The 72,089-nt window shown below is 39.1% G+C and overlaps 2 protein-coding genes, 1 non-coding gene and 1 pseudogene across 13 annotated transcripts; 2 read left to right on the top strand and 2 right to left on the bottom strand.

The window, feature by feature from the left end:
* Nucleotides 1-9,000: 9,000 nt before the first annotated feature.
* Nucleotides 9,001-9,082, bottom strand: TRNAS-AGA (transfer RNA serine (anticodon AGA)). The gene has a single exon. It is a non-coding gene; the product is annotated as a tRNA-Ser (tRNA).
* Nucleotides 9,083-14,179: 5,097 nt separating this feature from the next.
* ZNF184 (zinc finger protein 184) lies at nt 14,180-32,761 on the top strand. Of its 6 annotated transcripts, none has more exons than XM_067752252.1 (7): nt 14,180-14,356; nt 14,540-14,604; nt 14,900-15,043; nt 22,045-22,112; nt 25,533-25,659; nt 26,018-26,113; nt 29,798-32,761. In XM_067752252.1, exons 3-7 carry the CDS (start codon nt 15,037-15,039, stop codon nt 31,756-31,758), a joined length of 2,259 nt encoding a protein of 752 aa, XP_067608353.1. In that variant the 5' UTR covers nt 14,180-14,356; nt 14,540-14,604; nt 14,900-15,036; the 3' UTR covers nt 31,759-32,761. The 6 variants fall into 6 exon arrangements, with proteins under 6 accessions (XP_067608353.1, XP_067608356.1, XP_067608354.1 ...); XM_067752255.1 differs by having other exon boundaries at nt 14,540-14,654; XM_067752256.1 differs by having other exon boundaries at nt 14,187-14,282.
* Nucleotides 32,762-38,476: 5,715 nt separating this feature from the next.
* ZNF391 (zinc finger protein 391) lies at nt 38,477-49,071 on the bottom strand. Of its 6 annotated transcripts, none has more exons than XM_067752288.1 (4): nt 48,768-48,818; nt 46,328-46,671; nt 42,467-42,578; nt 38,477-41,686 (listed from the first exon to the last, which is right to left on the bottom strand). In XM_067752288.1, exon 4 carries the CDS (start codon nt 41,606-41,608, stop codon nt 40,532-40,534), a length of 1,077 nt encoding a protein of 358 aa, XP_067608389.1. In that variant the 5' UTR covers nt 41,609-41,686; nt 42,467-42,578; nt 46,328-46,671; nt 48,768-48,818; the 3' UTR covers nt 38,477-40,531. The 6 variants fall into 6 exon arrangements, with proteins under 6 accessions (XP_067608389.1, XP_067608390.1, XP_067608391.1 ...); XM_067752289.1 differs by having other exon boundaries at nt 42,467-42,575; XM_067752290.1 differs by lacking the exons at nt 46,328-46,671; nt 48,768-48,818 and adding an exon at nt 48,904-49,071.
* A 16,901-nt stretch (nt 49,072-65,972) lies between these two features.
* On the top strand, nt 65,973-69,640 carry LOC137232869 (zinc finger protein ZFP2-like; annotated as a pseudogene).
* Nucleotides 69,641-72,089: the final 2,449 nt, after the last annotated feature.

The following is a 72,089-nucleotide window of genomic DNA, read 5'->3' as shown; positions in this document are numbered from 1 at the left end:
GGACTCTAGTTTGAAGGGAGTTAAACACTGAAGAAATGACAGAACGTTTCATGCTTTAAAAAAAATCTGATCCTCCCCCCTCAAAAAAATTGACTGCAATCAAGATGAACTGAATTTAATCATTTTTTCACTTACAATAAAATAAACAGAGATCCTTGTAAGTTTCAACCTTGTTTATTTTTCTCTCCATTAACATGTATGGACTGAAAAAAAAAAAAAAGATAGCCTGGCAGAATCGATTCAGATAAAAGAAGTGAATCTGAGTTCAGCTTCATGAAACAAAATCGTTCTACCCATTTTAGTCCCAAACTGGAAACAATCCAAAGTCCATCAGCAACAGAAAAGATAAATAATTGCTTTTTATACAAAGGAATAGTAAAGCAATGAGAATAAATGATTTCAACTGCACACAAATTGGGAGAATCTCACAACATATTATTGGAGTGATGCCAGACATAAAGGCATACATAGCTCATGATTTTATTTATATATAGTTCAAACCAGGCAAAACAAATCTTTGGTGTTAGAAATCAGAAAGGTGATTGTTGAAAGTAGAGAAAGGCCATGAGGGGGGCTGTTGGAGATGCTGGGAATGGTTCTGTTTCTCATTCTGGGTGCTGTCTACATAGGTGTGTTTACTTTGTGGAAATTTCTTGAGCCGTAAATTATGGTTTATGTACTTTTCCACATTAATATTGTGTTATATGTCAAAAAATTACTTAAGAAACAAAGACTCTCAAGCTATTTTAAGCAAAAGGGGGATTAATAAGAACACAGAAGCTTACAAACTTTTTGGCACAGAGGGATGAAGGGAGGTGCCAGCTCTAATTCACCTCTAATTCACCATCATTTCTAATGCAGAAATTCCCAAAACAACCCTGAAGTAATAGTCTCCCAGAGAGGTTGCCATTGTCTACAATGAAGAAAATAGGAAATCAAAATGCTGCTGCTGAAATCGTTGATTTCAGGGGTCTATTGCCTGAACTGTAGTGCAGATATCTGTAGGCTTCTGCAACAGCAGTGTTCTCTCTAGGAAAGTTGCTCTCAAAATTTAGTATGAAAGCTATCTATCATGACAGAAAGCAAGTCAGCCAGGTCTTAATTTACAAAGGTGAGTGAGAGAAGACAGGGAGAGGCCAATGCCACCAAAGAGAGGTTTGATGTTACTCACAGTTTCCCTAGAAACAGTTCCTCTAGAAACTACTCAGGGCCCCAGGGGGAAGTACCTGGTGTTGGTCAGGAGGCAGAAAAGAGCAAGAGGAAGGCACAAGTTACAGACTTTATTGGGATTTCCATAGGAAAGGCAAGGCAAGTCAGAGTAAACAGTTTAGGATTAGATCATTTTAATAATCCGGGGAGTTTGGGGGCATAGGGCCTGTCCCTAGTTATCTGGTACCTGGCCCTGGGCTTATTTAGGGCAGGAGAAATATTGGCTTGATGTGTGAGAGCTAGATAAATGAGGTGGTAGCAGGAAATGTAAACAACTCTGGTGGTTAATTTGGACCTGTGGTTAATGGGTGACAAATAGACAAATAAACACAGAACAGTCAGAAAGCAACTTACATTTCTAGGCAAGGTGCCAAATGTTGCTGCTGGTGTTGGTGTGGGGACCACACTTTGAGAATTCCATGTTCTGGAGTGTGCCATGCTCCTAGATGTGAATTAGCAAAACAACTGACACCCCTCACCTGTGTTCCTCTGCAGGAAATCCCAATTTTTCCATAACAATGCTTGTTAGCACAAAACAACTGAATTAGAAGGTGCCTTATTTCCACCTTAGAAAACTCCCAGAAAAAGCTTAAATCACACCTAGCTGCAAGGGAGCTAGGAAAATGTAGTGTTAACCTTCTAGCCTCTGTAGTACAGGAAGGTTCTCTTGGGAGAGATGGAAATAGATGATTACGGGCCATCTACTATACCCTGTACAGACACTGAAGCGGAAATGTTCTGTCAAAAATGGAGGTTCTTCCCAGAGAATTAAAAATAATGTGTCAGTATTGTGCTGAGAGGGAGCTGATTGACACTGTCCTTGAAAGAGGACCCCTACAGTGACCAGCTTATCAGCCATCATTAGAAGAGATACTACCCAGATTCCCACCATCTGATTTATTACCTATTGTCTTTTTTCTTACTGATTTTAAGGAGTTCTGTATACAGTCTAGACATAAATCTTTTGTCAGATGTACTTATTAAAAACATCTCCCACTCTGTGCCTTTTCACATTGTTAATGGTGTCTTTGGATGTACTGAAATTCTTAAGTTTAAAAAAGTATAATTTACCTATCTTTTATGGTTATTGCTTTTTGTGCTTATTATACAGGGAATCCTTGGCAACCCAAAGTTCATGAAGATAGTCTCCTGTTTTCCTCTGTAAATTTTATTACTTTACCTTGCACATTTAGGGTTTTAATTCATCTTGAATTAATTTAGGGAATAGTTTACAGAAGAGGCCAATGTCCACATTGTTTTCCTTTGTATATCCAGTTGACCCAGCACCATCTTTTGAAAAATCTATCATTTTCCCCTTTGAGTTTCAGTGACACTTTGTTATATGTATGTGGTTTTGTATCAGCATATCTATTTTGTTCCAATGATCTCTTTCCTTATCTTTACATCAATAGTATATTTTATTAATCACCATAGCTTTAGAATAAGTCTTGTTATGTGGTGGTAAAATTCCTCCGGATTTGTTCTTCCTTTGCAAGTTTTCCTTTACTATTCTAGGTCCTTTCCACCTGCACATATATTTTAGAGAGAGTTTGTCAATTCTATCAGAAGTACTCTTTGAGCATTTTATTTCAAATACATTGAATCTGAGCCTTTCAATCAATGAATATGATGTATCTTTTCATTTATTTAGATATTACTAAAAATTCTCTGCACAGTGATTTGGAGTTTTTAATATAGCACTCTTGCACATTTTTATTACATTTATTATTGTATTTATTATTAGGATATTGGTAGTTTTCTTGCTATTGTAAATGACAAAACAGTTGTCTATTTTTGCCAGTATATATGAATACAATATATATTTGAATATGGGGTTTTGTATCTAGCAAATTTGCTATTTTTACTTATTAATTCTAATAGTTTGTATATCTGGGGGGATTTTCCAAGCACTTAATGATATCATCTGCAAATGATGACAGTCCTATTTCTTCATTTCCAATCTTAATATCTTTTAATTCTTTGTCTTATTTTATTTCATGGCCTAAGACCCCCAATACAATGTTGAATAGCAGTGGCGATAGTGGTCCTGATTGTCGTGGTCCCAGTAACTGGGAGAAAGTGTCAAATATTTACCATAATTAGGATGATAGATGTAGGATTTTGTATATATGCATCACGGGATTAAGAAATCTCCTTTCTATTCGTAGACTGCTGGAAATTTTTAATGATTGGCATTGAATTTTTTCAAATGTTTTTCCTGTATCTACTAATATGATCTTTTGTTTCTTCTCTTACATTTTGTAATAAATTTAAAGTGATTGATTTTTATATACAAAACAAATTTCATATTACTAAAACGAGCATTACCTTTTCACTTTGACTCTTCTCTCTCTATATTACTGGATCTGATGGCTATTATTTTGTTTAATGGTTTTGCATCTAGAATGCTTAACACAAAGTTTGACCTGCACTTTCCTCTCTAGTAACATCCTTGTCAGATTTTAGTATGAAGATTTTGCCGGCCTCATAAAAAGAGTTGGGAATTAAGTTAATTTAAGTTAAAATGAGGCTGTTAAAATGGGCACTAATTTAACCTGGCTAGTATCATTATAAGAAGAGGAAATTTGGGCACACAAAGAGATGCCAGGGATAAGCAAGCACAGAGGAAAGACCAGGTGAGGATACAGAGAGAAGGTCACTATCTGCAAGCCAAGGGAAGAGGCCTCAGGAGAAACCAAACCTGTGGACACCTTGATCTTGGACTTCCAGCCTCCAGAACTGTGAGAAAATTAATTTCTGTTGCTTAAGCCACTTGATCTGTGGTATTCTGTCATGGCAACCATAGTAAACTAATATAGAAGGTAATTATGATTTTTAAGTTATTTAATGAACTTCAGACTATTTAAACTTTTCATTTCTTCTTGTGTCTGCTTTGGTAAGTTGTGTTTATATAGAAACCTGTAATTTATCTTCTATTGTCAAAGTTATTCCCCAAAACTATTCATTTTATCCTCTGACTCTAATTTGATATCAGTAAGATCTTTAATGTTGCCCTCTTTTTATCCTTGTTATTTTTTCTTTGTTTCTTTAAAAAAAATCAATTTGGGGTAGCAATTTTACTAACAAGCAAATTTTTGCTTTGTTGATTTTGTCTATTTTTCCTTTCTTTTTCAGTGATTACAGCTCTTATTATTTCTTTCCTTCTAACTTTTAGAGTTTAATTTTTTTAAACTCTAAAACCTAGCTATATATTTGAGCTAGGTTCTTGAGATGAAAGCTTAGATCATTAAATTTCAATTTTCCCTCTTTTTAATATATGAATCTGGAGCTAAAAATTCGACTTTAAGCACTGTTTTGGCTTCATGTCACAAGTTGTGATATGTCTTATTTTCATTATCATTCAGTTAAAAATATTTTATAGTTTTAAAAAACTTATTTGACCCATGGGTTTATTTAGCACTGTATTACTTAATATTGCAACATTTAGGAATTTTCTATTTATCTATGCTATTGATATTGATTTTTATTTAGTTGTACTGTGCTGAGAGAACATATTCTGTGTGATCTCAATCTTCTGAAATTTGTTGACACCTGCATTATGCTTACCATTTGGTGATTTTGTTAAATGTTTCATGTATACCTCAAAAACAGAGATATTCTTCAGTTGGGTATAGTATTAATCCTATTGCTTAACATTTTCTGACTAAACTTTTGTCTGTTTGTTGCAGTAGTTATTTCTATAGAAGTGTTAAAATATTCAACTATGATTATGGATTTTTGTATTTCTCCATTTAGCTCTGCCAATCCTTTGTTTTCTATACTTTGAAGCAGTTATTATGTGCATTAAAATTGTTATATCCTTTTACTAAATTGACCCTGGAGGTTGTGAAATAGCCTCATTATTTCTAGTAATGGTACTTTCTCGAGAGTCTACAAATACCACATTATTATCACTAAAATGGTTCTGGTCTGCCTTTTTTGGTTACTTGTTCTGATATGTCTTGTACATTCTTTTACTTTAATCCTTTTTTCAAAAAAACAAATATATTAAACTGTATGCCATATAAAGAACATGTAGTTCGGGGTAAATTTTTTCCAGTATGACAATCTTTGTTTTTTAATTGAAATAGTTAGTCTACTTACATTCAAGATAATATTTATTTAGTTAAATTTAAGTCTACCATCTTGCTCTTCTTTTAATTTTGCCAGTATGTTCTTGTTCTCTAATTTCTGCTTTCTTAACCCTTTTTAGATTGAAAGTATTTATATTATTTTACTTCTTCTCTTTGGATTGATTTTTACTTATATTTTTATTTTATTAAATTTACTTTTATTAGATTTACTCTTAAACAGTTGTTTTTGATGCTATTGAAATGGAAACTTTAAATTTCCAATTGTTTGTTGTTGGTACGTATTAACACACTTGATATGTCGTATACTGACCATGAAACCAGCTACTATGTTAATTCACCTATTAATTCCAATTTTCAAATCTTTTATTTTTCTTTAACCCAAGAATACCTTTTATTATGTCTTGTAATGCACAGCTGCAAGTGAGGAATTCTCCTTACTTTTGTTTGAGTTAAACCATCTTTACTTTGCTTTAATTTTTCTCATTTTCTAAATTTAGGTGTAATTTGCATACTGAAGAGACCATAAATCTTAATTATACAGTTTGATGAATTTTTACTTATGCATATACTTGTGTAATAATCACCATGATCAAGATATAGAATATTTTCTATTCTCTGAAAGCGTTTCTGTAAGATTGATATTATTTATCTCTTATTTGTATAGAAGAATTCACAAGAGATTCTACCTAGGCCTGGAGGTTTATAGGAGTGACTTTTTAAATTATGGATTTAATTTTTTAATAGGCGTAAGACAATTCAGATTTCCTATTGCTTTCTGTGCCCCTTGTGATATACTGTATTTTTCAAAGAATGCATCCATTTTATTAACTGCTTCATGTATATTGACATAAAGATGTTTATGATACCATTCTTGTTTTAAAAATATATCTAAAAAAGTAAACAAATAAAATATATCTAGGATATATATGAATATCAGCTATTTCCTTCCTGTTGTGGTATTTTGTGTTTTAACTTACTCTTTTTTTTATTAGTTATTCTTGTTTGGGATTTATCTATTTCATCAATTTTTTCAAAGAACCAACCTTTTACTTTGTTGATTTTCTCTGATGTATGTCTGCTTTCCATTTACTGATTTCTGCACTTATTTTAATAGTTCCTTCTACTTTCTGCATTTAAGTTCCCAGTTTTTTATAGCTTCTTGAGTTAGATCACTGATTCCCAACCTTTTCCTTGTTCTAATACTTGCAACTAAAGACAAAAATTTCCTTCTAAAAATAGCTTTAGCTACATTAGACAAATTATGATGTGTCATATTTTCATTATCATTCAGCTCAAAGTATTTTAAAACTTCTATTGTGTTTTCTTCATTGATCCACGGATTATATAGACATGTATTGCTTTCTTTCCAAACATTCAGAGTTTTCTGGTAGTCTTTCTGCAATATACAAAGATTGAGCCTTTGTTATGGTCGGTCTATTTAGTTTTTCTTTACTCTGAAGACATAGCCCTTGTTCTTCTTGTTTGGTCCTTACAGCTGGGTTTGTCACTTACTACTTAAGAGGTATGCTTCTGAAGTCTCAAATGACAGCTGATAGTGTTTATCGGGTTCCCTCCAACTGGGAGAGGTATGAACTTAGTTCTCCAGAACTAAGCAGCTGCTGAATCTCTACAGATCATTAGCCTTCCAGCTGCTCTTTCCTACAGAGTTTTGGAACATCTTCCTGTGTGTGTGCAATTTAGGAATTAGCCGATGCTGTAAGGAGAATTTATACATGGAAATTTGAGCTCCTTCTCTGTGGTTCCCTCATCATCTGAATTTTGACCCTAAGGTCCTATGGATTTTGGTAGCCAAACACTGACGAGTGTCTCCTCAGTCCAGGGCAACTGCTTCTTTCCACTTGGAGTCTATTCTAAAATGCTGCAAAATAGAACATGTCCCTCGAGGGCAAGCTTTTGTGCAACTCATATCATGTGTTTCCCTTCTCTCAAGGATGTGGCCCTTCAAGCACTGCCTGTGTTGATTGCTCATCCATGCCCTTATAGTTCTTATCTATGATCAATCATTTTTTCCTCTGTAAAAAATAAAAAAGAATATTTTGTCTATGATGAAAAGAATTAATAGTTAGAGACAAATGAGATTCAATGTTAGTTGAAAAGGAATGGACTTTGATCACTCAACTGTGCAATAGAATTACTGAAGAAATAATCTAGTGTCTGGCAGTGCTGCATAAAAATATTAACTTTTAAATTCGACTAAATTTGATAAAATGTTAAAAATTAATTCTAAATTAAAATTTCAAATTTATTCTTATATTTTGGAAGGATGTTCCTTCATTAAAAAGAAAAGCTGTTTGGCTTTGAACATGGCCCACAAAAATACTGATTTTAAGACTCATCCATTCAGCAATTGGTCCAAAGTATGTATCATGTTTTGCATGAACATCTAATTCTGAACTTATTCATTATTATAAAGGAGCATAGAATAATTTGGATTATGGCCACACCTTCCCATCATACATGTTACTGCTGTTTTGAATTACAGTACCATCTTATTTTCATATCCCCAAATATAGTCATTATTGAACAATACTGTTTTAGGCACGCACTCTCTATTTAGCTCTTCTCATGGTTATGAATTTTCTTGCTCACTGTAGCAGTTTGCATCCCATTCCTTCATCAATTCTAAACTCTTATTCATTAATTTACTTCTTATCTCTTTTATATCTACGGTTCAAATTGCATATCTGTGCTTTTAAATGTCAATGAATATATTTTTCATTTATAGTTTTATTAGTCTTTTTTTCTTTTAACTTTTTATTTTAAAATAATTTAATTTTGAAATAATTTCAGAGTGACAGAAAAGTTACAAGAATACAGAGAATTCCTGGCTATCCCAGTCCCCAAATGTTAGCATATTTAGCATATTACTGCATTTTCTTTTCCTTTTCTCTCTGTCATATACATGAGAGAAAAGTACACACACACATATATATGCTTTTAAAATATATACTTTTAAATGTGTATATATGCATGTATTTTAAAGTACATATGTACACATAATAGTATATATTTACATCACATCAAGATGTAATCTTTACTTGTCACCAAACCGGCTGTATCACTTGGTATTTGTGGAGAGGCCATCCTCTCTTCACGTTACTTCCTGAACCCCAGTCCTTGGTGGTTAACTAGAAGAGAGACAATGGCCAACGTGTAGCGTAATTGAACTATGGTCTCCAGCATGACAGGTAGAGATATACACTACTGCACGAATGTGGAAAACACAGCATGCTACTCTGGAGGAATCTCCATACAGTTGCTCACTGTTGTCTTTATTACGTCACTGTACAGGCTACGCTTCCTGCTATCAAGCATACATTATGCGATTCAGCGTCCGAGCCGAATCTGTCCAAGTCTAGCCTTGAGTCCACTCCAGTCCGTCCCTCACTTCCCAGAACAGGCAGCACAGAGGGGCGGCCGGCGATGGCGCTATGTGACAACCTTACGGTAAAAGACAAAAAGGAACCAGTGCACCGGTTCCTATCTATACTCACAGCCATGATCTGAATCTACTGAACACGGAGGTAGTTGCTAAACCCTACCAGGGGCATCCGTTGACTCCAGAAATACTTTCAAGTTTCCAAGGAAGGAAGTGCACAGAGGCAAAGGAAAAAGAGGTTGCTTGTAAACCTATATAGTCAGGTAGTAAGCTTCATATTTTGCTCGCTAAAGCTAACGTAGTCGGCAGGATTCGAACCTGCGCGGGGAAACCCCAATGGATTTCTAGTCCATCGCCTTAACCACTCGGCCACGACTACACGAGTAATAACGCGTGCTGTTAAATACTTAAATAGAAATTTCACTGGCTGATGTAAGGTAAGGGCAAAAAGGGAAGAAAGGATAAAAATGAGCTGGAGTGCAAGAAAACGCACTCTGCAAATTGGATAGAAACCCTCAGGTGAAGTGCAAGTTTGGCGTGGAGGTCAACCTCGCTGGGCAACTGCGGGAGTCGAGAGCCTTAAAACGGGGTGTCCTCACCGCATCAGCAATAGGTTTTCCAGACAACTTGAGGCCTCTGTAATGTCCTCACCTGGAACCAAACTAACCTCCCAACGAAGTGGAATCAGACTGTCATCCTAGTTTTAGGCCTGATACGTGTAGCTTTTGTTTGAAACTTTCAGGCACTGAAGCTCCTTGAACAGCTAGTGGCTAGTGGCTTTCAGAGAGGAACTTAGTTCGATGACTTGCGTCCTGAGTAAAGGGCGAGGGAAATGATGCAGAAAAGCCTCCTTGCATCCCCTTGCTCTGGTGTCCCCAAGTGCCGAGCCCACATCAATCCTAAGGGAACATCAATCCCATTGTGTTTGCACCGTGCTTTGCATTTCACAGTGTGTTTCCACGCTCTCGTCACGTTAAGAACAAAATTTATAGATGGTTCGTGAGTTCCTGTCGCCCCTGGAACCTGGCTACCTTCTAAAAGGAAGATCCTAGTTTGATTTTTGGCCAAGACAGGAGTTCATGTTCTCGAAATCTAACCAACGCAAATATGTTTCCTTTCCCCCTTCTTACTTTTCCATCTGAGTCAAAACTGCGGGTCACGTGTTTTCCTGAGCCTGTCCAGTGCAAACATTACTGTAATTGGCTTTTGTCTACTTCTTGGTATTATTTACTAATGATTTAAGAAAAGAGGAAGACGATCACAAACAGAGAAACCACGTTGCCTAAACAGAGAAGTGAGGAAGAGGGACGAGAGGGAGAGGGAGAAGGAGAGGTAGAGAAGAGAGTGAGACAAAAACAGAGAGACGTACGATGTCCAGTGGTTTTATGGCAGACGACCTGCTCTGACAGGAGAGGCATGAAGCAGTTTTGATAGAAATTATGCTATAAAAGATTGCTGTCCATAATTTATACATATCACTTTATTCGATGTATAGATTTTTATCAAGCATATATATATTTTTTTTTTTCCTGAAGTCATTTGGAACGCTAGTTTTGCCTGAAGTTACATACCAGAGAAAACCTTGTGCTTAAAAAAAAAATATATATGCAGGGGGCTTCCCTGGTGGTGCAGTGGTTGGGAATCTGCCTGCTAGTGCAGGGGACACGGGTTCGAGCCCTGTTCCGGGCAGATCCCACATGCCGCGGAGGAACTGGGACCATGCGCCACAACTACTGGGCCTGCGCTCTGGAGCCTGTGAGCCACAACTACTGAGCCTGAGTGCCACAACCATTGAAGCCCACGCAGCCTGGAGCCCATGCTCTTCTGCAGCAAGAGAGGCCACCCAATGAGAAGCCCGAGAACCGCAACGAAGAGTGGCCCCTGCTCACCGCAACTAGAGAAAAGCCCGCGCACAGAAACAAAGACTCAAGGCAGCCAAAAATAAAAATAAATAAATAAAATTAAATATATATATATATGCAAAACAGAAAGCAATTAGTGATGCATTTGAACCAAAATTATTTATCAACAGGAGTTTGTTTTAGGGTAACAGGGAACAAGGACTGGACACAGCTGCAACTTTTACTGCACTGAAAAAAAATTTAAACATATCAGAATAGATCTCAGTAAAGGAAGAGCCAGGGTTGAGTTGTAAGAAACACAAAGTAGTCTAGTTATTATTTTAGGCCGAAACTCGAAACAACACAAATGTCCACCTACAGTAGAAAAGACATATTGAGAGGTTTTCCCAATGTAATACCACACCACGAGAGTGAATGAATTACAAGTACACACAACCACATGGATTAAATCTCACTAACTAATATTGAGTGGAAAAAGCCAGACAAAAAACACATATTATAGTGCATTCCAACTTTTGAAAGTTCAAAAACAGGTGAAATTAATGTTCCTTGTACAGTAGAAATCAGGGTAATGATTACCCTTGGTAGGTAGTGACTGGGAGGTCCCACTACCCTTGGAAGGAGTTTCTGGGATTCTGATAATGATTTTGATTCTCAGATTGGGTGCTGGGTACATGGGTGTGTTTGCTTTGTGTAAGTGCATTGAGTGGTTCGCTTTCATATGTTTTTTGTGTGTATCTGTTAAGCTATGGTAAATATTTTTCTTTTAAAAAATTATTCAATATGATGCAATACTTTTGCTGCCATTAAAAGGCATTCAATGCATGAATATTTATTGATGACATACTAAGATATTCATTAGGTATTTTTTGAGTAAAAAAATCTGGTTATTACCAAAATTATGGCCATTGTGCAAAAAGATACATTATTAAGGTAGGGTTGTATCTTAAATTATTAACCTATGCGTTTTCTGTGAATTTCCATCCTTTTCTGTTCTCTATTTGGTAACCGGAGTTAATTAAATGAGTTGGTTCAAGTAAAGTACCTAGAGCTAGGAGCCAAGTAAAAACTCAAGAAACTTTGACTTTTATTCACTAGATCATACCTTATATGCAGAGAGTGTTTCTTATTAGTGTTCAGCACATAGTAGGTACTCAATATTTTGCATATACACTCAGGGAGTATCTATATGCTGCTTGCTATGGTTGCTTACTTTTTTTATGTGTACATCCAGTTGCTAAAACTACAAAGAGAAGTCACTGAGGACAGAAAATTTACATATATATATGTTTTTTCAATACATATGTATTTCAATTTGTATCGAAAGCCTCGTTTGTATAAGGTGTAGCTGAAAATTTTCCAAACGATAAAAAAATGGCTCCTTTTGCCTAACAGTTCCTTTCTCAATTTGTCTCTCTCCTCACATATTTTGCTATAAATAGCACACAGAAACCAGGATGCACTTTCCACTCTTTGCTTGGAAATCTCCTCAGCTAAATATTCAAGTTCATTGCTTACCAGTTGTTTTTCACCCAACTGTAGAACACAATTCAGCCAAGTTCTGCCACTTTACAACAAGAATCAGTTTTCTTCCAGTTTCTAACTACACATCCCTCATTTCCTGCTGAGACCTTAAGAGAAGCACCTTTAACATTTACATATTTTTAAAATTAATAGACTTTTTAAAAAGTTTTAGGTTTACAGAAAAACTCCATATGCTCTCACCACTGCCCCTCCCCCTAGTTTTCCCTATTAACATTCTTGCATTAGTACGGTGCATTTGTTACAACTGATGAGCAAATATTGATAAATTATTATTGACTAAAGACCATAGTTTATATTAAGGGTTCACTCTGTGTGTCTGACATTCTATGGGGTTTGACAAATGTATAATGACATACAGCCACCATTACAATATCATACAAAATAATTTCACTGCCCTAAAAATCCCCTGTGCTACAACCATTCATCCCTCCTTCCCTTCCCCAAACCCCTAGCAACCACTGATCTTTGCTGTCTCCATAGTTTTGACTTTTCCAGAATGTTATATCGTTCGAATTGTACAGTATGTAGCCTTTTCACATTAGCTTCTTTCACTCAGCAATTTGCATTTAATGTTCCTTTGTGGAGTTTTTTGGTAGCTTGATTGTTCATTTCTTTTCATTGCTGAATAATATTACATTGTATGGATGTACCGCAGTTTAGCCATTCGCCTATTGAAGAACATCTTGGTTGCTTCCAAGTTTCGGCAATTAGGTTTTCATGTGCGCATAAGTTTTCAACTCATTTAGGTAAATACCAAGGAGTACAATTGCTGGACCATATTGTAGGAGTGTGCTTAGTTTCGAAACTAAGGACTGTCCTGCCAAACTGTCCTCTAAACTAGGACATCTTGCACTCCCACTAGCAGTGAATGAGAGATGCATTCTTTCTTAAACTTAGGAAATTGTTCATCTCTTTACTAGGGATTCTAGTGTTAAAGATTAAAAGTGGGAGCTTGGGACCAAAGTACTACATTCAAGTCTTAGCTTCCCCATTTATTGGTTATGTCACCTTGGGCAGGTTACTCAACTCATCTGTGCCTTAGTTTCCTTTGTAGTAAAGAAAGAATAATAATGAACAACTTCATTAGATTGTTTTAAGAATTAAATAAGTCAGGTGTAAAGCACTTAGAACACTGTCTGGCACATAGAAAGTGTTAAATGATAGCTGATGTCATGTGGTCTCTCCTTCCTGATGGGCAATCATCCACATGTTGGCTTTCCATCCTCTGTCCTTTATATCTATCACTTTCTTCTATTTCATTCACCTTTTTCTTTTGAACCATGCAGCTTTAAAAGAATATCCTATACATAACTGATTCACTTTTCCATAGCATCAATTCAGTTCTTCTCCAGTACGATTCTAGTTATGTTCCTGCATTTTAAATATGCTTGCACGTGTTTTAATCCCTTTTCATATAGTGTTTTTATTTCAGACTGTTCTCTCACAGCTTTCATTCCTGTTTCACTTAGGCCATGTCTTCCTGATTTCCAAGTTTAGTGTTTTGTCAGTCAACAGGCTGAGTGACTTGACCTTAGCCCCACTATACAAATATGGAGATGCACTGAAGCACAGTAAAGTGCTTGGGCCACACATTTAAAAATACAGAAACCTACCTACTTCTGTTGGATTCTTTTCTCCCAAGAACACACCGACAGACTGGCGTTGGGCTCCATTTGAGAGTCGTGGTTGAGCGTCAATATAATGGGTCACGGCTAGAATTTTTTAAACAAAGGGATAGAACACTAAATACAATGCAGGACAGGTAATAAAGGCAAGTTATGCATTGTGAAATGTTTGTTTGCGTTTTAAATTATATATGTGTGTAAATGTGTATTCTTAAAATCAGTCCGGTGACACACGCTTGAGAGTCACTGCTCTAACGCATACTTTTACCTGAGACGTGTACGAACAAACGACTAGTGGGTACAACACTCGTCCCCGCTCCACTGGATTTCATACGTTGGCTTTCTTCTGGGAAATGGAGTTTAGCGTCGTGGAGCACTCTGGGAATCGTAGTCCTATGTGTCCGCGGGGCGCGGTTTAACGCTAGCGAGCGGGTGGGGGGTGGGTGTTCTCTTCTCCCACCAGCGGAAGTGGCCGTTGAAGCCGGCTGTAGGCGTGAAAAGAGCTTGGCGAGGGGGAAAGTCCAGCTGCTTCGGCTCACTTCACTAGGTTTGGTGATTGTCCCAGAGCTTCTGGACCCGGGATCAGAGTGCGAAAATCGCTCTAGCGGGAGGGAAGCCCAGGTATCACTATGGCAACCGCCAGCCCCTCTGGCCGCGTGACGTCACCCCTCTCTCTCTCCGCTTGAAGCGGCCTCTGCGAGAGGGAGCTGGGGAGTCCTCGAAGGGGGCTCCCCTCTCCTCCTTTAGTGTGGAACTATTCCGCCCCGATCCCTGGGAGGGCTTTGTTCTTTTGTTCCGGCCTAGGAGGAAGGACGCGAGCCGAGCCCCGCCCTGTTTGTCCACCTTCCAGCTTTTCCGCTCCGCAACAGGTGTGTCTTCTTGAGCCCGCGGGGGTGTGAACCCACAAGTGTGCACCGAGGTAACCGTCCGAGTAGGTGGGCGCCTCTGCCCAGATTCTAGGGTAGGCGCCAGGGGTCTTTTGGAATCTGGGGCCGAACCTGCGTACTCGATCTCCATTCTGTTTTTGTTCAGCGGGAGTGCCACATGCCTCTTTACTGTTCTCTCCGGGCACTTCTCTTTTCCAAGGACCTCTTGGCCACTGTGCAAAACTCTTGAGGTGTGATTTTGTGACGGTTGCCGCTGACCCCATCTTGTGTCTTTTAGGGCAGCCAGCTTCACTGTGTGTAAGGGCACAGACTCGTGCCGGACATCTGGGCTCCAGAGAGAGGACCCCACTGGAGGGACGCTGCTTGGGAAACCCTGGTGTCCAGATTTCAAGAGGAACGGGATGAGCACCTGAGATGGAAGGTAGTGGGGACGACTTGGGAGAGAGTGGGATAAAGGGGGCAAAAGAACAGCCATGACATGAAGATTGAATACTTGACAGAGCTGGAAGAAGTGGAAGGAGGGAACCTTATATGACGATCGAGAAAAGAAACAATTACATCATAGGGAGAGATTCTTATTTACATTATAGGGAGAGACTTGGAGGAAGAGTTAATTCTGCTTGGCTTTGGGATTGGGGAATGAAAAGGAGTAATGATTCAGAATGTCTGTGACCCTCACATGATTTCTATTTATTAAAAATTAGAATGATAATCTTACAGTCAGAAAAAATCTTGGTAATCATCTCTTCAATGTAAGAATCAGTTCTGAAATATCCTTGGCGGATGACCATCTGTTAAGCCTATGCCTGAACAATTGTGGCATTAAGCTCCATTTTGGGTGCAGACTATTCCCTTGTTGGTGTTTTTTTTTTTTAGTTCCTTATATGAGGCAGAAGTGCCTTTCCCTGTAACTTCTGTGTTGATCTTAGTTCTTAGTCCCCAAAAGCAAGAGACTGCTCTCTCTTTAACATTGCTGCCCTTCAGATATGTGAATTCAGCTGTTACAACTCCTACTCACAGATTCTTTTTCTCAAAGCAAAATAGCCTCAGTTCCTTTGATGGGTCTCCATGCGATATATCTAGACCTCTTCTCTAAAAACTCTACTGCATGATAGCATGCTTCTTAAAATGCATTGCCTAAAACTAAACAGTCATTTAGATGTACTTTGAAAAATACCTTAAAGTGTGACATACTATTTCTTTTGATTTGGATATTTCTGCTGTTTAGTATCAGATTGTATTTGCTTTTTAAAAAATCAGCGATATTATGCTGTTAGTCCTAGATCTTTTTTACATAAACTGCTGTGAACTAGATTTATGTCATCCTTGTATAATAGACTTGTTTTTTATCCTTAATGTCAGGACTTCACATTTATTATGATTGTTCACATTTTTTGGCCAAGTGTTCCAGCTTGTCAGAATAATTAATAATTAATATTAACTTGGTTATTCAGTGTTTTAACTGTTCTTTCCAATTTTATGTCACTAGCATATTTAATGAATATTCCTTCTCTTTCTTCCTATATGTCATTCAACAGGTCAGGGTAAGGACAGAGACCTGTGATATGTCACTGTAGACTTCTTTCTGCATTGTCATTGTCTTTACATTCTGTAGGTATGGCTATGCAGTCAGGTTTGGTTTAACCTAGCTGCTATCATACAGTCCTTTTTCTCGGATTTGTTTAATATCATTAGAAATCTTAACATTATTTAGGTTTGAGCTATACCTTATATTTGTTCTCAGCTCTTTTTTTCTAAAGATACAAAGAATCTCTGTTTTATTTCTCACAACTGCATGTGTATCTACAATTATCTCAAAACAAAAAGTTTGATGAAAAAATCAACTGTTTCATTCTATCACCAATGAGCAATTGGAAATTGTAATAAAAATAATAATTCCATTTATAATAGCATCCAAAATATGAAACAAGAATATAAACCAACAAAAATATGCAAGATCTCTACACTGAAAGCTACAAAATTTTGCTGAGAAGTTTTTTCCAGCTTTATTGAGATATAATTGACCCTGACATTGTGTAAGTTTAAGTTGTCCAGTGTTATGATTTGACCCACCTATATATTGCAAAATGATTACCACAATAAGGTTAGTTAACCACATTGGTCACCACACATATTTGGTGGGGTGTGTGTGTGATGAGAATGTTTAAGATTTATTCTCTTAGCAACTTGCAAGTGTATAATACTGTATTGTTAACAATAATTACCATACTGTACGTTAGATCTCCAGAACTTATTTGTAACTTAAAGTTTGTACCCTTTATCCAAAATCTCCCCATTTCCCTCACCCTCCAGCCCCTGAAAACCCTCATTCTGCTCTTTGTTTCTGTGTTCGGACCTTTTAGATTCCACATATGAGATCATGCAGTATTTGTCTTCCTCTTATTTCACTTAGCATAATGCCTTCAGAGTCCATCCATGTTATCCCAAATGACAGGATTTCCTTCCGTTTTATGACTGAATAATATTGCATTATATATGTGTATGTGTATGTACATTCCCACTGTTTGTGGGAATGTAAATTGGTTTACCCACTATAAAAAACAATATGGAGATTCCTTAAGAAATCAAAACTAGAACTACCATATGATTCAGCAATCCCACTTCTGGGTATGTATCCAAAGGAAATGAAATCACTATCTCAGATATCTGCACCTCCATGTTCATTGCAGCATTATTTGCAAGAGCCAAGACATGAAAGCAACCTAAGTGTCCATCAGTGGATGAATGGATAAAGAAAATGTGGTATATATTTATATTTCCATAGTGGCTATATCAATTTACATTCCCACCAACAGTGGACAAAGTTTCCTTTTTCTCCACATGCTCACCAACACTTATCTCTTGTCTTTTTGATAATATTCATTCTAACAGGTCTGAGGTGATATCTCATTGTGGTTTTGATTTGCATGTCCCTGATGATTAGTGATATCAAGGACCTTTTCATATACACTGGCCATTTGTATGTCTTCCTTGGAAAAATATCTATTCAGGTTCTCTGCCCACTTTTAAACTGGATTATTTGTTTTTATGCCGTTGAGTTGTATGAGTTCCTTATACACTTTGGATATTAACCTCTTATCAGATATATGATTTGCAAATATTTTCTCCCATTCCATAGCTTATCTTTTCATTCTGTTGATGCTTTCTTTAGCTGTGAAGAAGGTTTTTCGTTTGATGTAGTCCCATTTGTTGCTTTTTCCTTTTGTTGCTTGTGTTTTTTTGGTGTCATATTGAAAAGATCATTGCCAAGACTGATGTCAAGTAGCTTTTTCCTCCTGTTTTCTAGGAGTTTTACAGTTTTAGGTCTTGTTTAAATCTTTAATCCATTTCAAGTTAATTTTCATGATTGGTGTAAGATAGGGATTCTGTTTCCTTCTTTTGTATGTGATTATCCAGTTTTCCCACCACCATTTGTTGAAGAGACTGTCCTTTCCCCATTAAGTATTTTTGGTCCCTTGTCAAATATTAGTTGATCATATATAGGAGACTTTATTTCTGGGCTCTCAATTCTGTTCCATTGGTATCTGTGTCTATTTTATGACAGTACCATATTGTTTTGATTGCTGTAGCTTTATAATATAGTTTGATGCCTCCAGCTTTGTTTTTCTTTGTCAGGATTGCTTTGGCTTTTAGGGGTCTTTTTTGATTCCATATAAATTTTAGAATTTTTTTTCTATTTCTGTGAAAAATGCCATTGGAATTTTGATAGGGATTACATTTAATCTACAGATGACTTTGAGTAGTATGGACAGTTTAACAATAGAAATTCTTCTCATCCATGAACACAGGATGTCTTTCCATTTATTTGTGCCTTCTTCAAATTCTTTCATCGATGACTTATAGTTTTCATTCCACAGATTTTTCATCTCCTTGGTGAAAGTTATTTCTAAGTCTTTTATTGTTTTTGATGCTGTTCTAAATGGGATTATTTTCTTTATTTCTTTTGCAGATATTTCCTTTTTAGTGTATAGAAACACCACTGATGAAATCACCTCCTCCTGTCTTTACTGATTGGCTTTGGGAGAGAAATATCCTCCATCAGCAATTCTGTTAGGGATTCTGAGGCTTTCTCAGATCTTCTATGCATATATCTGCTCCATGCTTTTTGTTCCCTCTTGAGGGGGATTCTTAAGATTGTATGCCATCTCTTAATCCTGCAAAGCCAGGCTGGGTGCTAACAGCTTCACCTTTGCTTTTCCTTGGTGGTGCTAATGCTCAGGTGCTTTTGGTAGCTTTCTCCAAATCATGCAGAGTCAGGCTGGCTTTCTGTGTGTGTTCATAGCTATATAAAAGCTCCTCTTGCCACCATTAGGGTGTGCACAGAGAGCTGGCCATAGGTTGTGGGGAGGGTGTATAGGAGAGGTGCATGGAGCATTGCAGTTGGGAGGATCCACAAGTGAAGCATCCCCAGTGGCTCTTTGTCAGGCTTCCTGATTGAGTCTGTGAAGTGGTTAGTAGGATCCATGTTCCTTTGATATACCCTCCAAGTGCCACGGCTGCTGTTCTCCCAGCTGCTCTCTTCCCCTCATTCTCTTAGGACACCTCAGTATTCTGGATGAGGTGAGAAAGAAGTGGATATCTTTGGTGGTGTCCCATACTGCTGGGGAACCTGGGCACTCACATGCTTTCACTTTTTTCCGTGAGAGAAATCACAGGCCAAGAAGGCCGCCTTGGCACTGAGCTGTACCTCCTTGAGGGTGATGCTGGTAAAATGAAACTGTTCCTCTTACCCTCTTCAATGCATCCATGTTGGATTTTTTGTTGTTGTTGTTCCAGTGGTGTGCTGGAACTTCTGTGCTAGACTCCTGGACTTCCACAAAGACACTCTCAACCATGGATGATTGTCTAAATCAGTGTTTTTTGTGGGGAAGGTGGTAGAAAATTCTTATTCCACCATGTTGATGACATCCCTTCTCCCCTTCTCAGCTCTTTGCCTCTTATATCTTTCATAAATATTCTTTTTAATTCTAACTTCCTCAGAATTAAATCAGCCCAAATGGTTTCATTTTAAGGCTTTGCCTTTTTTTTCTTTTTGGGATTTTTCACGATTGTATAGTTAGGATTAACTTTCATGAGCCTCTGTCCCTTATAGTCATGGTAATATTTGTAACACTTACTGAGCATTTACTATTGCCAGGCACTTAGTTGGTTTCTATAGCTGTTACTGTTGTTGGTTTTGTTGGTTTCTGTTACTTGGAATCAAAATCATCTTACCTAAGACATTTCTCTTTATTCTATTTTCCTAAAGTCTTGGGTACATATCTGCCTATGTACAACATTTCCTCAACTTTCCTCCAACTAACATCTTCATTTTCTTTTCAAGATTTCTTTTACAAGATAGTTTTCCATTACTGGTCAAATTAAGTCTGGAATAATAGTTCCTTTTATTACTTCCTCTACTTTCTGAGAATCGGACTTTCCCATCAACCATTACTCTGAATAGACTTCCCCAAGAGCAAAGTTTGTTTCTGTTTTGTTTATTGATGTGTAAGTTACTACATTAAGTGCACAGATCTTAAGCGTACCAGTTGATTAATTTTTATATATTATATGCCAGTGTAACCACTACCCACACTAAGATATGAAATGTTTCTAATGCCCCAGAGGTCTCTCTTGTGTGCCTGCTCAGTCAGTAACCCTCCAGAGGTAACCACTAGTCTAAGTTTTTGTACTTAATATACAGGCACACCTCAGAGATATTGTGGGTTCAGTTCCAACCACTGCAGTAAATCAGATATTGAAATAAACTGAATCTCATGAATTTCTTGGTTTCCCAGCGCATATAAAAGTTATGTTTACACTATACTGTAGTCTATTAATTGTGCAATAGTACTATGTGTAAAAAAAAAGTATATACCTTAATCTAAAACTATATGTTATTGCTAAAAAATGCTAAACATCTTCTGAGCCTTCAGCAATTTATAGTAGTAGCATCAAAAATTGCTGATCATAGATCACCATTACAAATATAATAATAATAAAACGTTTGAAATATTGCGAGAATTACTGAAATGTGACACAGAGACATGAAGTGAGCAAATGCTGTTGGAAAAATGGTGCTGATAGCCTTGCTCGACATAGGGTTGCCACAAGCCTTCAATTTGTAAAAACAAACATGGTATCTGTGAAGTGCAAATAAAGTGAAGCACAATAAAACGAGGTATGCCTGTAAATGTCCTCATACAGTATGCATTCTTTTCTTAAAATTTTTATTTATTTATTTATTTTTGGCTCGTTGGGTCTTCATCACTGTTGCATGGGCTTTCTTTAGTTGTGGCGAGCAGAGGCTACTCTTCGTTGAGGTGCGCGGGCTTCTCATTGCGGTGGCTTCTCTTGTTGCGGCGCATGGGCATCAGTAGTTGTGGCGTGTGGGCTCTAGAACACAGGCTCAGTAGTTGTAGCCCACGGGCTTAGTTGCTCGGCGGCATGTAGGATCTTCCAGGACCAGGGCTCGAACCCGTCTCCCCTGCATTGGCAGGCGGATTCTTAACCACTGCGCCACCAGGGAAGTCCCAGTATGCATTCTTTTGTGTTTGGCTTATTTTGCTCAGTATTGTTTATGAGATACATCCGTGTTGTTAGGTAAAGCAAGAGCTCATTCTTTTACACTGTGGGATAATATTGTATTGTATGACTATATCACAGTTTATCCATTCTGCTGAAAGACATTTGGATTGTTTCTAATCTGGGCATATTATAAATAAACCTGCTGTGAACAGTCTTGTACAAGTCTTTTGGTGGACATAACCCCTCATTTCTCTGGATATATGCGCAGCAGTGGGATTGCTGAGTCATAGGGCAGGTGTACGTATAGCTTTGGTATATACTGCCAAACAGTTTTTCTAAATGATTGGTAAATGTTTACTTCCACAGCAATGTACAAAAGTTCTAATCTCTCTGTATTCTTGCCAGTAGTTAGTATTGACCATGTGTATTTAAGTTTAGACACTGTGGTAGGTAGGTAATATAGATAAGTATATGTCGGTGTGATATGTAATTTATACTAATAGCAACGTTTCAAAGGGCATGGGAAGACTTTTGGAAAGTAATCTGATTATTAATTCATATTTTATATGTAGCAGAGAAGGCAGCAGAAATGTTTTGCCTCACTTAATGAGGAATGTAGATTGAGTTGTATGATCCATGTGACTGTAAGTATCTAGGGGCAAAATTGTGAATCTTAAAGTAATGCTTTAATTCCTAAGCCTACCCATGAGAGTACGAGGGTCCTAGTCAGCAGTTACGTTTTTGTTTTTTTTTTGGATTTTGAGAAGGAAATGGCTTCTCAAATGGCAGAAATAGTTCCTGCTGTTTTCATATAGAAAAATAAGTGGATTTTGTGGATTGCTGGGAACAGCTAACTTGGACAGGATTCATTGTGGTTTCTTTTTCCTCCCCTAGATCTGTCTTCTCCAGAGTCTGCCCTTCTCCAAGGGGGACATACTTCACTCCCATCAGCTAGTTTTCAGGTAAGTTGGGATTTCCTCAAATGTCATTTCAGTCGTTAGAGTGGGATTGTGTATTCTTTTGCTGTGGGTTATGTTTAGCTGAAAACCAATGTTGGCAGTTCATTCTGGGCTCCCATCTGCCAACCACTTTTTTCTTAGCTCTGCCTCTCCAGCTTAACTAATATATTCACCACTTAACTTCTTGCTTACGTCTTGCCATGTGCCACTGATGAGAGAGCAGAAGAAGTACAAAACTTGATACTTTACCTGAATAGACCAAATAACTGCTAAATATTAAAAAGGTGAAATGAGTACCATGGAAAACAGAGACTCAACAAAAATGTATGTGGTCTGGAGGGGTTAGGAGAGTTTCTGCAGTTCTTGCTTTTTTCCTCTGTAGCTCTCTTCCCTACAGTACTCTGTGTGAACTCTAGTCGCCTTGACTTCCCCAAACTCTCAGCATTACCTCTTCAGTTCAAGGAGTCTGCTGGTTCGCTCCTGGGTTCCCCTTCCCTGCACCCCTGCCTGGACACTCTCAAGGTAGTAAGCTGGAGCAGTTGTAGGGCTCACTTCATTTGTTTACTGATTCTTGGGGATCACTATTCTTTGTTATCTGAGATTCAGTGCCTTGGAAACTGTTGTTTCATATGTTTTGTATGGAATTTGTTGGTTATTTTAATGAAGGAGGGTAAATTCAGTCCTGTTAATCCCATCTTGGCCACAGCTTGATCCTTTTGAGGTTTGGTTTTGAACTGTAAGCTTTGTTAGGGCTGACCTAGTGTAGCCTTATTCTAGGACTGTGTTTCATGGGGTCTGTGACTATACTTTAGTTCAGTGATATGCTAGGATGACCCACCCAACCCAGCAGCATAACTCAGGGATAGGGATCATTACAACAAAGGATACAAAATGCATCAGAAGGACAAAGATATTTATAAGAATCCAAAGAAATCAGGTGCAGGCTTCCAAGTCCTCCTTGTGTGATGATCACACAGATGTACTTTCTCTAGAGCTGTTGTCCATAGAGACAGAGAAATGTCTCTACCCAGGGAAGTCTTCTTGAGTCTCACAGTCCAGAGTTCTTAAAGGGAGCTGATCACATACATCAGCGTATACTTGCTGTTGACCAGCCATGGTGCAGACCTCAAACTAGGCACCACATGTGCATCGTAAATCTTCATGTATACTTTAAACAATGCTGACAGTCTGGTACATCCTGTCCCAGTGCTCCAGGCACACAATAACATCGTCAATCGGTGACTATATAAACATTAGTTTTCAGAGCTTGTTTAAGGTTCAGAAACATGGATCCAAGTGTCCCTGGAGATTAGCAAGGATTGGGCAAGCCGGACTTGCTGCTTTAACTCTTTCCTCACAGGCTAAACTTGTGCTGCTCCTAAAGCGCGCTGGAACTGTTTGTGGGAACTGATTGTGCGTATGTCTTCTTAACTCTGGGTTCAGTTATGTCACATTGGTAACTTGATATGGCCTGTGGAGATAGTATTTACACCAGAGTTTTGGAGCTCCTCCTCTTTGTATCTCCCTTCTCTCTAGTATCTACCCTGCAAATTCCCTGCCTCTGTAGTCCTGAGCTGCCACCTTTGTTTCCTTAGTTCAGTGAGACCACTGTGTCTTGCTCAGTTTCTGCCTCCAGGCAGGAAACTGAAGGGTCTGTGGGGCTCATGTGATTGTCTCCCTTCTCTCAGGGATCACAGTTCTGTTCTGTCTGCTGTTCAAAAATACGAAAGCACTTGTTTCAGTTTGAGTTTTACAGTTGTTTACTCTTGGAGAGCTAGTCCAGTAGCTCTGTCGTGGTTAGAAGTAGAAGTCCCAATAATTTATTTATCTATTTTGAAACAAAATTAACTCACTTGCCCAGTTTCAAATATATAATAAATAAGGAAAAAGTAGGAAGTTCCCCTGCATTGCCTCAAGAGTCCCACTAAACAGTCGCACTGATAATATTCGGTAGTGTATTCTTTTAGCTTTTTCTCTGCATTTACATACAAACTTTCCTATTCATAAAAATAAAAATGGGATAATACCATGTATGCTATTTTTAATATGATATATATTTCCTAATCAGTACATATAGAGACACTTTATTTTTAAAATGTCTACATAAGCTGCTTTAGTATGGATGTACCATGAATTCTTTAACCACTATCCTATTAATAGACATTTAAGTTTGCTTTTTTTTTCCCCTCACAATGTTGCAAGGAAATTTTTACATATGTCTTTGCACCCTGAGGTGTTTCTAAAGAATAAATTCCTACAAGCTATAAATCTGGATTGAATGATATATGTATTTAAAGTTTTGATAGATCCTGGCAGAGTGCCCCCTGATAGATTGCATTAGGGCCCTGTTCCCACCGTAATACACATGAGCACTTTAAGCAGTGTTCACTAATCTGGTATCTCATTGTTTTATTATGTTTTTCTTGGAGTGGAGCATCTTTTCATGGTTTGTTAACAATGGTTTGGGTGAATTGCCTGTTTGGGTTGTCGGCCTTTGTTGGTTATTGTTGTAGGTTGTTCATTTTTTCTGCTAATTAGTTGTAGCAACTCAGAATATTGCATTTTATTTATGGTTTTCTACAGAAGTTTTACATTTTTATGTGGTTTTATGTGTCAGTCTCTCTGTCTTATAATTTTTGCCTTCCACATATCAAGCTTATAAAACTATTTTTCTGTCTTTTATTCTATTTTATTTTTGCTTTTTCTTTAAAATTCAGTCTCTAATCCAGCAGATATTTTTGTGTATGCTGTGAAGTAGGGAACTCACCTTAGTTTCTTTTCTCAAATAGACAGCATTTGTTATGACACCATTTAGTGAATAATCCAGCTTTTTAAAACTAATTTGAAAGTTGCTTAATCCCATTTAGTTCTTATAAACATGGCTATATTTTGGGTTTCTCTGTTTTTCATTGAGTTTTATTCCATACTAGACCACTCTGTTCTAATTTATCTTTTCTTTCGGTATATTTTGGTATGTTACTTAGTATATTTTGAAATGTGGTAGGGTAAGTCTCCTCCTCAAATTCTTTCAAAAACGTTTTTGTTTTTGCACTTACAGGTAGTAAAACATATTATTGATGTTAATAGGTATATTCTTAATACTTGATATATCTTGGAACACAGAGATCATGATGATGATGATTATGAAGATCAATAACAACAATAACAGTGGCCAACATTGACTGAGCACTTGTTATATTCTAGACCTTAAATTAAGCATTTAATATTGAACATTGCTTATTTAATTCTTGAAATAGTCCTATGAGTCAGGTTTTGTTTTTATATTCATTTTACGAAGGAGAAAATATCAAAATCATTTTTCAGATAGCCCAGAGCTTGCCTTACTTCTGTCAGTATTGCTAACTTTACCCCTTTCTGAGGTAAATCCTTTATGGCTAAGCAGAAATATGTTTGGTATTTCAGGAATCAGTGACCTTCAAGGATGTGATAGTGGACTTTACCCAGGAAGAATGGAAACAGCTGGATCCTGTACAGAGAGATTTATTCAGGGATGTGACATTGGAAAATTATACACATCTGGTCTCTATAGGTAAGGATGACTTCTCTGCGTTACTATCTGGGGGTGTGTAGGAGGAGGGTGCTCTTGTGCTTAGGTGAGTTTTGCCATTAAGGAACCAAAGATTCCTAAACTTTGAAAGGTTTTGAAAAGGTTTCTACTCTCTAGCAACTAGAAGGACAAACTAATAATTTTTCTGAACCCAGATCAGTTCCCAAGTTATACCACATCTGGGAATGTATAACATGGAAGCTATATGTGCTTTATATGCTTTACTCCATCTGATTTGTCCATGTATCCTTTCCTCTAAAGACAAAGTGATGAGACTGAACTCTGATACAGCACTTTTCTCTCAGTGCAGACAGGTAACTTTTTTTACCCCTATGAGCAGGACTCCAAGTTTCCAAACCTGATGTGATTTCCCAGTTAGAGCAAGGGACAGAGCCATGGATTGTGGAGCCCAGCATTCCAGTAGGTGCCCTTGGAGGTAAGTAATGGATACCCGGCAGATGAGTGTTATTGACACTAACCACCAGCCTGATGAGAGGATTTTACGTCTGAAATGTAGATGTACTTCTCTTTAAAGTGGCTCCTGTGGAGAATGGGAAGGCATCTGGACTCTCTTTTTTTTTTCGCGGTACGCGGGCCTCTCACTGTTGTGGCCTCTCCCGTTGTGGAGCACAGGTTCCGGACGCGCAGGCCCAGCAGCCATGGCTCACGGGCCCAGCCGCTCCGCGGCATGTGGGATCTCCCGGACCGGGACACGAACCCGTGTCCCCTGCATCGGCAGGGGGACTCTCAACCACTGCACCACCAGGGAAGCCCTGGACTCTCTTATGCTTTGTCAAAACAGTAAATGTCTCAACATGTATTCTAATTTTGTACTCCTTTCAAAGGAGTTATTATCCTTCTTGCTTTTTTCTAAAGGCAACTTCTTGACATGGAATCTGGATTCCTCCTTTCCCAGCCTCCTTTGGGGCCCTGGTCTCATAATTATTACCCCACTTTTCACCCTTACAGTTTTCTTTTTGGATCTACAGCCTCCACCCCCAGTACCTTCAAACAGAAATAGGTAACCTAAATTCCAAATACTTTCACTCAACACTGTTAATCTTTCTGGCTACCATCCAGTCTGCCTTCTTGCTTTCCCAACCAAACTGTGCAAAAGTGAGTTCCATACCTGTAGCCGTCATTTCTTCATCACCTGTTCCTGTCTTAATCTCATTGTGTAGCTTCTGACCCTATCACTTATTGGACTGCCCTTGAAATTTTGAATAACTTTCTTGTAAACCATCAATTCCCAAACTGCACAGAGAGACTTCTTCAAAGATCTGACCCTGAAAAAATGTACAAACTTAGTCACTCTAGGTAAGGAATGTATCTCCAGATTTAATGAGGTAGGAGTAGGGGGTCCTTTTTATGGGGAGAAACAATGCATGCCATGTTCAAATTTAGCAAGTACTGGATTAGCTAAAATTTAGCAGGTTTCTTACTGGAGGACCACTCAGAATTTTTTTTTTAATTTGTAGTTGGGAATTATGAATTTCCAACAGAGTGCATAGAATGTAACATTTCTCTCCCCCGTCCTCCTAACGGTGATTCCGTTTTTTTTTTTTAATATTGCACCTTTAAAATCTTTCTTTTAAAAGATGGTTTCATGGGACTGCCCTTGCAGTCCAGTGGTTAAAACTACTCCCTTCCAATGCAGGGGGGCGTGGATTTGATCCCTGGTCAGGGAACTAAGATCCCATGTGCTGTGCAGTGTGTCCAAAAAAAAAAAAAAAAAAAGATGGTTTCATGGAACACAATTTAGAAAACTAATTTTTTAAAAATAAGAACTTTATTAACTTGTGCTTATAGTTTGTTAACTTTTAGAAAGTTACACTGAGGTGGCCACTGGCCCTGGGCCTTGTCTGCGTCATTTTCCTATCCTCTTCTTTAGGCTGTCTTGGTGACTTGGCCCCTGCAGAATTGTGATTGTATTCTGATATATATTCTGTCTTACTGGTCTATGTTGTTCTTTTACAACCTGGATGTCAGCACCTTCTATTATCTCTCCATGCACATGGGTGTCTGAATATTGTGGTCAGTGCCCTTCGACTTTGCATATAGTAAAGTGAGAATTGCTTCCTGCAGTAGGAATGGTGCTGTTCAGTCTGGCTTTCTGGAATTTTCTCCAATCCTTCATTCATTACCCCACCTCTGATATTCTGGTAACTCTTTTGGTTAGTACGTGGACAATATGACAATATGTATGATATTGGTCACAGTCTGTTGCATGTTTATTGCTTTCAACTGGAACTCCAACTTGAGCTAGAGATCAGTCACTCCCACACTCTTTTTGCCTTTAACAGCATCCGACTCCATGGTCTCCATATCCTTTTCCCTGTGAAGTACTTCCCAGGAGCTGTTTTTTATGGCTATCTGCTGTACACGTATATCCTTAGTGTCATTTTTGTTGATGAAAACATATCCATTTCTTATACTGATTGGCTGTTCCCCAAAACTTGTGTTACATTAATTGTCTTGTCCCTGCTGGAGAAGCACTGCTGTTGTGAGGCTGCCTGCACTTCTGCATGCTGATGCATGCTGTACCATTTCCCATGGTACCAGGTATGGAGAGGATGGTAGGCAGCTCTAGGTCCCTGCCTTGCTTCTTATGTTTGCAGTGATAATGGTGGTGACAATGACTGGGCTGGCAGCACAGGAGATTCAGGGTTCTCTGGGGGTCTGCTGTACCTTCCCGTTACCAGTGGAACCAAAGAAATGCTGTTTTATTTTATTTTATTTTAAATTAATTGATTTATTAAGTTGGCTGCGTTGGGTCTCCACTGCTGCACGCGGGCTTTCTCTAGTTGCGGCGAGTGGGTGCTACTCTTCGTTGTGGTGCACAGGCTTCTCATTGCAATGGCTTCTCTTGTTGTGGAGCACAGGCTCTAGGCACGTGGGCTTCAGTAGTTGTGGCACACGGGCTCAGTAGTTGTGGCTCATGGGCTCTAGAGCACAGGCTCAGTAGTTGTGGCACATGGGCTCAGTAGTTGTGGTTCATGGGCTTAGTTGCTTCACGGCATGTGGGATCTTCCCAGATCAGGGCTAGAACCCGTGTCCCCTGCATTGGCAGGCGGATTCTTAACCACTGCGCCACCAGGGAAGTCCAAGAAATGCTGTTTTAAACACAGCCTTTTTTTCTTTACTGAATCTGCCAGCATTGACTACCCTGTCATCTTTCTTGTCTTGGCAAAAAACAAACTATCCCAGAGTAGACAGTAGAGTACTGTAACTCTATGTCCTGATTATGTACTTTTCTGGTTCTCATTTTCTTTTTAACAACTTTGGTTCTGTGTTTCTTATATTCTTTTGTTTGCTTGCTGAAAAACTGCTTTCTTTCGTTAGTATATTTTATTCGTCCCATTACCCTAAACATCCTCAAGGATCTTCCTCCATTGCTGCTTTTTTTTCACATACATTCTTATGGCTTTAGCTATTCTTTTCCTTCTTCTTTTGAGCTGATATTTTCTGTCCTATATTTGAACATTTTAGTTATCCTGCTACTTTTGGCATCTTCCACCCCCACAAACACCATTATAGTCTAGTCTTCCATTTCTCTTCCTAATTCTCAAAATGCCTAGTGTTGAACTCGGTATCTTCCTCCACCTAAATTACTTCCTTTACTATTTACAACTTTCTCATTTCTAGCAGTGATATGACTATTTTGTCCGTTTTCTAGGCTAAAAATCATGGAGCCATAGTCATGTCTTGTGTTTATCCTGTCTTGAAATCATGGTTCTTAGACTTTTTGTTGCTGTTCACTGGCAAGGAATCCCAGTTCAGACTGCCTCCTTTAGATTCAGTCCATCTCTGTCTCCTCTTATCTATCTCTGTGGTCACTTTCTAAATTTACTATCAACTTAAATGGAGTTCCCTTACTGGTTCTTAGAGATTATCTGTGAAGTTGAATTAGACATTCTCTTGTTACTCTCATATTTTATTTCTCGTTCTCCTTAGCTCTTTCCAAATTTCTCCCTAAATAATAGGGCTGTGTTTGAAAATCCTCAGAATTTGCTGAGGGCTTTATTTTTAGTTTCATTAGGTCATTCCCACAATAACACTTTTGTTGTTGTGTTTGTTTTTTTTCCCTCAATTCAGAGAATACTGACATTTTCTCTTTCAGACTGGGAGACAAGACCAGAAAATAGCATATCAGTCTCAGAGCTGGACGTTTCTGAAGAAGAGCCATTTCCAGAGGCAATAGTAGAAAAGCACAAAAGGGATGATCCTTGGGGTTCCAATGTCTTAGAAACTGGGGAATCTGAAGGCAGTCCAGAAAGGCAACAGGCAAATGAACAGGCCCTGCCAAGGGAAATAAAAATAACTGACAAGACAGTACCTACTTTGAAGAGAGACCATGTAAATAATGACTTTGAAAAAAGCATCAATGTGAGTTCAGACCTTTTAACACAAAAAGAAGTATCTCCAGAAGAGACCTCTACCAAAACAAGTGTCAAACAGAATTTAAAGCCGGTTAAAAAAGAGAAATCTTGTAAGTGCAATGAATGTGGGAAAGCTTTTAGTTACTGTTCAGCTCTTATTCGCCATCAGAGAACACATACTGGAGAGAAACCCTACAAATGTAATGAATGTGACAAAGCCTTCAGCCGGAGTGAAAACCTTATAAACCATCAAAGAATTCATACTGGAGATAAACCATATAAATGTGATCAGTGTGGAAAAGGCTTCATTGAGGGTCCTTCTCTTACTCAACATCAAAGAATTCACACTGGAGAGAAACCCTATAAGTGTGATGAATGTGGGAAAGCCTTTAGTCAGAGGACCCATCTTGTTCAGCATCAGAGAATTCACACTGGTGAGAAACCATATACTTGTAATGAGTGTGGAAAAGCCTTTAGCCAGAGAGGCCACTTTATGGAACATCAGAAAATTCATACAGGAGAAAAACCTTTTAAATGTGACGAATGTGATAAAACCTTTACCAGGAGCACACACCTTACTCAACATCAAAAAATTCATACTGGAGAGAAAACCTATAAATGTAATGAATGTGGGAAGGCTTTCAATGGACCCTCAACATTTATACGTCATCATATGATTCATACTGGTGAAAAACCATATGAATGCAATGAATGTGGGAAAGCCTTCAGTCAGCACTCAAACCTCACTCAACATCAGAAAACACATACTGGGGAGAAACCTTATGATTGTGCTGAATGTGGGAAATCCTTTAGTTACTGGTCATCCCTTGCTCAACATCTAAAAATTCATACTGGAGAAAAACCTTACAAATGCAATGAATGTGGAAAGGCCTTCAGTTATTGCTCATCCCTTACTCAGCATCGGAGAATTCACACCAGAGAAAAGCCCTTTGAATGCAATGAGTGTGGAAAGGCTTTCAGTTATCTCTCAAACCTTAATCAACATCAGAAGACTCATACCCAAGAGAAAGCTTATGAATGTAAGGAATGTGGGAAAGCCTTTATTCGGAGTTCATCTCTTGCTAAACATGAAAGAATTCATACTGGTGAGAAACCCTATCAGTGTCACGAATGTGGGAAAACCTTCAGTTATGGCTCATCCCTTATTCAGCATAGGAAAATACATACTGGAGAAAGACCTTACAAGTGTAATGAATGTGGGCGAGCCTTCAACCAGAACATCCACCTTACGCAACATAAGAGAATTCACACAGGAGCAAAGCCTTATGAGTGTGCCAAGTGTGGCAAAGCCTTTCGACATTGTTCATCTCTGGCTCAACATCAAAAAACTCACACAGAAGAAAAACCCTACCAGTGTAATAAGTGTGAAAAGGCCTTTAGCCAGAGCTCCCATCTGGCTCAGCATCAACGAATTCACACTGGAGAAAAACCCTATAAATGCAATGAATGTGACAAATCCTTTAGCCGGAGCACTCATCTGACTGAACATCAGAATACTCATACTGGAGAGAAGCCTTACAACTGTAATGAATGCAGGAAGACTTTCAGCCAGAGCACTTACCTCATTCAGCATCAGAGAATTCATTCAGGAGAGAAGCCCTTTGGATGTAATGATTGTGGAAAAGCCTTCAGATATCGTTCTGCTCTCAACAAACATCAGAGACTGCACCCTGGCATATGACTCTTCTAGGAACATCATAAACACAGGGGATGCATTTACTCTAGTTTGTCCTTTTAAGTACAGAAGAATCAGGGTGGATTGAGAAACTGCCGAAAATATTTTTATTTTTCACCGTCATGCTGTGGAATGGAAAGTACATTGGGCTGAAGTAAGCCAATTATGTTGTTAAGCAACTTTGTGACATTGGCAAATTCAGCCATTTTAAGCTTCAGTTTCCTCTGTGAAATGAGGGATTTGGAGTAGGTCATTTCAAAGGTCGTTTGGAGTTTTATATTCGGTTTTGTATATTCACAATATATTCTTGAATAGGATTATTGTACATCAACATTTTGCTATGTTGCATCTAGAATGTATGTATTTATGCATGTTTTGCCAATAGAAAACATTTATGTTTCAGTAACTAGACTGGAGATCTATCATGCTCCTGTTCTAACACATTTAAGTTCTTTAAGTAACCGGTTCCTAATAAAAAGAATTGTAAAGTACCCTCAAATTAATAATTCAGTAATATATAATGGCTTAAGTCAGTACAAGTGTTAAACCTTCCTACTATTTTCTCTCCTAGTATGTTTTAACATTCTAGAAGTTTATCACAACTACATAGATCCTCTACTACAGCTTAAACCTGTGTTATTTAACCCCAGTTACATAGTGGAATCACTTAAGGAACTTTATAAAATTCTGTTGCCAAGACCCCACCCCCAGTGACTGGCCTAGGGAGTGGGATCCTGGCCTCAGTTCTTTTTTTAAACTCCTAATGTGTACCCTGGAAAGAACAACTGGATTAGATTTCAGTACTCATTTCCTTCGTAGCTTCTTGTGGCTCCTCCTAGAAGCTCACAGATTAGCTCTTCAGTACACATAATGTACTGAAGGGGATGTACACATAATATAATTTTGACTGTTACCTTGTTTTGTAAATTGGTTTCTCATGAACTTTGAGAGGTAAGGTCAAATTTGTTTCCTTACCAAAGTACAGAAATTAAACGGCTGTATAAAATAATGGTCATTTTACTTGCTTTTCCTTGGCCACCTGTTATCACAAGCAGATGACAGTGTGAGTGACACTTCTGAAGATGGGCAGCCCACAGCCTGCATGGCCATTTGTGGCAACCCTGGTCAAGATAACATTTGAGCCAGAAATAAATATGGGTCTAGCCATAAAGAAATGGGCCCTTATATTTTCTCTAGATACAGTCTAATTATCAGGTCTACTCTTTTAAGAGTAACTGACAATTTCCTAGCCTGGCCTTGAGAATAGGAGCTCTGAGAACAGGAGGTAGCACAGAAGTTGATCATTATTTATATAAAAGGAGTTCAAGACCCTTCCCACAAAGGAGGTTTGGGGGAGTCCGTGCTGCAGCTTTCTTCAAGTGAAAAAAAAATTCAGTCATTTTTGCTTATATAAATGCCAGTGACCTGCATCAGAATTTTGTCACCTCCTTAAAGAAGATGCCAGACAGTGAAGAACAGAGTTCAGGAGATAAAGTAGCCATTTAAATCTCAGGACTTTTTTCTGTCGTAGTTTTGAAATATCTATGAAGAAATGTCATCTTGGTATTTTTTAATTTCTCAAGGCTTCCATTATGTAGGAAGAGGTGGACACTAGCAGAGAGGAATGGATCTCAGGTTATAGGATATGCTTTGGTTGGAATCTGAGCCACTCCCACAGTATAAGGAAAAGAAGTTTGTATATCCAGGTGAAGGGTCCTCCTGTTTCAAAGGAGATCCCAAAATAGAGAACACCAGAGTCTGCCTGAAAAGGACAAAAAGACTCTTGTCCTTTTGCCACTATGATTCCTATATGAGGGAACAGAATTTATTTGGGAATTTGTCATTAACCATGGAAGATCCTACTTTGTTCCATTCATTTGATCTATTCATAGATACCGTCAGATCAAATGCAGAGCACCGAGAATGTGTGATCACTATCTGGAGGTTGCTTGTTAGTTCCGAGTTCCTTACCAGGACCTCCTGTTTTAAGATAACTGATGCAAGTGGTTACTATAGGGCCTGGCCAGCACGAGCTGTTTCGGTCAGTGGTTCCCCTAACAATATGACAAGAGGAAAGTCAAAGGAGTTTACCTCTCTCTGGATTTGTTTACATCTCAAGAGGATGGTGTGGAGAGGGGAGGGAAAGGGGGACTGATATGAATGACCTCACAGTGTGATGGAACCTGTATTCTAGACCCTGTCTTGGACACACCTCTGCCTCAGATGGGCTCAGACAGGTGCCTGGGCCATGGATGAACTCACCCTTGCACAGGGGCATTCATCTCGATCTTGGACTACTGAGAAAGCATGAAGGCTCAAGGTCCAGGTCCAAAATATGTATCATTACTGAGGCCTCTGAGCAATGTAGTTCTGAGCAGATTACTTTGGGGCCAGGAAAATCTGGAACCACAGTTCTGGGAGGCTAATGGCCCAGCATTGCCCAAGAAGACCAGGAAACAAGGAGTGGGTCTATTGGTGAAGGACAGTATTTTCAGGGGCCACTTTTTATTTGGTCCATATTTTTCTTCACTCCACCTCTAGGCAGAGTCCCAGGCAGAAACTAAGGGCCATACTCAAGCAGTTTAATTGAAGAAAATTTAGCCAAGAGGGAACCAGCAAAGGACAGTGGAACACTAGCGTCTAACAATTGCAGGAAAACATTACCACCCCTGAGCCTGAAAGAGCAAGAGCAAAAGAAGAATGTATTCATTTCCTATGGCTGCTATAATGAATTACCACAAACTTGGTGCCTTAAAACAACAGACTTCTTTTCACAGTTCTGGAGTCCAGAAGTTTGAAATCAGTTTCACTAGGCCAAACTCAAGGTATTGGCTGGTTCACACTCCTTCTGGAAGTTCTAGGGGAGAATTAGCTTGGTGGCTAAAGCAGTATGTGAATTTAATGAGGATGTTTTTAAATAGGAGAGACATACTAGGCTTGTTTAAAGTGATAATGAAATGAGTCACTAGAAAAGGAGAGATTGAAAAGTGGAAAGAGTGTGAGAGCAAAGTTCTAAAGGAGGCAGAAAGAAATGGTGTCTCTGACAATGTTGGGATGGATAGAAGCTAAGTGGTGGGCGTGGAAAGTGTGAAGGACAGAAGGTTGTGCGTGGGGAGCAGATGGCAGGCACCTTGTAAAAGCAGAGGCGGAGGAGGACTTCTGGAACAGGAATTAAAAAGGGAAGGATAAGATTCACCGGTGGGAGAGGAAAAGCATGGGCAGCAGATGCTGCATTACCCACAAGCGTGGGGATTCCTGCCTGCCAAGACCCCAGGGTTCCAGATAAAAGGCAGAATGTTTGCTGGATGATTCATCCACGTGGACATTAATTGATTCAACAAATGTTTACTGAGCAGTTACTCTGTCATGATGTCACTCAGAATGAAATGAGACGTGAAATACAGCAGAAAACTATAAGCCAGATGCCAAAGTCATGTACATAGGAGATCAGGAGGAGACTAAGATGCAGGAGATCATGAAGGTAAAAGGAGTGTTCTGTAAAGAGTTGAGACTTACTTTAGTTTCAGATGTACTGTGAAAAAAGTAGTCAGAAGATGGGTCCCAGGAAAAGGAATCAGTCAGCATCACAGAGATGACAATGGAAGTGAAAATTCTTCATTTGGGCAGTGGTCAAATGATGACTTGAACATGAGGTTGGAAGGAATTAGCTGGCCACACTGCTCCAAGAGGAATGCTGGTATACATTAAAAAAAAAAAATTATTACAGAAAATTTCAAATAGACACAAAATAGAAAAGTGAACTTCAGTGTATTCTTCACCCAGATTAAACAATAATCAACATTTGCCAGTCTTGTTTAGCAATCCCTCCCTGACTCCCCTTTTATTTATTCCTGGAATATTTTAAAGTTAGACCCAGACATCATTTGTCTCGTCAGTATGTACTTTTAGCCAGTAGGACTTTTTCTTCCTTTTAAACATAACCATAATATCATTATCACAACTAATAAAATTAACAGTAATTTTTAAAGTTGTTTTGACAACAGCAGACTGAAGCATTTGTTAGGGGTTCTAAATAAAATCACTGGTGTTTAGGAAGCCTGAAAAGAAATGCTTATACAGGGACAGGATTAGTTCTTTGACAGTACCATTAAAAATTATTTTGGAAAATATTAACATGGGGAAAGTTCAAGATGAATGTATATAGTAAATCCTTTGTTACGTATAAACTATAACTTTTTGTTATGTATAAACGTGTACACACAATCCATCTCCATATCTAGCATATGCAGATACACAGATATAAGAAGAAAAAAAGTCTGAAAGAACATTTACTAATATGTCCAGGGATTATCTGAGTGATGGGACTAGTGTTTATTTTTTGCTTTTCATCCCTTTATGCTTTTCAGCGTGTGTGCCTGTGTGTGTGTGTGTGTGTGTCAGGGTGAGGGGTTGGGCGGCAGGGAGAATGTTGAGGAAGGATCGTGGCCTCTTTAACGGAGCTGAATTAATATTTAGCGAAGAAAGTGACTCATCTTCAATCTCACAGTCCACAAATCAGAAAAGCGGATTAATACATAGTAGGCACGGAAAACACATGGTAAATGAATAAAATCTAACGGAAAAGGGTGGAAGCTTCACTCTGATTTATCAATTTTTTAGAAAAAGAAGTGACAGAGATTCAGGCTAGAAGACCATCCAGAAACGAGGCCCAGTGGTATCGCCACATCACGTTGCGTGGCACCGCCCACCCCGCCAGCCTTTAGAATCTTCAGCAGAAAGTCGATGACGTCACATAAGGTTTTCAGTGAGGATGGGAATTGGTCCTAAGACTTCTGGGAAATGGAGTCTGGGCGCTGTGATGACTGCGAGTCTCCGAGGTTTCTGGGAATTGTAGTTCTCAGATGTAGGATCAGCTCTTTGGCCGATCTTGCTTCAGAGCGCCCCCGGGGAAGCGGGAAGATGGCGTCTGGGGTGGTCGCGGGACCCCATCCGGTGGTTCTAGGAGTGGCCGTCGCAGCCTTGATGAGGGGAACTGGAGCACACAACGGTCACCATAAAATTCCGGGAGCACAGCCAAAGCGCAGAGCTCTGAGGCTCTTACCCCCGCGGTGGTCTTCGCACTCACGCGCCTCCTTTCCTACCCGGGTTCCCGAGGAATGGCCTAGGCGTCCGGACGTGCGAGGACAGGGACGGCAGCTGGCCTCCGCGGGAGCCACCTGCAGGGCTCGCAGAAGAGGGCCCACGCTGAGCGCCTAGATGTGGGCTCCGTGCAAGGACGGAGATTATTTTGAAGACATTGTTCAGTGTGAGCCGAGTCACAGTGCTTTTGGCTGCATTGGAAAACCCTCTGTTTCTCCTTAGAATAAAGCTCCCCACTCCAGATCGCTCTTATCTTCTGACCCGATTTCCCCACCAGAAATCCCAAAAGTTTTTGGTTCCAAATCGACTTTAAAGATGCAAGTTAATCATATCAGGCGTTCAGCTTTTTAATGTTTTGTATTCATGGCTAACTGCTGAGTGTGTATCAGAAATTCCTCCCTCCATACCCTAGGTAGCTTACAGGAAAGTTAACAACAGCAATTAAGGAAGTGCTGGTCTCTCTTCTTCCTTGCCCGTATCTAGTCACCAGTTTCATAGGATCCTTACTTTATACTGTCTCCTCATCTGACCACTGCTCTGTTCCACAATACCACTATTCTAATACTTCAGCTTCTCACCTAGTTTCTGCGTGCTGTCTCTCTCATTTCCAAACCACCTTGTCTCCTCTACCAAATTAATCTTCTCCCCGAAACCAAATTTTTATTACCATGATCAAAAACCTCCTGTAATTCCCTCATTGCCTAAATGATTAAATCCACACACAAGCTAGTACTCAGGGCAGCCACTGTCTAGTTATCCAATTCCAAATAAACTTTCTTATTTTTATTTCACTGAACTCCCTGCCATAGACAGTCCAGTTCATCTATTGGAACAAACAGAGCATTTTCCTACCTCTATACCTTTACTTACACAGTTCTTTCTTTCCCAGATCTTGCCAGGGCCCAGCTTAAGAGATCCAGTAGTGGGGTCAAATCCTGATCCTCGGGTAAGCTATTTAACATGTGTAAATTTCAGTTTCTTCATCCCATAATGTGGTAAGTTAAGAGACTCAAAAAGAGCTTTTCTTCTGGCACCCAGTAATTACTTGATTATCTCTACCCTCTGCTCCTTCTAACCCCACTCCACCCCAAGAAGAATCTTTCTATTTGCCTTTCTGAGACTTCTACTATGAACTAAATATTTATTTATTGGAAAACATACATATATGCTAGGTGTTGTAGAGAACACATAATTTAATTTTAATTTTTTGTTATCAAGCACATTGTATAATTACATGAAGGCCAGTGGAGAAATTCATCTTAACTCTATTAGGCTTTCCTTGAAGAATGGACATTTTCTCCCCTTCCAAATACAATGTAAGCAAATGACCATCTCACTTTCATACCTGAATAACTATCTGGCATACCATAATTTGTCATGATCTTGATCTTCTAGGCATTTTCTTCTTTAATACTGATTTGTATTTTTTCAGTTTTGTATTTTATCATATCTTGTAAGCCGCCTTGAGTCATTTTTGACACACAATAGAGTTATAATAAAATAGATGACAATTGTCTGTGATGGCAGAAGAAATATCTTCTTACTTATTTGACTGTGATCCTAGTTTTCCATTCTGTGGAGTTACAGACCCTTTAGGGATGAAATGAAAGACTACAGGCAGATATGAAGGAATAGAATCATAACAATTAGCATTTATTGAACACTTACTATATGTCAGGCACTGTTTTCATCACTTTATATGAATAAACCCACATACTCCTTAAAACAGTCTCATGAAGTGGAAAGCCAAGAGGCCAGCATCCCAGGAGCTCTGAAGGAGAGTCAGTCCCAAGGCTTAATGTATATAATTCAAGGTAGGACAAAAAGGACAAAAATATTTATGAGGTAATCTCACCATTCAAAAGAGTAAAGTGACTGCATTATTAAATTAAACCCTCCTGATTTAGATTAAAACTACAATCCAGGCCTGCATTGTACTATGTATTAGATGGGGCTTCTAAGAGATTTAAGACAATTTCTAACTTCAAAAAAGTTCATGGAAAAAAGCACCTGACAGAACCAGAGAACAGAATAAGAAAGTATGTAATACAGGAGAATAAGGGAAACCATCACTGTAAAGGACTTCTAAGGGGGGTGGTTGTGCTGAAATTATCACAGAGGAGGCAGGACCTGACCAGGGCCTTTTATAAAGTATGGATAGATTTCTGGAGATACAGGGAGGAAAGCAGGGTATGTAAAAGAGTGCCACGGAATAGTTTGAAGCGGAGCCAAGTGTGAAGAGAAAGGGTGTCGTAGAGACAAAGGACAGGGCTGCCCAGTTGTACTGGGGAGTAATGGAAAATAAGTAAATAGATCCAACTGTGCAAGGTCTTCAAGTTAAAGTACTTTGAACTTTTTCCTTGGGACAATGGGAAACTGTGGATTCTTTCTGAACCAAGTGGTAGTTTAGTCAGGCAGCTATATAAAGACAGGGAGACAAGAGCAGCAACAATGTGTTTACTCTGGTAATCTAGGCCCAAACTACTGAGGACTTGGCAGCAGCAGTAGGAATAGAGAGAAAGAAATCAACTATCAAGACATTTCAAATAAATCCTAGCAGACTGATTACCCAGGATAGATAAAGAGGAATCAGTAAGCAATAATTTGGGGACATTTAGTGACTGCTCAGCACTGTGTGATGTTTTATAGGGATCTAAAACAAGATTTCTGTTTTCAAGAAGCTTACAATCTAATTGAATAACATGAAGTACTATAAGCCAATAAAATGAAATTATTCTGGTCCAACTCTTGCCCAAGTCACAGAGCTGATCATTGTTAATCAGAGAAGTGCTGGGAGGTAGGAAAAGTGTGGATCAGCACAGAACCATGGATCCCAGAAGCTCACGTTTTAAGGCATAGGAGTGGCCAAAATTACCAATTCTGCAAATGTCAAGTAGGAAGAGGACTGAGAAAAAGGCACTGAGTTTGTCTTTGACAGATCAACTTAACAAGGCTGGTGAGTGTCAGAACCAGATGGTATATGTTTCATGAAGTCTGTAAACAAAAGAAAAGTTTTTAAAATAGGACAGCAATTTTTTAAAAGATAATGGAGGAACTAAGATTTTTAGGACCTTCTTGGTAAGGATAAGATAAAATAACACTGGGATTAGTTAGGCACATTAGAACTATGGGCTATACTTTGAGGAAACTATGCTATAGCAAAAAAAGGTAAGGGAGGAAGGAAGAGAAAAATTTGTCCATATAATTCGAGACTGAATTTTTTATCCCCAAACTGGTGGGAATTTTTTATCCTAATCTGAAGCCAGCTCCTTCTCTTCTGCCACTGGAGCCAGCAAGCATGAAAATACACACACATGGTATTTCCTCTTTTAAGTGAAGGAGCTGATGTGGTTGGGAAAGAGAGGGTTCACTAGTTGTTCAGGGATCCAAGCTCCATGGAATAGATAAGGTGAGGAACTGCAAGGTGTTAGGTAGCTGTATATTCTAAGATTGGAGCCCTCCAGAATATTAGAGTGAATGTTAGGTTTTAAAATTCATCCCCTTGTTGGATTGATCACTCATTTGAGCATTTAGTTTGCAAAAAGGAAGGAAGGCTAGCTTGAAACTGGCTTAGAGTTAGCTAGTAGGAAGGAAAATTCAAACAAGTATATATGTTTCTTTTCAGCTGTGGGAGGTTATGCTGTGTGCTCTTGTGCTAACATTAAGGAAAGCACAGATATTACTCTTTAGTGTGAAGTTGCTGATGTCTGATGAGAGATGAACTCTGACTGAAGGCTTTTCCACAGTTATTACACTTGTAAGGCTTCTCTCCGGTATGAGTTCTCTGGTGAATAATAAGGGAGGAGCTCCGACTGAAACCCTTTCCACACTCTCTACACTCGTGGGGCTTTTCTCCAGTGTGTATTCTCTCATGTTCAACAAGGGATGAACTCCGACTGAATACCTTCCCACAGTCACTGCACTCATAGGGGTTCTCCCCAGTGTGTGTTCTCTGATGTTCAATAAGAGATGAGATCCAACTGAAAGCTTTTCCACATTCACTGCATTCATAGGGATTCTCTCCAGTGTGTATTCGTTGATGCTGAATTATGGTTGAATGGTCACTGAAGGCTTTCCCACATTCATTACATTTGTAAGGTTTTTCTTGAGTATGAGTTCGCTGATGCTGACTAAGGTTAGTGCTTCGGCTAAAGGCTTTTCCACATTCACTACATTCATATGGTTTTTCTCCAGTATGGATCCTCTGATGTAGACTAAGGTGTGTACTCCGGCTAAAAGCTTTTCCACATTCACTGCATTCATAAGGTTTCTCTCCGGTGTGAGTTCTTTGATGTTCAATAAGGTGTGTACTTCGGCTAAAAGTTTTACCACATTCATTGCATACAAAAGGCTTTTCTCCACCATGAATTCTACTGTGGACAATAAGGTCTGATTGGTAACTAAAGGCTTTACCACATTCATTGCATTTACAAGGTTTCCTTTGTGGAAAAAGTTTTTGGTGTTTAATTAAGCCTGAATTATCTTTGGAGTTTTTCCTAGATATGGGGGACATAGCTCCCTTTGGAATTTTCTGCCGTGTATTAAGCTTTGAGCTTAGACTAAATTCACTGGATTCAGGGCCTCTCTCCCTAGTGAAAATTTCTTTGAGGGTCATTGACACTTTTCTGATTGCTGTTTTCTCAAAAGAAGATTTCTTCTGTGGAGGACATTTTGTCTGCCTTGATAACTGGCCCTCACTTTTACAGGCTTCTTCATTCATAGGACGTTGGGCAGTATTCCTTCGGAGACTTTCCATTGCTGACCCTGGGAACTCTAGTTCTTCAGAAATAGCCTGATTGGTGTTGATGCTTTGGTTCAGTTCAAATATCCCTATCTGAAAGACATTTAAAGTGCAAATGTCGCCTGTGTCTAGTGTGGAGAGCAAGGAAAATAAACCAACAGGAAAAAAAGACAACTAATTTGCAATTCATGCACACTAGCAACTTTATATGGGCAGAAACTTAAAAGGGACAATGAAAGAGAAGTGAACAAGGCCAGAAGTGATAACAGAGTTTTCACAGTGGATGCACAGAGACATCAAGAAATACAGGTAGGGGCTTGGTTAAATGCTGAGCCCCCAAAATGGACATGAGCAGATATACCAATTGATGAGCAGAGAACAGGGGATTAGAAAGTAAAATGAGCTATTAGCTATTGTAGCCAATTAGTTATGGTAAATGAGAGACAGGAAAGGGATGAGAAAAGTAAAGACTCTCAAATGTAGAAAACATAACCACCACCACCCTGCCAAAATGCAAAAAGTGAGGAAGACTCTATCAAGCTTGTATGCAACCATTTTCTTGGCAAAGAGAGAAAACAGAATTTCAGAAATGCTAACTATTACCCTGCTATCCCCATTTGATCTCCCTTTGATCACCCAACCCTTCTTCCAGCTAGTTTAGGTACTCTTCTAAACAAGTCTACAACCACAGACTTCAGAGGATTAACAGAGCTCATCATAACAGATCTTAACTTAGAGTTCATCAAGGCCAACTTGCTTATTTGACAGATAGAAAACAGAGTAACTTAAGTCACCCAGCAAATTGCAAGAGCTTAGACTAGAACTCACGTCTCCGAAATTTCAAGTTAGTGGCCTTTTCATGATACTACTCACCTAGACAGATATTTTTGGTCACTCCCCTCTTCAGCTCCCTGAAGATCCAGTGTCTACAATTGTTCTTTCTCCAACTGGGTGATCATGTCCAATTCACATGCTGGGATCCCTGCTGATTGTAAATGATTTAACACAAGGCTATTGGTGCTGGAGACACAGGGCTATTGAGAGCTCAACATTAATGCTTTGATCTATAGAAAAGATAGTGTGTGGGAATTCCCTGGCGGTCTAGTGGTTAGGACTCCGCGCTTTCACTGCCAAGGGCCTAGGTTCAATCCCTGGTCGGGGAACTAAGATGCCACAAGCTACACGGTACGGCCAAAAAAAAAAAACTCCAAACAAACAAAAACCATAGTGTGCATTTTTAGAGGCTGTGGCAGGAGGGGCTGGAGAAAATGGGTATCTGAAAGTTCTGGGCTAAAACTGGTTCCAAAAGAAAGGTTATACACATACCCATCAGAATCACTTATGGAACTTGTTACTCTAGATACTGGGCATTACTTCAGACCTAGTTAAGTACAATGAGGCCCAGGCATTTGCATTTATTAAGTTCATATGACTCGACAAGTTGAATTGTCCAAAATGAACCTTAGAAACACTCTCTAGGTTGCCTGAAAAATGTGTTCACTGGGACCAGCCTTTCTACCAAACATTCTTCTCACAGCCAGAGGGTCTAAAACATAAACTCAGCTTCCCTTAGGACAGGTGACTTCTTCCTTCTGCTGGAAGGGCCAACACTTCCCAAGGATCTCAAGGTTTCCAGGTATTAGGCAGCTAGCTTTCCCAGACGATTCCTTTAAAAAGCTAGCACCCCACATTCAGACTGTACCAAGCAGTCTGTTTATCTCCCCACTCACAAGGTTGTTCTAACACTTGCCTTATAATAAGGAAGAGCAGCAAGGCCCTCTCCTAGAATACTGACCTAAACTCGTGTATAGCAGAGCATCCTGGCTCTGGCAACCTTTCTGTTGGTAAAATGGGGAGGATATGGGAATCTGTGCCTACTCTTCCAGCCCTTCTCTGGACTCTATGTTTCCCCACTGAAGTTTTTTCTTTAACCCATTTTCTTGTAAATTCACTCAGAGCCCTTGGGCATGACAGTAGGCAACAAATTGTATAATAGTTCCTCTAATGTTTCTGCTCACAGCACAATTTAAGATCCACTAGGTTAAGAGTTGATCTGGTTTCACAAGTCTTGCCTTTCTCAGAGACTGGGAACCTCCCAAATGTGGAAATGAATCCTGGAGGATTTCACGAAGAAGCCATCCATGGAGAACCTCAAGAGCAACATGACAATGCTGTCTGTGTCCAGCTTTGCCAAGAACATGCCTTTCAACTGAAAGCAGGGAATGCAAAACTCTACCACTAGGTTGACTGAGAAGTCAGAATTTCTAATTTATTTAGAACCTTGCAATAAAATCCAGTTGCATACTTTTTGGCGCTAACATTCCTTAGTAGGCATTTGTCTTACTGCTTAGGTTGGCTGGCCTACATTCTTGCAGCCCAGATCCTTAAGCTACTCCATCATTATTCTGTTGGCAGTTCACTGTTACTTCCCTCCTCTATTACAGTAATCCTCAAGGCAGCAATATCACCTCCTAGGGAGAGTTTTGGGAATTTGTGAGGGTTTGTGTGTGTGGTTTTTTTGTTTTGGTTTGGTTTGGTTTTGGTTTTGGTTGTCATGTTGATTGGATGGGGCTATTAGAATTTAGTGAGGGCCAGGGATTCCTGTAAAACAAAGAATGTCCCTTATCCTGCCAGACTTTCAAAAGAGTTGTTAATGGTTACCTGAGACTGGAACTACTTTACAAATAAATACAAAGTATTTTGCACAACTTTGCTATGTATTGGAAAATCAAGGAAATATACTTCTTTTTCTTTGAACGATATTCGGAATTGTTTGCCATTTTAGGAAAATCAAGCCACTCATGATATTAGATTCACAAATACGACATTCACATATCCGTCTGCATTTGTAGCTGTTGTATTCACATGATTCTATGAATAGGTACAAGTGTCTATTTCATCCAATCATTTACATGCTGAAAAACTATTATTCTATTATAAATTACTTTCCTTTTCTTTCTCCTTTATATTACAGTTAAGGTAACGTAGTGATATTCTGGAAATTATATCTATAGGTAGTTAATACTATCTATAAATTTTATTTCAAGATAGTAAAGGGGATGGTAGGTTTGAAAGGTAGAAAATTACTTCTCTAGTGCAATAGAACTAAAGTATTAACAGTTACACAATAGATAAATAGTGACTGTCTCAGGCGGTAAATTGCAAAGCCTCTAAAGCCTTAAAGCAAAAGTCCTTGTCCCCAACAGAAGTCCTTGAAGATCTGAGAACACCCAGACTGCCATAAAGGTGACATACGAGCAGTGGGAATTTTGTACATAGTGGCATATTATTACATTATTACATATTACATTCCATCTTGGAGAAGAGATATTGTTGAGAAGAGATTTTGTTCAGGTTTTTGGAGACAAAGGGAAACCAGGAAGATCTGAAATGTGAAGATCTTTATAAACTGACTCACTAGAACCATTAAAACATAGGACATCTAAAAGTAGGCAGGATCTCCTGAACAGAGAGAACTAGGACAGAGTTCAAAGGAGAGAGCCAATTTGAAGTTGAGGGTTTACTCTCATGCTTATTAATACCTTGATGATTGGTAAAATATACCAATTTGATATAAGATAATTATAATTTAATGTGTATATAGTGTGCAGTACAGGAGTCCCAAGATGTAGTTGTTTTTGCATTTCAAATAAGCTCATGACATGTGTAACTGTATTATGCATTATGTGTTTGTATATGTGACACCTATGACAGACACACAGAAACCACATTGGGGAAAGTTTCTACATTAAAAAAAAAAAGAACCCAACTGTGAAAGGAACGTGAGTTGGAGGTGCAGCCTCTGGAAAGGCCCGTTTTTGGTCTTTTCTCTTGGGTCTGCCTATTCTAAGCATTTTATGAATACGGACTCATTTTTGTCTCACAACAATGAGAGGGTTACTATTATTATTTCCACAATACAAATGAAGAATTTGAGGTACAGAAAGGATAAGTAATTTGGCCCAAGGCCAAGTGATAAATCCTGGACTCAAACTCACTACACTACATCATACTTACTGCTTCTCAACAAGCAGGGAAAAAACACTTGAGTCATGCTTTCCATTCATATGGCCTCTAAAGGGCCAAGAAACTAAACCACTGATCCCAGGACACCAGCATGACCTTGACACAAGAGTGACTACCTCTGAGAGATGACTACTGAGAGGCTGCAATAAGTCCCAACTACACTAAACGCCCTATCTGGGTAAACTAAGGATTAAATTTCCTGGCTTCCACTAAAGTGCCACCACAAAGCAAGTGGTATCCTTGGCATAAATCAGTGAAACACCAGATAGAGGCCCCGTGGTATAAATAATTACTTGGTATTACATTTACCAAGTAATCTGGATTTTGATCATAGCTCTGTTGGTAGCTAAATAAAAACCAAGGAAAAATAACCAGTCTGGTTTTATGTATCCTCATCTGTAAAAGGAAGATGTTGGACTTGATTAGTCCAGAGCTGTCTGATTCCTGGAATTTAATTTTAGATTCCAAACTCTGAGGCACAGACCCATCTGCCTAGACTAAGGGGATAAGACTAGAACGAACAGACTCTTTTTCAAATCCCCAGAGACATGTGAGAGCCTAAGGTCCATGTTTCAGAGGAAACTGTTTGAGAAAGAGGCCAATTGCCTAATGCTGAAATAGAGCAAGGGGGTGCTGAGGAAGACATCAAAAGCAGTCAGCAGGCAACCAGGGACTAATCCCATACTGGGCAAAATTTGCCACACTCACCTAAGAAGGGACATTCTCTGAAAAGAGAAATACATGTGTCTCCATTTGGCGAGATGGCACAAACTTCCAGAAAAGAAGGAAGAATCCTTAACATACATGGTATACGATCTTATAGTGAGATAGAAAGTTGCCTTTCCCTCTTCCACCTCCTCTTCGTTTTCTTTCTGGTCAAGGGCAAACCTGGGGGAATAACATGGGCTTCCCTGGTGGTGCAGTGGTTGAGAGTCCGCCTGCCGATGCAGGGGACACGGGTTCGTGCCCCAGTCCGGGAAGATCCCACATGCCGCGGAGCGGCTAGGCCCGTGAGCCATGGCCGTTGAGCCTGCGCATCTGGAGCCTGTGTTCTGCAACGGGAGAGGCCACAACAGTGAGAGGCCCACATACCGCAAAAAAAAAAAAAAAAAAAAAAAAAAAAAATCTGGGGATAACAGGTCTTATCCTAAGGAATCCAGAGTCACTGGTCTAGTAATGTCCACACTGGGCCAGGTGAATGCAACCCTAGGTATTAAGAGGTAAAACAAATTTCCCAAAGTAACCCCACCTCCTCCCAGACACAAAGAAAATGAGAGTAGCCATTTATGTCTGGGTTTAAGTCCCTAGTTCTTTAATGAGAAAAGGTAAAGGGAATTGGTCTGGGCTGAGTCCAAACTCTCTCTAAACTCTCTAGGTGTTCCGAGGCATATAATCCAGTCTGCTTATCGATTTCCTCACATGGGATGTGAGTTCAAAGGGAGTAGGCAATAGTCCCTTACTTCTTCCTGAGAGTCAAAACAGAAGGCAGATGATACTGCTCCACCACAGGGCTGTGCATCTCTGGGCAAGCCACTCACCTTTTTGAAAGGCTGGACCCACACTATAAAATGGCATTACTAGTACTCGCTTGTCTTTTCTCACAAAGCTTCTATGAATGCTACACGTTATAAATGGCAAAGCTTACTATAAAGAATATCATCTATGACATAAGGAGATATTACTGCTGTGCTTACCTCAAATGAATTAGTTTTTAAATTGTGATAGTATACATTTAGGGAAAGATGCTCTCAGAGGATTTGTGCTGCTGTTCTAGAGTGTAGACAGATGCATTCTTTTTCCTGGCTTTGGAGGATGCACATGAAATGGGGAAGGCAGAGCTGGTGGATATGACAAAGTTCTCAGGAGGAGCCCCCAGATATATTTCAGAGAGGCTAGGAGGTCTCTGTCTCCACAAGGTTAGGACAATACCCTTATCCAGGTTTCATACAAGGGGTTCCTCCACCGTGATGTGGAATGTTGCCTCTCTTTTCTCTTTTTCTCCTTTCTTCCTCATACTTTAGTTTTATCTGGATCACCTTACTGGTCTATAGATATTGTAACCTTACCAAATCATTATTCTCGAAAGTACAGTGGTCACAAAGTGCTGCAGCACCAGCAAAACCCATTCTCCTCTTTATATGACTAACTTTCCAGCCCGCACAGCCCTGACCCCCTCCTGTTACCCTAACCATCTGAAATTCTTTTGACCATGCCACTTTCTCTTATAATCAATTGCTGATCTTGGAATAATTTTCCCTTGTATATACTCCCTTGAATATTAAGAAATTATCTCATTCAGAAGGAAGCAGGTTCTGAAGGTTCTGAAATAGCTCTTCTTCTGGTGCTTTGCTTTCTGGTATCGGGCTGACTACTTCCTGGAGCCTTTGTGAATACACAAGAGTCAGCAGGAGGGCCTAGGCAGCCTCTGTTCAACTCTAAAACAGAGACAGTCAAGTCTCCAGGCCTACCAAAAGATGGTCTTCAGACAACAGTGTCCTTGAAGATTGGTTCAAAGTCACAACAAATTCAGAGAATTTGATATACAGCATTTGTCAATACCCCTAACAACATCTACTATACTGAAGTACAACCGTCATCATCAGAACCATAAGATAAATACTACTACTCTCAAGCTCTGTAACTTTAAGTAAGGTACTTCATCTCTGTGTGCCTCAATTTTAAAATCTGTAACATGAGGATAATAATCGTACATCTCATGGGGTTAACGCGAGGATTAAATGAGTTGACGCAGGTAAAAACTCTTAGAACGGTGCCTGGTACACGGTAAGCATCTGGGAAACACCCCGAGTACAGAAGCCCTTCCTCGCCCAGCTAGAGCGGAGCGGAATGAAACTCCGAGCTTTTCCATCTCCCAGGGGTTCACCGGAGAACACCACCTGCTGTCACTGCAGCTGAGGAACTAGGTTGTGCCCACCCGCAAGGCGAGCGCTGGGCGCCGCGCAGAGACACCGTGCCGCGTCCCAGCCGCGGAGGCACCTCTCGGCCGGATCTGAGGCCAGACCACCCTTGGACCTCTCGCCGGTCTCCCCCCCCGAGAGAGTTGAGTGTTTCCGCACGACCAATTCCTAGAGCCTCCAGGCCCACCCGTCCAGGCCCCGGGACCCGGAGCCCTACGTGCCCCACTCACCGGCCGCCTCGGGGCGAACGCCGGGACACACCCTGGGCCGGACCCACGCTTAGACGGAACCTTAGTACGCGGGGCTTGAGGAAGCCGGAAGGATTAACGGGAAACCCTTGCGTCGACCCACTGCTCCCGCGCTCACCAAGGTTCCCGAGGTCACAGACACTCTTCCACTCAGACCCTTGGTCGTGTCCTTGTCAGTATGTGGGGCCAGTCATTGCCTGATCAATGGCCGTGACCTAATTCTCCTGGAGCAGATGATCTGTTAGAGAACAGAGACGATGAGGAGAATGGGCAGCACACCAGAGGCCGTGGCTCTGCGCCTGCGCTGCAGAGTCCGGGACCGCCAGGTTGTTTCCCGGAGATTTTTGCAAAGCACTTTCCCTGGTGTGTGTGACGCCGAGATTGAGAAGTTGATGCTAGAGGCCTGAGAAAGTTGATGCTGGAGACCCTAGAAAGGTCCTGAAGATCTTAATACATTCTATGCAGTATAGTCCAAACCAGTGGTTTAGTTTTAAACAGCATACCCGCAGAGCTGGTTAAAATGCAGATTCCCAGGCTTCGCACACGTTGGTCAGAGGAAAGTCCCAGAAACACTGCATTTTCAGGGGGCATCCCAGGTAATTCTTATGCAGGTGGTCCTCAGACCATCTCTGGGGAAACAGGCTTTTTTGCACAGTCTAGATGCTTAGATGCAATTAAATGCAGGACACTTCCCAAATTCCATCAAGAGAAGTAAAGGTAAATAAAATCAGGATCCTATTCTGGTCATGAAGATTTTTACCTATGTTTTATCCTAAGAGTTTTATAGTTTTACTCTTAAATTTAGATCTTTGAATTATTTTTTTGTATTTGGTGTAAAGTAAGGGTACAACTTCATTATTTTGCATGTGGATATCCAGTTTTCCCAGTACCATTTGTTGGAAAAGACTGTTACTTCCCAATTATGTGGTCTTAGCACTGGTTGAAAATCAGTTGATATATATGTGGAATTTGTTTTTTCTGGGCTTTCTTTACTATTCCATTGGTCTAGACGTATATCCCTATTCCGGCACCACACTGTTGAGATTACCACTGTGTAGCTTTGTGGTAAGTTTTGAAATTAGGAAGTATGAATCTTCCAACTTGTTCCTTTTCAAAATTTGGTTTGGTTTTGAGGGTCCCTTGAGATTCCATATGAATTTTAGGATGGGTTTTTCTATTTCTGTAAAAAACATGGTTGGTATTTTGACAGGGAGTACATCAAATCTGCTTTGAGTAGTATTGCCATCTTAATATTGTCTTTCAATTCATAAACATGGTATGTCTTTCCATTTACTTAGGTCTTCTTTAATTTCTTTCAGCAATGTTTTGTACTTTTTGAAGTACGAATCTTTTTCCTCCTTGGCTAAATTTCTTCTTAGGTATTTTATTATTTTTGATGCTATTGCAGATGGAATTCTTTAATGAATAGAGCAACCAGATTAGTTTTAAAAAATAGAGGATTTGAGCAACAATATAAACCAGTTAGACCTAACAAAATATACATATAGAACATTTCACCCAACAACAGCAGAACACACATTCTTCTCAAGTGAACATGACACATTCTCCAGGATAGAGCATATGTTAAACCACAATAAAAGCATTAATAATTTTTAAAAGATTAATATCATACAAAGAATATTTTCTGATCAAAATGGAATGAAACTAGAAATCAATAACAGAAGGAAAATTAGAAAATTCATAACTGTGTGGAAATTAAATAACATAGACTTAAACAAAAAAGAACATAAAAGAAATCACAAAGGAAATTAGAAAATAACTTGAGAAGAATGAAAACAAAAGCACAACACACCAAAGCTTATGGGGTGAAGCACTGTTTTTTAAAATCCCCTAGGGGTTGGGAAGCCATTTCAGCTCTTTGGAGTTAAAACTATGGCTGGACTCTGTACTGGCTCCTCAGCAATCAAAAGCAGTGATAAGCAATCAAAACATTAAACCCCAATGTTTAGACTGCAAGGTCTTTATTGCCTACCACAGCACCAGAAAGCTACACCAGGAGCAAGGCCCATAGTTCCCACTGGCTGCCTGCCACAGTGCTAGGAGATGGGGGATGGTAGCCATTGCATGAAACAGTGAGATTCACCAAAATTTATCAATCTCTTCATCAGTCTGTCTTCTGGACTCTGCAAGTGTTTGACTAGACCCCAGATTTCCAAAAGAGTTGCTTCATACAGTCCTGTGAGCTCAATAGTTGTTTCTATGGAGGGACTGATTCCTGGACATTCCTACTCATCCCTCTTCCATGACATAACTGTCATTTCCTTTCACAAATCATGGAATGAAGAGTGAAATGACACAGACAGATACAAGGCTAGAATTAAATCTTGTGTTCTTTAAGGGGGAAAGGGTCTCCTGAATATAAGGAGTTTAAGCAATATAAGGAGAGAAATTGGTTGGAAGAAGAGGGACAAGAAAAAAATTTTAATCTTAAAAACAGAAGAAATGCTGAGCATACTTAACTTACACCTTTCTATGTGACTTCTTGGACTTCGTGTCTTTACAATTTTTGTACTGCAGAGAAATTTAAAATTCATTTGTAAACAATTGCTGTGAATTTTGAAATGGGACTTTTATGAACTTCTACCAAACTTACCTTTAAGATTTTCCCAATTTGTATATCTGTTGCTTCATGTGAAAGAAACTTCTTAAAATGAATTTAATAAAATAAAGCATTCTTCCTACCATACGACCCAGCAATCCCACTACTGGGCATATACCCTGAGAAAGCCGTAATTCAAAAAGCGTCATGTACCACAATGCTCATTGCAGCACAATTTACAATAGCCAGGACATGGAAGCAACCTAAGTGTCCATCGACAGATGAATGGATAAAGAAGATGTGGCACATATATACAATGGAATATTACTCAGCCATAAAAAGAAACAAAATTGAGTTATTTGTAGTGAGGTGGATGCACCTAGAGTCTGTCATACAGAGTGAAGTAAGTCAGAAAGAGAAAAACAAATACCGTATGCTAACATATATATATATGGAATCTAAAAAAAAAAAAAGGTTATGAAGAACCTAGGGGCAGGACAGGAATAAAGACGCAGACGTAGAGAATGGACTTGAGGACATGGGGAGGGGGAAGGGTAAGCTGGGACAAAGTGAGAGAGTGACATGGACTTATATATACTACCAAATGTAAAATAGATAGCTAGTGGGAAGCAGCCACATAACACAGGGAGATCAGCTCAGTGCTTTGTGATCACCTAGAGGGGTGGGATAGGGAGGGTGGGAGGGAGATTCAAGAGGGAGGAGATATGGGGATATATGTATATGTATAGCTGATTCACTTTCTTATAAAGCAGAAACTAACACACCATTGTAAAGCAATTATACGCCAATAAAGACGTTAAAAAAATAAAGCGTTCTTCAGTCAGCTACAAGGGATGATAAGTTGACAAATCTGGCTATACTGTCTATTGAAGGTGACTATACAAACAGGATAAATTTTGTCAGTCATTGAGAAATTTGCAGAAGACTCAAAAACAGAAACTATGAAGTTATTATTCATTACTGCAACACACTAATATGTAGGTGAGTTTTTTTCATCTTTTCCCAGAAATACATTCATGTAATTAAAAATACCAATCCATTATTTAAAAAATTTGGCCTATATTAAAAACTTTTTTAAAACTTTCATAATTATATGTGAAGTGAAATAAAGACTATTTCACTGGACATTATTCATTCCATTTCAGGATTATTACTAACAATAATTTTTCTTGTACAGAGGAGAGAAGTGTTAAAAAAAATTATCTGCTCTTGATGTTAAATAAGCCTTGGTAAGGGTACCCAGATTATATTCCTAAAGAACATAAATGGAACCTGAGACTCTGGTTTTACGCAGGCGTTATTCTCTGCCAAGAAGACGAAGACATGGGAGGATAAACAAAACTGGATTGCTAGCAGGAAGACAGGCGGACTTAGAGTGCTAAGCTTGACCCTTGGTTCCTAGGTTCAGATCAAACACCGCTGCCTTGAACGCTGGGACCAATCTGGCTGTTTCCATAGAGACGGCGGGAGCGGCTGGTTGCACAGGATTCCCGGCGCCTCTGTTGCGTCATTTCCCACCGCTGGCCCTTGGCTCCGTCGCCCCAGCCCGCGTTAATTAGGAGGGTGAGTGTCTGTTGGGAGCCTGAATAGTGTGTTCCGGAGTATTGGCTGACAGTACGCTTTGCCCTTTCGGAAAAGCTTTCTATGGAGATGCCCCACTGTCAGTTGTGAGGCTGCGGCACCACAACGCTCCGGACAGAGTCGTGGGAGTGTCTGGATGGATAGCTACGTATCCTGGCAACCGCCTGTCCTCCAGGTGAAGTCTCGAGTTTTATCGCCAATGCTGGGGTTTGTTCCAGGCAAGTGTGCACATCAAGGCCTTTCTTTAGCACTTGTCTGCCTTTTCCGTTCTGTTTTTCCTCGTAGGTTTCCCCATTGTGGGATCTGTGTTGCTCCCTGTTCAAGAGATCGGTTGGGACACACTCAGGATGACTGTTTCTGCCAGAGTGATTTTGGGGACTCATGCTTCTTCTTTAATAACAACGTCATGCACCTACTTTACATCCTTAAAATGGGCTTTATAAAAATCATTTGGCCATTCTTGTTACCTCCCGGAGTAAGTAGGACTTGAGGATGAAGGCTGCAGTATTCTTTCTCGAGCTGCAGAGTGAGGGTTCTCTCCACAGAGATTCATTTTTTTGTGTTGGACACTTCTCATTGTTTCTTTTAATCTCCAGGTCCCAGAGCCATAGAAATAAAGTGCTTCTTCAGAGTGAAAGCATTTTTTTACCCAAATGGAATAGAAAGTATCAGAGAGCAACACATATAGAAAGGGCAAGTATTTGTTTCGTGAAGCTTTTGTGTATTCAAGTGTGTGTAATGGGTTATAAAACGTATTACTGTGTAGTCAAAAGTAGACACTGACTTACAACGAACTATATGCCATATAGGAGGACAGAGGAGACACGTGAGACACAGAGAACTCCCTTTGTCAGGAGATAACCTTTGACTCGAGATTTTCAGATGGACAAAGTCCTCTGGTGCTAAGGAATGCTCTGAACAGACTGCTGGGAAAGATTAGCATTTAGATGGTGGCACAGTATCTGAGGATCAGAGAAGCTGTAGTCACTAGTGTTTTTCAAACTTTGGGACCATTGTGAGTTATGAAATCGATCCAGTGGCTTGCAAACAGCGTTTTAAAAAAGAAAGAAAGAAATAGAATAGCAAATATGTATACCAGAGTAGCTTATACACACAATAAGAGTAACAGCAAACATGTATAGTAGGAATAATTGTTGTTTTGTGAAATTTTGGCTCAGACACACACCATACACACATAGAGGCAAGTTTGTAGTAGTTGCAAAGTAAAATGTATTTCTGAATGGAAAGAAAGTACTTCACTAGTAGATGATTAAACTGAAATGCTTGAGGGTTATAGATGAGAATAAAGGGGAAGATGCTGGTATTCTCAGAATGAGTAAAACACAGCCATTTCAAGGATTGTGGTAGAAGTGAGGGACTCTGAAACTGAGATTCAAGGAAAGAAAAGTAACTCTATCCTTAGGGATTGAAGATAGATACTGTTGGCTTGTGCCGGTAAGAGTGTATCATACTTTATTTCTTTTTCAACTCTTCTGTGTCGGTCACCCAGCCACTAAACCAGGAAAGGGAAAAAAACTTAGAAGAATGTTAGAGATAATCATATATAATTTTTAGGGTTATTTTCCTTCTTTCTCCCCCCTCCCTTCTTTCTCTTTTTGCCCCCTTTTGTAGTATGTCTTAGGAGAAGGAAATTATCCTCCTTATTAACCTTACATTTTTTAAAAATTATGGAAAGATCCAACCACACAAAAGTACAGAACTTTGCACAATTAACCCCTTAATTTAAGTTGGTATGATGACTTTGGAAATAAGTTTGGTATTAACTAAATTGAAGATATATATATTATGAGCCCATAATTCCCTTCCCAGGTAAATTCTCAACAGTGATACATATACAAGTGTCCTAAATCATGTACATGAATGTTCATAGCTGAATAATTTATAGTAGCAAAAACTGAAAATAACTCAAATATCCAAAAAAAGTACAATGGATAAATAAATCGTGGTATTGAATACTACATCCACCTTTTTGTGTTTTTTAACATGGGCATTTTTAAAGAGTGAAGGTCAGTTGCTTTGTAGAATGTTCACAGTTAAGATTTGGCTAGTTATTTTCTTATGATTAGATTATGATTAAGCATTGTTGGCATGAGTATCACATATGTATCTCCCATTGCATCACATCAGAAGGTACTTTATGTCACTTTGTCCCACTGTTGGTTAAGTTTGATCACTTAGGTTAAGGCGGTATCTGCATAATGTTAAGGTACATTTCTCCCCTCTTATCAATATTTTTATGTCCTCAAGCATTCTTTTAAAAATTCAACATGTTATATGCATTACTGTCATCATTCTTTTGATTCTCAAATTATCCAAAATTTTGCTAATGGGAAGACCTTTAAGTCAGCTTCTGTGTCTTTTTGCTGTATTTTCAGAGACCTTCCTTGTTTCCTGGCATAACTGCCTTTCTGCTCACTATGTATTCCCCACCTGAGACTTGGATCAACTACTTCTTCAGGGAGGCCCCTCCACTTTTTTTCAGTTTGTTTGTTTGAATTAGTCCCAAATGAGGTGCACACATTGTGTTTAAGTCTTTCTCTTTTTAAAAGATAAACTTTTAATTCTAAATATTTTTAGATCTATTTAAATTTAAATCTACAGAAAAGTTGTAAAGATAGTATAGAGAGTTCCTGAATACGCCTGACCTAGTTTCCCTTATTGTTAACATCTTATACCACTATGGTATGTTTATCGCAATTAAGAAACCAACACTGGTACATTATTATTAACTAAACACTACACTTTATTAGGAGTTCACTGTTTTCCCCTCATGTTCTTTTTCTGTTCCAAGACTCTTTCCAGGATACCATGTTACATTTACATGTCATGTTTCCCTAGTCTCCTTTGATCTATGCATTTTCCTCAGGCTTTCCTTGTTTTTGATGACCTTGATCTGGTCAGGTATTTTGTGGAATGCCCCTCAATTGGGATTTTTCTAATTTTTTTTCTCATGATTAGACTGGGGTTATAGGTTTGGGTACGAAAGACCACAGAAGAGAAGTCCCAATCTCATCACATCAAGGATACATCTCATATCAAGGATACATGCTATTAACATGACTTATCACTGATGATATTATTCTTGATCACCTGACTGAGGTATTATTTACCAGGTTTCCCCACTGTAAAGTTACCTCTTCTTCCATATTCTATTCTTTGAAGCAAGTCAATAAGCATAGCCCATAGAAGGAGTGGGAGGAGAGGAAATTTACCTCCCCATCCTGCAGGGGAGAGTAGCTATATAAATTATTTGGAATGCTCTGTAAGGGAGATTAGTTTTTTAATCCCCTATTTATTTATTCAATTATTTATATCAATATGGATCCATTGATATTTATTTTATACTTTGTGTTATAATACAATAGCACACTATTTTATTGCTCAAATTATTTCAGCTTTGGCCATTGGGTGCTCTTAGGTTGGGTCCTATGTCCCTTTGACATTCCCCTTACCCATTTCCCCATTATTTTTTTAAGCATTTTCTTACTTTCTGTCAATACAAGATGCTCCAGGTTCATCTTGTATTTTCTCTGTCCCAGTCCTGGAGTCAGCAATATAGGGTGTGTTCATTGTCACTGAGGTGTCACTGCTTCTGGGCTCTCTCAGCTGCCAGTGTTAGACTATACTATATATGTATACTAACCAATATATCCATACATATCTATAATTATTTCTATATCCATCCATATCTATATTAAGCTAGAGGTGAATACATGCTGATGTCTCTGACTCTAATCCAATACCACGTGTATCATTTTAACCTTCCCTCTAGCTTATTTGTAACTTCCCTGCCCAATAGTGAGAAACCTGGCACTCACAGTCAACCATCCATTTACTTATCTGTTCAACTCCAGTGTACATGTACAGCTGTTGCAGAATTTGTTTCTCATATTCCCAAGAGAAACAAATATACCAACTAGAGTGCTGTGTGAAGTTAATTCCTTTTGTCTGAGTCTTACAGTTTCCAGTCATTTCCAAAGATACTTAAATCATTCCCTTTATTCTCCATCCTCCTTAGTGAGGTCATATCATACATTTGTAACACAATTAGAATCTTTTTTCACATCTTACAATCTATCCTAAGATCCCCCAATCTCCTGGTTGGGTTTTTAAACATTTTAATTTATTAAAGTTCATTCTTTACGTTGTAAAGTTGTTGGTTTAAAAAACTGCATAGTTTTGTATATCCAAACTACAATATGATACAGGTTAGTTCCATCACCCTAAAAAATCTTCTGTGCTTCCCCTAGTCAAATACCTTCCTCTCCCCAAACTACTGGCAACCACTGATCTGTTTTCCATCCCTCTAGTTTTGCCTTTCTAATAGAACGTCATGAATGGAATCATGTAGTATGTAGCCTTTTCAGTTTGCTTCTTTCACTTAGCAAAAAGGATTTAAGATTCATCGATATTGTGTGAATTAATCTCTCATTCCTTTTTATTGTTGGATAGTATTGGATCCACAGTAGTTGGGCGTACACCATTTGTTTATTCATTTACCTGTTGAAGGACATCGTGATTGCTTTGAATTTTTGAAGATTATGCATAAAGCATTTATAAACATTTGCATGCAAGTTTTTGTGTGGGTTATGCCTCTCGTTTTATTGGGGTAAAATTCATATAACATAAAATTTAACCATTTAAGTGTATAATTCATTAGTTTTTAGTATATTCACAATGTTGTGCAACCATCATAGCTATCTAATTCCAGGACATTTTCATCACCCCAAAAGAAGCTTTGTACACACTGAGCAGTCACTCATTCCACCCTTTCCCCAGCCCCTGACAAACACTGTTCTCTTTTGTCTATGAATTTGCCTATTCTGAGCATTTCACATAAATAGAGTCATACAATATGTGGCTGTTTGTGTTTGGCTTCTTTCACTTTCAAGGTTCACACATGTAACATTTATTAGCACTTCATTTGTTTTTAAGGCTGAATAATATTCCATTGTGTGTATATACCACATTTTGTTTATCCATTAATCTGTTGATGGGCATTTGAATTTTTCCCACTTTTTCCTATTATGAATAATGCTGCTATGGAAATTCATGTATAAAACTTTGTGTGAATGTGTTTTTGTTTGTTTATTTGTTTGCTTTTCTGTTTTTCAGTTTTCTTGGGTTTATGCCTAGGAGTAGAACTGCTGGATCATATGGTACCTCTATATTTAAATTTTCAAGGAAATGGCAAACTTTTCCACAGCAGCTGCACCATTTTACATTTCCACCAGCAATGTGTAAGGGTTCCATTTCTCAACATCCTTATCAATATTTGTTGAAAATCAAATTGTTTTGAGTATAGTTGTCCTAGTGGGTGTGAAATGGTATCTTGTGGGTTTTATTCACATTTGCCTAATGACTAATGGTATTGAGCATTATTTTATATGCTTATTGGCTATCTGCATGTCTTCCTTGGCAATATGACTATTCAGATCCATTACCTGTTTTAAAAATTGGATTGTGTTTTTGTTGCTGGGTTATAAGAGTTCTTTGTGTATTCTATATACTAGACCCTTGTCAGATATATTATTTGCAGATATTTTCACCCATTATATGGGTAGTTTCATGCTTTTCATAGTGGCCTTTGATCCACAAATTTTTAAATTTGATGAAGTCCAACTTATCTATTTTTCTTTCTTTTGTTACTTGTGCTTTTGGTGCCATATTTAAGATAATTGCCTGATCCAGTGTCCCAAAGGTTTATAGTTACATTTCCTTTTAAGAGTTTTAGTTCTTACATTTAGGTCTTTGATCAATTTTGAGTTAACTTTTGAATATGTGGGCATAGGGGTCCAAATTCATTCTTTTGGATGTGAATTTGTTGAAAAAGTGATTCCGCAAAGTGACTCCCCATTGAATGGTCTTGAAGCCCTTGTCGAAAATCAATTGACCATAGTCACATAGGTTTATTGACTCTAACTTCTGTTCCACTGACTTTTGCTCATACCACACTATTTTGATTAATGTAGCTGTGTAGTAAGTTTTGAAATCAGGAAATGTCAGTCTTATTTTGTTCTTTTCAAGATTGCTTTCCCTATTTGGTGTCCCTTGCAATTCCATATGAATTTTAGGATCAGCTTGTCCATATCTGCAAAGAAGGCAGCTAAGATTTTGAATCACTGAGTCTGTAGATCATTCAGGGAATATTGCCTTTAAAACAATATTAAGTGTTCCAGTGCATAAGCACCAGATATTTTCCCATTTACTTTGATCTTTTTTTTTTCTTTTCTTTCTTTATTTTTGGTCGCATTGGGTCTTCGTTGCTGTGCAGGGGCTTTTCTCTAGTTGCGGCAAGCAGGGGCTACTCTTCATTGAGGTGCGCGGTCTTCTCCTTGCAGTGACTTCTCTTGTTGCAGAACACAGGCTCTAGGCACACAAGCTTCAGTGCACACAGGCTTCAGTAGTTGTGGCATGCAGGCTCAGTAGTTGTGGCTCGCGGGCTCTAGAGTGCAGTCTCAGTAGTTGCGGCACACGGGCTTTGTTGCTCCACAGCATGTGTGATCTTCCCTGACTAGGGCTCGAACCAGTGTCTCCTGCATTGGCAGGGGATTCTTAACCACTGCACCACCAGGGAAGCCCTACTTTGATCTTCTTTAATTTCTTTCAATAGTGTTTTATAACTTTCATTGTAAAATTTGTGCACTTCTCTGGTTAAATTTATTCCTAAGTATTTTTTCTTTTTCATACTATTATAAATAGAATTGTTTTCTCAATATTATTTTTGGATTATTCCTTGTTAGTATGTAGAAATACAACAGAGTTTTGCAAATTGATCTTTCAATTTTATCTTATCCTGCAATTTTGTTGAACTCGTTTGTTGGAATAGTTTTTATGTGTGTGTGTGTGTTGTGTGTGTGTGTATTCTTTAGGGTTTTAGATATAAGATTGTGTCATCTGTGAATAGAGATAGTTTTACTTGCTCCTTTCCAATCTGGATGCTTTTTTTGTTTTTGTTTTTTTCCTTTCTTTCTGAATTGCCTTAGCTAGAGCTTCCAGTACAGTGTTGAATAGAAGTGGCAAGAATGGACATCCTTGTCTTGTTCCTGATCTTAGGGGGAAAGCTTTCAGTCTTTTACTATTAAGCATGATGTTAGTTGTGGTTTTTTTTCATAGATGCCCTTAATTGGCTGAGGAAGTTCCCTTCTTTCCCTAGTTTGTTGTGTGAGATATATATATATATATATATATATATATATATATATATATATATATATAATATAATATATATAATACATATATATAATATATATATTTATTCATGAAAGGGTGTTGGATTTTTGTCAAATGCTTTTTCTACATCTATTAAGATGAACTAGTGGTTTTCCCCCTTCATTCTGTTAATAAGGTATATTACACTGATTTTTTATGTTGAATCATCCTGCATTCCTGGGATAAATTTCACTTGGCTGTGGTATATAATATTTTAAATATGCTACTGAATTCAAGTTACTAGTATTTTGTTGAAGATTTTGACATCTGGATTCATAAGGGATATTGTTAGGTAGTTTTGATTTTTTTTGTGATGTCTTTTTCTGTCTTTAGTATTACGGTAATATTGGTCTCATACAATGAATTAGTAAGTGTTCAGTCTTCTTATATTTTCTTTGAGTCATTCCTCCATGAACCCACCTGACAGGTAAAAACAAAAAAACCACAATTCTTTGTGGATGAGGTCTATTCCATTCCCTCTGGTACTAGTACCCGTGCTGAAAATGAGGGCTATTATCTTCAAGGCTACAGCCAAACTAGGGAGTGTAGAATGGGACCAGTTAAAATGCCATAAAGCTCACTGTTCTTACTAAGATTCAGATGATTTTCCTTGATTATTAAGCATTCCAATGGCTGCTGAAAGTTTTGGTTAATTTCTAGAATTTTAAAACAGTTGATTCTGACAGTTTTTTTCCAGAATTGCAATTGTTGCTTTTGTGGAGGGATAGACTTTTGGATTTCTTTACTCTGCCATTTTCTCACAATCTCCTTTCTTTTTTTCCCCATGCCATTTTTGTTGTTGTTGAAGAAACAGGGTCATTCATCATGTAGAATTTCCTACATTTTGGATTTGGATAATTACATATTAGTGGTATCAATTAACAGTTCTTTTTTAAACAATTCTGTCTTCTGTAATCTCTACAAGCTGACGGTTATATCTAAAGACTATATTTAGATTTAGATTCAAGTTCCTGACAAGAATACTGATACCTGTGGCTTTGTCCTTCTTTTTGCAGGAGGCATATGACGGCTTGATGTCCCACTGTTCTGCTTGTCCATCTGATTTATATATAATAAAGGTTCCTGTCAACCTTCCCCCTAATAGTTTAACATCTTTTAAAAGTTTGGAATCCTGGTGTCCTCTACAGAGTACTGTTCAGTAAATGTTTGCAGTTGTGTTTCTGCCCACAGATTTTCTGGATAGAGGCCTCAGCTTGGAACTTCAGAGGTTGAAAGTACAGCTCAAATGCCTGAGATGGAGGTGAGCCTCCAAAGAAATTGCATCTTGGAAGAGGATTTGCAGTCTGAAGAGAAACTTTAGCTTCCAGCTCCTTTCAGACATCTTCTGAACCCTTGTGTGGAGGAAAAGCTAGTTGTGCAGGGTCAATCAACAGACAAATTGACCCAGAGGTCTTTAGAGCATTGGCACTGGCAAGATCAAAGAAATGGTGAAATTACTTGTGCTGAAACAGTTTCAGATCCTCCTGAACAAGGAGTTTAAATTTTGTCTCAAAACTCTGAAAATAATGAAGATTGTGTCTCTGGAGTATTTAACCCAAATGAGGAAGAAATAAGTATGGCTTATAGAAAAAATGTACTAATGGAATAAGCTTAGAAGAAGGCAGTCTGCAAAGTAAAAGTAGGAAACATAAGTTTTCCTTACCCTTCTTTAGGCACAGAGTCAATCCTAGGTAATTTTATTTTCTATTACTGCACAAACTTTCCAACAAGAGTGAAAAGGGCAAAAATCAACCAGAATCTTATAACACATCAAGTGTATTTTCCATGTTTCTTTCCACTCCCTGCCTAGATAAATGCATACTTTTTACTCAATTTTAATTGTAGAATAGTCACAATAATTGTTTAAGACATTTTCATTCTATCACAAGTATTTTGTATGTTGGCTGTGTAGTTTTCATAATTATTTTGATAGATGTGGGCTGTTCCCTCAAGATGCCGTTTTAATACTTTGTAAATTTTATTTCTTTTTATGACATATTTAGAGTGTTTGGAATTTTTGATATTTTAATGCTTTCTGCAGGGATCATCTTTTAACCTGCGATTTGTTTTTGTTTTTAAAAGATTCTGTTTTGTAAAAAATGATTCTCTTATAACTACTTGTTAAGAGTACTATCAACAAAATGCTGCATGATTCTGTGGTATGAGGGGTCAAATTACTCTCCAAAAAGGATATAACACTTTATACTACATGAACACCTTACTGAGGTTAAGTTTCTCCTTAATATTTTCATCTTCCTTTTTTGTATCTGATTGTCACCTCCTAGTGTTCCCTGCCCAGGCATCCTGTGTCCTCATGCTTCCCTCTCTGTTCCTGCCCCCGATAGCACCCAGATAACTGTTACCTGCAACCCACTCTAATAACAGAGATAAGAATTCCTTTCTCTGAAACTTAGGAATTGGGAGTTATATCTGTCCTTTTGCTTCCTTTGATAGCTTTCTTTGGAGAGAAGGTAGGGGCCACATCTCTTGTTCTGAGGGACTTGCTGGTCAGTAGTTTGTCTTCAGGAGTCCATGTTCTTTTGACATCCCTGTCTTCCCAGGATTCTTCCTTCTCTCAAAATGGAGCCCAAAGGAGAGAGGCTGGCTACCATGCATCTAACTGCAGGACACCAGGTAAATATGAGTTTATTCCCATCAGAAATGCCATTCCAGTGTTCAGAGCATTAATACATTTTATCCTCTCACCTTAAAATTTATGTTCCCATATATACACTTCTGAAATCAAATCTAAAGTTATTTGACTTATTGTAGTAAATGGTAGGTTCTGTAGAAAAAGCTCCTTCTCAACAGTACCATTCTCTAGTAATCACCTCTTCAAGTCATTGATTTACTTATCCATCCATTAAACATTTTGTGTTAGGTTCCTGTTGCTGCATAACAAATTGCCACACATTTGGCAGCTGAAAACAACACCCATTTATTATCTCACATTTTTGTAGGTCAGAATTCAGAACAGGGCTCAACTGGGTTCTCTGTTCAGGGCTTAATACAGGCTGAAATCAGGATGTCAGCTGGAACCACAGTCTCATCTGAGGCTTGAGATCCTCTTCTAAGCTCATTTAGTTTGTTAGCAGAATTCAGTTCCTTATGTGTAGGACCCATTTTCTTGTTGGCTGTTGGCTGGGCATTGTTCTTAGCAACTAGAGGCTGTCCTTTGGTGCTAGCCACAAGGCCCTATCACAGTGAGGCAGCTGGCTTCTTCACAGCCAGAAGGACAATCTGTCCAGTCTGCTACCATAGAGTCTTATATAATGTAACCTAATCAAGGAAATGACTACCCCACCATAGTCACAGGAGCTATGCACACTCAAAGGGAGGAGATTATACAGAGTTAGTACCACCGGAGTGGGAATCTTGGAGCTATCTTAGAATTCTACTCAATGGAATATGTGCAGAAGTGTCAGGTGGCAGCTTCTGGGAAACTTTCTGAAGAAATGGCTGATCTTTACCCTTCTTTATCCCTTCTGTTCTCCTTATAATCTTGGAGTATGAGGTCAAGTTTATACATGATGGACAAACAAGATAGAAGAGCCTGGGTCCCTGACACTTTGGAATGCCATGATTGCCCTCACCATCTACCTAGACTCTTGTGTGGTCCATGGTTATAAAACCCCACTGTGTGCAAAACAGTGTCACCTTGAAATTGTAGAGAACAGATTGGGAGAACGTAGATGGCTGCGATGAGGAGAGACTGCCAGCCATGAAATTAGTCAGGAGACACATAATTTAGGCACGAAGACCTAGATTTTAAGTTCAGATACCTTCCCACAGTTATTATACATATGCATGTTTCAAATGGGCTAGGGATTGGGGGAAAGAGAGCCTCTTTACCAAATAAAAAGAAACCCTGAAAATTTCTAAACTAATTAGCCAACTGTCTTCAAGCTTGAAACTTAGGTGGTCCTACAGAGCAGGAACAGATGCAACATATCTCACTGTGGCTCACCACATTCCCCAGAATCCCCCAACAAAAGCCAGGTACCTGAAGATGACATTGTTTTGCACATGGTGTACCACATAATTTTATAGTAGGGGCATTTGTCACTATTCAGGAAGCCTGCTACTTTCATTTAAAGAAATGTTTACTCAGGGGGCTTCCCTGGTGGCACAGTGGTTGAGAGTCCGCCTGCCGAGGCAGGGGACACGGGTTCGTGCCCCGGTCTGGGAAGACCCCACATGCCGTGGAGCGGCGGGGCCCATGAGCCATAGCTGCTGAGCCTGCGCGTCCGGAGCCTGTGTTCGCAACGGGAGAGGCCACAACAGTGAGAGGCCCGCGTACCGCAAAAAAAAAAAAAAAAGAAAAGAAATGTTTACTCAGATTGGGCTTTCCTGATTCTGGTATTGAAAACACCAGCAGGAGGTGATATTCTCACTCGACTGTAAAAAGTGAAATAAGTGCCCAAACATCTCTGAGTAATTGCTTTGCCTCCAGCTTTCCAGTATTCTCTCCCCCACCCCACTACCCCCAACCTCAGTCATTTCCCTGCAAATGGCATGACCATTTTCCTTTTTTCTGGTCCATCTGTCTAACTTCTGATGATGCTTCCCACTAGATCACCTCCCTTCCTTCTCTCACGTTTTGAATTATGTATATAGATTGATGTGGCCCCCTTTCATACCATTCTTGTCCTATGTATATCTTCCTTCCTCATCCCTCTGTGATGTTAAATGCAAAGACATATTTCAGAGGGTAAGAACCATATATATCTGTGGACATGTTTTCATGATATCACTTCACCTTCACCAGTGCTGTTACTTCACTTGTGCTGTCACTCAGCACAAGACACGTGCATTAAAAAATTTTTCTTTCAGGCTGAGAAAATAATCTTGGAGACCAAAAAGTCTATTGAAAATCAGGATGTTTCTGAATAAGACCGCCTTGGGAGCAATGAAAAGACTGACCAAAGATGGTCCCTGAAACCTAAACTTGAGAGAAGATGGGGAATGTAAAGAATAGGTTGGAGAGCCAAGAGAGGGAGACCAGCAGAGTATAGGATCAAATGTCAGTTGCCAGCAAAAAAATACTCAACAAAGAGAGGGGCCAGGCAAAAAGAAAATTTGCAAGAATATATCCTATTATACAACAAAAATTCCTATAGGAAAGAGAGCATATAAGTGTGATGTGACTGAAGGTATTTTCAAACAGAATACAGAACTAATGAAACATAAAATGTGCAGTGTAGAGAAACAATACAATTGTAAGGAATGTGGGGAAATTTTCAGTTACTATTCTTTTCTTAATAATCATCCAAAGAGTCACCCTTTATCTTCTCATTTTGGAGAGAAATCTTCTGAATGTAATAGTTGGAAAATCTTCAGTGAGAATGTAACCTTTACTCAGCATGAGAAAATCCACTGTGGAGAGAAACCCTTCAAATTCAATGACTGTGTGAAAACTTTCAGCAGGAGTTCTCTTATTAAACATCAGACAGTGGCTCCTCTGGTGGGCCAGTGGTAAAGAATCTGCCTTACAATGCAGGGGATGCAGGTTCCGTCCCTGGTCAGGGAACTAAGATCCCACATGTCCCGGGGCAACTAAGCCTGTGTGCCACAACTACTGAGCTCTGGCGCCTCAACTAGGTCCCACATGCCACAAACTACTGAGCCCATGTGCCCTGGAGCCTGCGTGCCACAACTAAAGAAGAGAAAACCCATACACCACAACTAGGGAGAAGCCCACGCACTGCAACGAAAGATCCCGCATGCCTCAGTGAAGATCCCGCGTGCCACAACCAAGACCCAACACAGCCAAAAATAAATAATAAATAAATAAACCTTTTTTAAAATACACACACACACATCAGAGAACTCACACTGGTGAGAAACCCTATGGACATAATGAGTGTGGGAAGTCCTTCAGCCAGAGCTCATCACTTATTAAACATAAAAGAATACACACTGGAGAGAAACCCTCTGATTGCAAAGTTATAATGTAAAAAAGCCTTCTGAAATTGGTCAGCTCTTATTCAGCATCACAAATACACACTGGAGAGAAAACATATGAATGTAATGAGTGTGGGAAAGGCTTTGGCCAAAGATCATCCCTGACTCATTATCAGAGGACTCATAATGGAGAAAACGTCTTTAAATGTGTTGATTGTGGGAAGGCTTGCAGAGACCACTCTGCTCTCAGAAGTCACTACAGAACTCACACTGGAGAGAACCCGTACAGGTGTAATGCATGTGAGAGAGCCTTCAGCCAGAGTTCACACCTTACCATACATCAAGTAATCCACACCAGAGAGAAGCCTTATAAATGTGGGAAAGCCTTTAGCCAGAGTGCAAATCTTGCCAAACATCAGAAAACACACTGGAGAGAGACTCTGTAAATGTAGCCAGTGTGGAAAAGCCTTCAGCCAGAGTTCACACCTTACCACACATCAGACAATACATACTGGAGAGAAACCCTATGAATGTGGTAAATGTGGTAGTCTTTAGCCAGAATGCAAGTCTCACCAAACACCAAAAGAATGCTCACTGGAGAAAGACCCTGTGAATGTAGTGAGTGTGAAAAGCCTTCAGCCATAGTTCAGTTCTTTTAAGCATCTGCCAACTCACACGCCTAGAAATTTCATGAATGTGATGAGTACTAATGACTTCTGGTAAATATCAGTCATCAGCAGATATCAAAGATTTTAACATAAGGAAAGTTTACGTAAGATTTGACATTTCATGAAAGGTCAGCAAGTTAATATTCTGAGCAAGAGAGCACTAAATAAATTTTGTGAGATACTATACTTGAGGACAGGTATTGTGTGGTTCTGATATTCCTTAGCAGCTTTTTCTTAGGGCTTTGTACAGTGACTCTGTAGTAAATGCTTGTATCGTTAATAGATTTTTGGTCAGATTTGTTGTACTCCCATCCTCAGAAACTTTTTTAGGCTTTTAAAAATAGGAATGCCCCAACTGGAAATAGAATCACCCAAATAAAATTGAGAAACTGCTTTTAATTAGGAAGAGCATCTCAAATTCTGTATCTACAATTTCTATTCAGAGAAGCCAGGAATCCAGGTATCTATAACATGGGTCTTCTCCACCATAACAGAGACAATAACAGAGGACCTGCAAGAGCAAGAGGATACCTTTTAAATAACTGATCCCTTTAACAGAGCAATTCCATCACTATGCTTCTCTTTACCTTCTCATCCCCAACACCACGAGATTTTATCTAAGGAAAGACGCATGGACAGAGAGTGATTTTCAAGATTTATTTCACAAAAATACATTCTACAGGATGTAAGCATGTACTCTTTGAAGTCTATCTTCTCCCCTTTGAACATACCAGTGAGCAAGTAGAAGATTGGGAAAAACAAAGATACTAAATCTCCAAGCCTATTTCTTATTACTTTGTACTTGGTTTACAAAGCACATCATTTTAAGAGATTCGGCCTTACGTAGAAAGGTAAGATGATAATAAATCAGATTTCCCCTGAAATACCCACAACATAGAAGAATAAAACCAGAAATCACCTAAACATGATGGAACTGGGGGACTTGGTTTACTCCTTCTGTTCCTTCTCAGAACTGCTCTGCTTCCTCCTTAAACTTTATTTCTATTTAGTTTTAGTTGACTGTTAATCAGTGTAAGTTCAAATACAACTTAAAATATACTCTAGATTGTATGGCACTGCAACAATTACAATACAGCCTAACATTGGCAACAGAAAAGCTTAAATATATTGTACAAAAATTATTTCTCTAAATCTTTAGGTCAATATTTAGTGATAATAAATGGAAAATACAAGTTAAATTTCAACTAACTTCAATTTAAGCTATCCATTGATGGGTTAATGACATTGTGGTTATTTTGGTACGGTTCTAACAACCGGTATTTTGGACAGTTTGAGTATGTAAAAGACAATAATGCTGATTTTCATTTGCAAAATCATTTAGTTAACAAATCCAAGAGACATAACTTCAAATAAAGTACTATATAAAATTTTCATTATAGAATCTATGATTCAACTGTATTTTTAATTTTAAAAATTCTGATTTCATATATTTAATGGGAAATTGTTAAAATGTTATATACAGGGATACTGACTGCAAAAGGGTCTCTAGGAAACTTTCTGTAGAGAGAGGTGGGGGTGGTGGTTACTGAAGTGTATACATTTGTCAAGTCATTTACCTGTATACTTAAAAATTATACATCAACAAATATTTGAAATTTTTTTATTTTAATAGCCCATTCAATAATTTCTGTTGTTTCTCTTTCAGGTAATATATTTTTTCTTTAAGATCTGTAACATTCTTAAAAAGTTTGTAAAACTGGGTCTTTATTCAAATTTGAAAATCTACAGGATCCAGATTCAAATTCAGCAGCATTCATTTCTCTTTTTCTCTCTATACACGTATCACATGCACACATATATGTATATACATATTTCCATCTCTTGCTGCATCATTGAATATCATAAAATTTAATCATGCCTATTTTATTTTGACAATGATTTTCTAGTTTTCAATTTTCCCAGATAGTATTCCTTGTACTTTTCTTATTTTGCTTTATTTGAATGTCCATGGCAGTTTTTATTGAGGTCCTAGATACTTAATTATGAGTTCCATTTGACTCTCTCTTAACTGTTCCCAATTTCCTTGTGATGCTCCTGTGTCATTTGCCAGGCTGTGGTCTCAGCAACATTACATTACTAACTCGTTTAATCTTCACAACCGCCTTAGGAACCACTAAGGAACAATCTTCAAAATGTACTACGGGAGAACGCCACACCTTGTGAGGCTCTCAAATTCTGTCCATTCTTAATCAAAAGACATGAGAGACTTGCTTAGATATAAGAATCTAGAAATGTAGAGAACCAATCCCCTAAATCCACTGATGGTGGTTTTCCCAGGCTTGTCCATTTAGGAAGGAACTGAAGACATTTTAAGTGATGCTGACAAAACAACACTTATTCAGTACCAGGCACTGTGCTTTTCTGTGCATTACTGATTTCTCACAATAACCGATATGCTTCTCAGTGTGAGGCCCCTTAACATTCATCACTGCTAGAATGAACAACAAAAAACATCAAGGCCATACCTTACCAAGGGATGGCACCTAATTTATTTTCCATTTTAAATATGAAGGTATTGGATCTCAGAGATATTGTCATGCATGGATAAATAGTATACAGAAGTCTATACAAAATCAGGCAGATGAGCTAGATTGTACACACAAACATACATATCCAGAAAGTACAGTGACGTAGAGTAGGAAAAGAACTGGACTGGGATTAGATAAGGACTCTAATTGTAGTTTTGCCATTTGCTATTTGTGAAACGTTAAGCAAGTAACATCTTGGGGCTGTTTCTTTGCATTTGGAAAGTAGTTGGGCTCAAAACACAGCAATTAAGAATATGAGTTCTTGTAGCCAAACCATATGGGTGACTTTGGGTGAGTTACTTAGCCTCTCTGAATCTGTTTCCTCATCTGTAATCTGTAAAATGAGGAAACAGATTACATAAATCATTAATTATTTGATTACAATGTGGCAGTCTCTGAGCTTATGTTTTGAAGTAAAATGTGTTAAAACACATCTGATAAGGACTACCAGAGATAAACTTATAGTCCAACAAAATTAGATTTATTCACTTGCTACCACAAGGTCACCAGCAGAACCATGGAGCATCTCACAAAGGATGAACCAGGGTTATTGTAGCATTTTAACAGGCTCATTGCAAAGCAGGTTTGGATTAAAAAATGGACTCCAGGTCCTCTCTCTTTAGAAATCTCAAAGTTATGGTAAATGTGATATGTTGTGTCTGAAAATGCTGTATCTGAAGCTCTGCACCTGGCTTGGAAATTGAGATTGTTTTTCTTTCAAAGAGGGCTCTGATCTTCCAGGCAAGAGTGAGACGTTCATTTTTCCTGATAGGATGTCAAATAGTTTGACAGTCTGTGATTTTAGCAAGCAACATTTCTCAGGATTTTTTTTGAAGTGGGAGTAGCAAAGCAAAGATGGGGATGTCGCATTGGTAAGAAAGCAGTATTTAAAGAGGACCATTATGACACTTTACAGCTGCAGTATGATTTTGGGGAAAGATTGTTTGCTATTAACTTTGCAGCAGGCTTTATCAGTGTCATCTGAGTCTGGTTAATGGCAGGGCTGATTTTTGCTTTTTCAGATGAGATAATACATCTAAAGTGTAAGAGTGCCTGGCACACAGTATGTGCTTAATAATCACTGGCTATTGTTATTATAAAGTAAAGGAGACTGCCTTTCCTATGACACTAATTTTTAATTAGTGGTTTAATGTAAGTCGTAAAAAGTTAATAGGAATCTGCCTTTGTCCTTTGCTTACTAGAGAACAGTGAATGCTGTAATTTGGAAGAACTTTGTTTCATGCAAATTATTCACGTAAATCCCAGTCATCGTGGAGGTGTCACATAAATCAGGACCATACTGGGAAAACTCCAGGCAAGCGACGCTCTCCAGTGGCCACGCCTAGTTCTGCCCAATTAGGATTACAGGGGTCGAATCTAGACACGCCCCTGCCCCTGAATCAGAGCAGCCGCAGACTTGCTGGGAAATGTACTCGTTGGAGTGAGAACGGGTTCAAGGGACGGCTAGAGGCGCGCAAGCGTAGTTCTGGGACGGGGTAACACTGTCAGTGCTTCCCGCTGCGAGCTGTCTGGGGTTCCCCTAGCTCGGGACAAGTGGGTCAAGCCTCGCAGAGTCTGAAGCTTCGCTGAGGGTAGGCCTTGCTCTTTCAGAAGTGGGGGCGGAGGTTCACCTTTTTATCTGTGGCTGTCGCTAACCCTTGAAGGGCCCCGGGGGAAACCAGGACGCTCCCTCTTGGCCATCGGACTTGCGGTGTGTCTCCGCGGAAACTCGAGCCAGCTCGGGGGCCGTGCAAGATCGGGGTTTCAGGAACCCCGGGATTGCGACGGCTTCTGGGCGTTGGAGCCTGGCGCTAAGGGGACCATCCAGAGAGTGACAGCAGCTGGCGGGCGCTGGTGATAAAACACTAGGCCCTGCCTGGCCTCCAGATGTCAGAAAGAGGTAGGTGCGCGAGAGGGAGGGGCAGAGGCGAATTCTCTAAGAGCCTCAAACTGGATAAGAGAAAGCCCCCTAGCCCGGACCAGGGGCTCCCCTGGTGGAGGCCCAGCGTCACTAAGGAAACAGAACCAACGATAATACAGAGAACAGAGCCTTCGTGATGTCACAGCAGCCAGAGCACTGCAAGGTGGAGGCGACGACTCTGCATTAAGAGAGAGGTAAGAAATCGATGAGATCCAGTGCGAGAGTGATCTGGAGACTGAATTTGAGGAAAGGTAGCTTTCCTTTTCCTCACCTTGATGGGTTAGAGGAGAACACAGGGGCAGGAGCTTTGTGTGAGAAGGTGGGAAGAAAACTTCCGGGCCTGCGTGGTGGGGTCTGTATGAGAGGGGATGCTTGAAGCCTCGACCAAAATAAAATCACTCCTTGTGTTGCCTCGAGTAACCCCATTTTTCCACGCCAGTCTTTTATCCATCATGGCACAGAGAAAACGGCCTGGTTTAGTTAGTTTTGTAATTATCATACAGTAAAATCTATCTGAGAGGGGCGTACGGTTCTACACCATTAACCCCTGGAAGTCACTGATTATTCACCATCTCTGTAGTTTTATCTTTTCCAGAATGTCTTGAATGGACTCATACATTACATAACATTTTGAGACTGGCTTCCATCATTCAGCACAATGCCTTTGAGGTTCATCCATCTTGTGTGTGTCAGTTCCTTCTTGTTCCTCAGTAATATTCCACTGAATAGATATACCACAGTTTTGTTTTGTTTTCTAAATCCATTCACCTGTTGATGGACATTTGAATTTTTCCAGTTTTTGGTAATTATGAATGATGCTGCCCTAAGTGTTCATGTACAGGTTTTTATGTGAAAATCGTTTTCATT

The sequence above is a fragment of the Pseudorca crassidens genome, chromosome 10, assembly GCF_039906515.1.
Source record: "Pseudorca crassidens isolate mPseCra1 chromosome 10, mPseCra1.hap1, whole genome shotgun sequence".
Lineage (NCBI taxonomy): Eukaryota > Metazoa > Chordata > Mammalia > Artiodactyla > Delphinidae > Pseudorca > Pseudorca crassidens.
This window is presented reverse-complemented; position numbering and strand designations above follow the sequence as displayed.

Excerpts from the sequence above, each read along its gene's own strand:
- ZNF391 (XM_067752290.1), bottom strand. The coding sequence starts at position 41,608 with ATGGAAAGTCTCCGAAGGAATACTGCCCAACGTCCTATGAATGAAGAA.
- ZNF184 (XM_067752253.1), top strand. Across the intron at positions 25,660-26,017 it reads TACACATCTGGTCTCTATAG|GACTCCAAGTTTCCAAACCT; the intron begins GTAAGGATGACT and ends CCCTATGAGCAG. Across the intron at positions 26,114-29,797 it reads TCCAGTAGGTGCCCTTGGAG|ACTGGGAGACAAGACCAGAA; the intron begins GTAAGTAATGGA and ends TTTCTCTTTCAG.